Source organism: Phacochoerus africanus, chromosome 14, assembly GCF_016906955.1.
Source record: "Phacochoerus africanus isolate WHEZ1 chromosome 14, ROS_Pafr_v1, whole genome shotgun sequence".
Lineage (NCBI taxonomy): Eukaryota > Metazoa > Chordata > Mammalia > Artiodactyla > Suidae > Phacochoerus > Phacochoerus africanus.
The window spans coordinates 21709251-21773445 of NC_062557.1; the positions used below are offsets into that span (position 1 = coordinate 21709251).

General features: G+C 43.7%; 1 protein-coding gene across 1 annotated transcript; it reads left to right on the forward strand.

Moving 5' to 3' along the window:
• The first annotated feature begins 9661 nt into the window (after positions 1–9661).
• Positions 9662–28163, forward strand: KRT23 (keratin 23). Its single transcript, XM_047756746.1, has 8 exons — positions 9662–10284; positions 17048–17130; positions 18655–18811; positions 21058–21219; positions 21307–21429; positions 24925–25145; positions 26303–26334; positions 27788–28163. Exons 1-8 carry the CDS (start codon positions 9886–9888, stop codon positions 27859–27861), a joined length of 1251 nt encoding a protein of 416 aa, XP_047612702.1. The 5' UTR covers positions 9662–9885; the 3' UTR covers positions 27862–28163.
• The last annotated feature ends 36032 nt before the right edge of the window (positions 28164–64195 follow it).

Below are 64195 nucleotides of genomic sequence, written 5' to 3' on the forward strand. Positions count from 1 at the left end.
AACAAATGGGACTACATCAAGTTAAAAAGCTTTTATACACTGAAGGAAACATCAATCAAACAAAAAAATCAACTTACTGAATGGGAGAAGATGTTTGCAAATGATATGCCTAATAAGGAGTTAATATCCAAAATATACACCAGACTCGTACAACTCAACATCAAAGAACAAAAACATCCAGTTAAATGAGCAGAAGACCTGAAGAGACATTTCTCCCAAGAACATATACAGATGACCAGCTGACACACGAAAAGATGTTCAACATCACTAATGAGCTATCATGTCACACCTTCCAGACGTCTGTGATCAAAAAGACAAGAAATAACAAGTGCTGGAGAGGATGAGGAGAAAAGGTCATCCCGGTGCCCTGCTGGTGGAAATGTAAATTGGTGCAGCCACTACAGAAAACAGTACGGAGCTTCCTCCAAAAATTAAAAATAGAACTACCACATGATCTAGCAATTATATATCTGGGTATTTATCCAAAGGGGAGAAAAAAAACCCCACTAATTTGGGATGCACACTGTTATATTTGGAATGGATGGGCAATGGGATCCTACTGTACAGCACAGGGAAATGTGTGTCACAAGTTGGGTCACTTTGTTGTACAATAGAACTTGACAAAACACTGTAAATCAACTATACTTTCATAATAATAAAATTTTTAAAAGATATAGACACTTCAATGTTCACTGCAGTGTTACTTACAGTAGCCACGGTACGGAAGCAATTAAGTGCTCATCCTCAGATGAATGGCTAAGAAGATGTGGCATATGTGGTACGACACATGGAATATTAGTCATAAAAAATTAAATCTTGTCACTTGCCACAACATGGATGGACCAAGAGGGTATGTTGCTAAGCAAAATAAGTCAGAAAGAGAAAAACAAATATGTACATGTGGAATCTAAAACAAACGAACATAACAAAAGAGAAACAAACTTAACAAAGCAAAGGACAAACGGATGGTTGCCAGAGAGGAGGAGCATCAGAAGATGGGCAAAATGTGGGAAGGGGATTAAGAGGCACACGCCACCAGTTATTAAAATAAATAAATAAATAAGTCAGAGTTCCCATCATGGCCCAGCACTAACGAACCTGACTAGTATCCATGAGGATTCGGATTCGATCCCTGGCCTTGTTCAGTGCGCCAAGGATCCTGTGTTGCCGTGATCTGTGGTGTAGGTTGAAGATACAGCTCAGATCCTGAATTGCTGTGGCTATGGCATAGGTGGGCAGCTACAGCTCTGATTCGACCCCTAGCCTGGGAACTTCCATATGCCACAAGTGCAGCCCTAAAAAGACAAAATACTACTACCAATAATAATAATATTTTAGTAACTTTGTATAGTGCAGAATCCATAAAAATATCAAATCACTCTGTTTAATACCTGAAATTAAGTCAACTGTACTTCAATTTAAAAAAAAAAAAAAAAGATCTCAGCAGGAGTTCCCGTTGTGGTGCTGCAGAAACAAATCTGACTAGGAACCATGAGGTTGTGGGTTCCATCCCTGGACTTGCTTAGTGGTTAAGGATCTGGTGTTGCCATGAGCTGTGGTGTAGGTCACAGATGTGGCTCAGATCCTGCATTGCTGTGGCTGTGGCATAGGCCAGCAGCTGTAGCTCCAATTCGACCCCTAGCCTGAGAACCTCCATATACCATGGGTGTGGCCCTAAAAAGACAAAAAAAAAAAACTCAGCAAATTGCATGAGATGACATCTAAACAAACCAATACCACAATTACTCAAAACGCCTCCTTAAATGGCAAAAGAAAGTCACACCCAGTAGGCACTAAAGCGAATGTGTGGGTTAATTCAAGGATTATCAGTGACAACGGTCTTTGTACAAGGGATTTATTTGATTACCTATCATGTTCTTTGGATTAAGAAGGAGAATAAAAGGAGAGTGAAATCATGTCGGTCTTGCACTAACCCTCCCCACCCACCAGCGAGGATCTGTTTTTTCCGTAGCCTTAAATGAACAAGATCACACCAGCAGACCCGGTGGCGTGCCAAAAGTTGCCCAAAAGGACCTGACGTATCTTCCTAAAGCCAGGTTTAAACCAGACCGTCCTGGCACTCCTTTCAAGGAAGTCACCTGGCTGGCAGGTCATTTACCTTCTCAGATAGGTTTGGTGTCAGCTGGGAAAGGAAGTGAGAAGGGAGGAGGTGGGCCTCCTTTTCCAAAGGTGACTGTGATAAATGAGATGCAGCTCCCAGCATCGTGGGAGAGGCCCGCCCATCCTTCCCAAGCTCCACGCTGAGGTATTGAATGACAAAAACACCACTCAAATGATGGTGACTTCACCACTCAAAGGTGAAAGATCCTGACAAACAGGAAATGATAATGCTAAGTGGTCCCATCTCCCTGAGAAATAGCCACTCTGAGGTCAAGGTGCAGATGGGTAAAAATGGGTGTTTTCAGCACCCCCAGAACAGACCCTCTCATAACAGATTGTATCATTGGGCAGAATACTGAATTTGCAAACAACCAAACAACCCCTGCCCCATCCATAGACTGAAGGATACTTGAAGGTAGGGACTGTGTCTTATTAGTCTACAGTCACAGAACCAGAGCACCTCTAAAATAAACTCTCACTAAGATAATGAAGTGAATTAAATTAGACGGTTCTAACACTAAGCATTTGTGATTATGGACCATAACCAACAATGGAATCAGGAAAAAAAAAAAAACACATAATTTGGGATAGGAGAAAAAAGGAAATAAAAAATATTTACACCTAGCCAGCCATCTGAAAATAAGGAATTCCCGTTGTGGCTCGGCAGGTTAAGAAATCGACCTAGTGTCCCCGAGGATGCGGGTTTGATCCCTGGCCTTGCTTGGTGGGTTGGCACATGTTGCATCGTAGGTCGTGGATGGGGCTCAGATCTGGTGTTGCAGTGGCTGTGGTGAAGGCTCTAGCTGCAGCTCCTATTCCACCCCTAGCCCGGGGAACTTCCATATGCTGCAGATGCAGCCTTAAAAAAAAAAAAAAAAAAAAAGGAATAAGGGCGTTCTAAAACAACAGAACGAATACTGCTGCTGGTCCTCACTCTGCTATTGCCGAGCCATGGACCCTTATCAGAGGTATTTCCTTTCTTTTGTTTCCTGTCTGTAAAATGAAGGGCATGAGACAGATGACAAATATGTTCATTTCAAAGTCCAATAGTATGTTCCTAGAATACATAAAACTCCTAAACATTTTATTAGTAACTAGAGGCCAAGAGAAAGAAGGAAACTTTAAAGTTTTCCATCACTGGATCCTAACCGTTTCTATTTATACACTCCTTTGAAAAGCTACTGGACATTATAATCGCGCCTCAGAAGAATAAACATATGAACATGCAGAGAAAACTCTGCACATAGTTTTAGAGACTTTACTAACCTCCTGAAGTCTATCCAATTCTAACCTGAATTCCAAGTTAAAAAAAAAAAAAAAAACAGTTTAAATAGAAGCATTGTCTTGTTTTTCAGTTGAGAATTTTTCACAATGGAAACAAAGCTACAAGAGCCTAAGCATCCATAATCAAGGAAGGTCCAGATAGGACCTTTTGTTACAGCATGGATGATAGGAATTATACAACATTTCCTATGAGGTATTCTTGCCCCAAATGCCAAATCTGAATCTAATAAAGTCATTCAAGCTAACTGCCACCTTACAAGAAAAACAAGAGCTAGAGGAACAAGTTAAAAAAACAGTGCAGAGATGCAATCAGCCAAATCCAGACTTTGGGAAATTCCACAGGACTTCTTTCCTTTCCATCGATTCCTTCTGACACTATTCCCTGGGACCTCTTGCTCCTTCCCAACAATGAATGTCCCTGAAATATCTACTCTGTTGGAGCACTTATTTTTTTAATTTAATTTTATTTTTATAAGTATATAGGCGATTCACTGTATCAATTTCTGCTATACAGCATATCGACCCAGTCGCTATTTTTGAACTGCACCTGCCACAGTCATCCTTCTTTTTCCTCTCATTTTTATCCCAGTCTATCCCACAAAATCCACTGCTTTATATTCTGCCCAAGACCAAGGTTAAGAAACATGGATGGAGGACCAGCCACAGCCCTCTATACACTGGCAGTATTGAGAAATTAAAGATGAGTCATCCATAGCTGGACCCTTAACCTTCCTTAAAATAAAGTGCCAGAACAGCTAGATAGTTGTTTGACACAGAATATGTGCAAGAACATCTTTCACTGTTGTTTGTTGGTTGGTTGGTTTTTTTCTGTGGCTGCAGCCATGGCACACGGAAGTTCCCAGGCTAGGGATTGAATCCAAGCTGCAGCCGCAACCTACATACACCACAGCTGCGGCAAAGCTGGATCCCTTTAAGGCACTGAGCTGGCCCAGGAATGGAACCTGTTCCACTACAGAGACAGCGCCAGATCCTTACCCCTCTATGCCACAATGGGTACTCCCATCTTTCACTTTTATGTGTTCAAGCTGCTCAGAAATATGCTAATACCAGTTAGGACTCGAAGAAATACTGAATTAGATTTCTGTCAATAGCGGTCTTAACTGAAATCTCCCTTCTCTTTCTTTACTCTGATACCTTCTCTTCTTAAAATTTCCTGACTCTTCCCTTAAAGCTCCCACACTATTGTCTGTGGTCACTTATGAGGCCCTGTCCACCTCTGTACCCTTATCTAATGCTTTCCTGCTTTTAAACGCACACACAGGCAACCTTTCCTGCTTTTAAAAAGGATTTCCAACAGCATTGTCTCATTACCTACCACTTAAGAAAACTTCCTTCTGTGATCTTAAAACTCTATTTGCCTGTGTGTGCGTTTTAACGGTTTTCCTGGTTTGTCAGTCAATACATAAAGATACTATTTGGAAGCAACTTTTTATTTAATTATTTTTTTTATGGCCGCACCTGCAGCATATGGAAGTCTCCAAGCTACAGGTCAAATCAGAGCTGCAGCTCATACCACAGCCACAGCAACACCAGATCCAAGCCACATCTGCGACCTATGCTGTAGCCTGTGGCAAATGCCAGATCTTTAACCCAGTGAGCAAGTCCAGGGATCAAACCCACATCCTTATGGGACTCTATGTCAGGTTCTTCACCTGCTGAGCCACAACAGGAACCCCTGGAAGCAACTTTAAGTTGACTGGCCTTCCCCTCCTCCTCTGAAATACCACACTGAATACTTCTCAGCTTCAACCTTCTAGCTGGTGGCCCCTCTTTCCAGGAAAAATCGAGAGAGGAGAAAATCTCATTTTTGTTTGACTACCGTTTGATAAACTTAGGCACTTATAAAATGTCTGTCCTGGCATCCCACTAGATGCTGTATTTTATTTCTATAAAGCCTAATCTTTTTATGTAACTCCCTAAATCACAGGATAATGATATAGCAATTTTGCTGAGTACATTGGTTCTGAAATGTCATGCAGAGTAAAAACCTACCTAGGGTTTGTTTTGACCATTCTTACTGTAAAGGACAGGGAGCCTGTGGAAGGCTGCAGTGATGAATGGTTATCTTCAAAAGGCACAGACATGCTGTGCTCCCAGTGAATGACAGTTACCTGTGGGCAGGACTCTCCTCTGATCCCTGATACACCCACGTAAAACCCCATCCATCCACTCACCTCCAACCTCTCCTGCAAAATCGTTCCCTTTTAGGAACGATATCTTAGGTTATGAGAAAGATGAACCTACTGTGAAACTTACACATCTTTCTTCTGGAAAGTCACACAAAGAAGAACAGTTTAGATGCTGAACAATTAGAACTTGAGTGCAGTTGAGCCTTTATCCATAGAGTTCTTTTAAAGCAGTTTAAAAATAAGCTCAGCAATTTGCAGTTGATCTACCTAAAAGCAGAAAACTGCACCAGGAGTTCTCGTTGTGGCTCAGCGGGTTAAGAACCCAACTAGTATCCATGAGAATTCGAGTTCAATCTCTGGCCTCGCTCAGTGGGTTAAGGATCTGGTGTTGCTGTGAGCTGCAGGGTAGGTCGAAGATGAGACTTGGATCTGGCGTGGCTGTGGCTGTGACGTAGGCCAGCAGCTGCAGCTCCAATTCGACCCCTAGCCTGGGAACTTCCACCTGCCGCAGGTGCGACCCTAAGAAAATAAAAATTAAAAAAACTTAAAACAATTGTAAAATTAAAAGAATATGATGAAAGTTTTAAAATCCTACAGAAAACATAACTAAAGTGAATTCATTTTAGTTTCTTATTTGTCAACTAAAATTTTTTTTACTTTTTTTTTCCTCTTTCTTTCTTGGCCACCCCACAGCACAAGAAGCTCCGGGCCAGGAATCAAATCCTTTAACCCACTGTGTGGGCCACTGATCGAACCTTCGTGCTGGCACTTTAGAGACGCCACCAATCCCCTTGTACCACAGCGGGAACTTCTGTCAACTAAAGTTTTTAACTAACTTAATTCTTCTAAAATAAAAAAAAACTATATAAGGTCATTTTCCTAAAATTATTCTAGTCATCATATGTCTACCAATATAGACAGAGAATCTTGAATAATGGTCACCAACTTTTACCAATGGCTGTTTGTGTGGTGAAATTAGTTTTTATTTTTTTAAAGCAATCTTAGGGGTTTTTTAAATACACTTCTTTTAAAATTTTCTATTAAAGTATAGGTGATTTTCAATGTTTCTTCAGTGTCTGCTGTACAGCAAAGGGACCGAATCACACACAGTTCCCTGTGCTGTACAGCAGGGCCCCACGGCCCGTCCATTCCAGATATAACAGTTTCCATCCAACCTCCCCCCCCCACCCCCCGAAATGCCCGTCCATCCCACTCCCTCCCCGCTCTCCCCGAGGAATGAAAAATAGGTTTTTTTAAAAAAAGATTTTTTTCTTATGCTTTCATATACTACTCAAAAAATTTTTTTTCTTTTTATGGCCGCACCCATATGGAAATTCCCAAGCTAGGGGTCAAATCGGAGTTGTAGCTGCTGGCCTATGACACAGCCACAGCAACATGGGATCCAAGCCTCATCTGCGACCTACACCACAGCTCACGGCATCTCTGGATCCTTAACCCACTGAGGGAGGCCAGGGATCAAACCCACATCCTCGTGGAGACTACGTCAGGTTCTTAACCCCCTAAGCCACAATGGGAACGCCCTCGAATTTTTAGTAACAAGCAAGTATCATTTTTACAAACAAATAAAAGCCCAGAACTTCTTCTAAAATCCAGCGGAGTTCTACGTACTGGAAGTTACAAGGAAAATCATTATATGATGATCTTAGAAGAGACGACTTCTCCCAAGTCCTCTCAAATCTCACCAACAATTTTTCCCTCCCCTGGTCCTGCTCCTGCTCCAATACTAGCAATATTTTTGCTCAAGGTTAATTCTTATAAACCCAAACTCCCACATACTAATAAATGGCGCATGAGCCACATTCATGGAGCTAAGAAGGCACTGCCACTCAGACCTGCCTGAAATGAGCAGGGAAATGATTGATTCCACTGGGGATGATCCTGAGAGAGTCTCAGGAAGTGGAACACAGCCTGGCCCCTGCACGTCCTATGGATGGAGGTTCTCATTTGTGCCGCTGGGTCCATGTGAACACAACCCGAGCCGACCCTACCCTTGAGTCAAACAAATGATGGGGACGCCTCCACGTCCATCAGAACCCCACTTGCCACCACACTTCTAAACAAGTCTCCTTGTTTCCCTCGCTTGTTCTCTTTTCCTCTTGTCTCCCTTCTGCCTCTCTTTCCTGTTTGGAGCTGTGACTGTAACACACTTGAAAAAGGGCGCTCCCTCTGCATCTGAACTGACTCTTCCCATTTCGCACACAGTGAGATGAGAAAAATCCAGAGGATTTTTGCCAGGTTCTGTTGCCAGGGCAGACAAGCAGAGCTTGTGTGCTTTAGCTGTAATTAGGAATTATTTTGCCTTTATGGCTGGCTGGTTCACCCCTGGGAGAGGCTTTTCCCTACTTTCTGGTTTGACAGCTCACACTCCTAAAAGAAGCAGGAGGTGATGGCGTCAGAGGACCTGAGTTAAAATCCTATCTCTAAAAAGTTCGTGATTGAGTTCACACAGACGTTTATGAAATGCCTATTAAAAAAAAAAAAAAAGGCAGGCTTTGGTGTTTGAAAGATGGAAGACATCATCCCTGCTTTGAAGAAGCCTGCAGCCCTGCAGGAGTGTAACAAACTCGGAATAATGTAGTCAGTGAAAGAAGGAGGGTGGACGAGGGTCCAGGCGGTGGCAGGACCCAGCTGGGAGATCCCAGGCTTCTCCTCCGGGGTAGGGGTACCAAGCTGTCTGCCCTTCTGGAGGACCCTGGGATCCAGAAAAGGCACTTTCCTCAAAGAAGGGGCACCCAGCTCCTGCAGGAAAATTCAGAAACCAGCTGTTGAAAGAGGTAACCCTGGAACTACGTCGTGAAGGGGGGCGGGGGCACAAGCGTGGCTTTCCAAGCAGCAGAAACAGCCCAGACCTAGACCGTAACACCTGCACGCCCCCCTCGTTCAGGTACACCACGCGTGCACATCAGCTCTGCATCATTCAACGCCATGAGCCCCTGATCCATAAAATGAGAATAGTCACTCTTGCCTAGCTACATCAGGAGTTCTCGCGCGGATTAAAGAAAGAACATCAAGGGACGATGGAACCTGGGAAGTCCCATTATCACCATTATGCAAGTGTGGTGCTGGACTCCATCAAGATGCAACTCCGTGATAACTGTGCTGTGTGGCAGCCCCGCCCTGGCTTTGCCTCTAAACCACCATCTGTCCTCTGCCATCCCCCTCCCCCCGGGGCCCCACAGGCCTCCACTGTCCTCATCTGTAAAATGGGTGACTTGGATCAAGGAACACTTTAGTCCCTTCCCGAGGCTGCCATTTTATCCCTGAGTCCCCTTTAAATGGCGTTGACAGCAAGCTGCACGTGGTTCCCCCGCCCCCAGAGTATGTCTGTCTTCATTCCTAACCTTTACCTTGGCAGACCAAGCATTAGATTCATCGAGCGTGTTGGACAACCCCTGGCACATTTCCTGTTTTCCTCTGTTCCCTCTGCAGGTCACAGACAACACCAAACCCAGCCAGCCTCCCCGGGCTCAGCCAGACAGGGGAGCCGGCCGCTGAACAAAAGCTGCCCGCCTCCCAGGGCCTAAGGGAGGTCCTGGGCACTCGCCGGGGTTGTTTGGTTTTGAGGTGTGCTGGGATGAAAGGCACCCTGGAAGTGGAAGGCTCGGTCATTCATTCATTAATTATAATTGTGGGTTTGTTCTTCAGGATGATTCCTTTGAAATTACTTTCCCTCCAACAGTGACGGGCGACAGAGGCATCAGATATTCAGAACAGGCTCCATTTCCTGAGCACGAGCATTTTTTATTCTAGGACCTGAGGCTTTGTTCTGATCTGGCTTTTCCCTTGTCCCCACCCCCTCCTTGCTTTAGAGCTAGAGTTTGTTTATGGGAGGGGGGGAGTCTTGTGTGTTTAATTGTTTACTTTGGGGGGGTCTTGTGTGTTTAATGTCTACTTCTTAAAAGGAAATCTCTGCTACACTAAAGCAAAGATTTGGGGACTTTAATTACACCCTTTCCGGAGAAATGCACAGTGGAAAAATCCCATGGAGAGATTAGAAAGACACCTGAGACTAATACCCACCTAAGGTCTCGGGCCACACCTCCAGGTTACAACTGGAAGGGAGACACACACTGGTGTACCGATGCCACTCTAAACAACAACAGCGTGTGCGAAGGCCCAGGGGCGCTGAGGGATTGACCAAGAGGAAACACGTGTTGCACAATGATAGGATCTTGTTGGTACAGTTGTCAGAGAAGGGAACTCCCACAGCAAAGGGCATAAAACCATCCAGGGCAGTCCGGGGCGGCTCAGTTTTGCGGTGTCAGGGAGCGGACCAGAGCCCAGCCCTGCCCCGGACACAGATGGGACCATGAGCTCCCGTTACAGCTTCAGCCAGACCCTCTCAGGCTCCCTCCACGGAGCCGCAGGCGGCTGGGGCTGGCCAGGGAGCTTTCCCCGGGCCCCCAGTGTCCATGGGGGTGCAGGGGGTGTCCGCATCTCCCTTTCCTTCTCCTCGCCACGGAGCTGCCCACCCCCAGGCGGGTCTTGGGGGTCTGGAAGGGGCAGCTCTCTCCTAGGCGGAAATGGGAAGGAGACCATGCGGAACCTCAACGACCGCCTGGCCTCCTACCTGGACAAGGTGCGCGCCCTGGAGGAGGCCAACGTGAAACTGGAAAGTTGCATCCTGAAGTGGCATGAGCAGAGAGATCCTGGCAGCAAGCAAGATTACTCCCAGTATGAGCAAAGCATCAGCCGCCTACAGCAGCAGGTAAGATTCTGGGTGACCTGGAACTCGAGGCTGGGGGCGGGGGCTGCATTTCCAGAGGACCCTCGGGAGGAGAAATCCACAGATTTCTCTCAGTAGAAAAGACAGCTTCCAAGAAAGGGGGCTGAGGAGCTTCAAGTATTCATGAACAAAGGTATTCAAGGATAATTTCTTAGCATACCTTAAATTTGGACTTGGGGGGCTCCTGTCACGACTCAGCAGAAAAGAATCTGACTAGCATTCATGAGGACACAGGTTTGATCCCTGGCCCCACTCAGTGGGTGAAGGATCTGGCGTTGCCGTTAGCTGTGGTGTCCGAAGAAGACACGGCTCAGTTCCTGCATTGCTGGGTCTGTGGTGTAGGCCAGCGGCTACAGCTCTGATGCAACCCCTAGCCTGGGAACCTCCATGTGCTGCGGGTGTGGCCCTAAAAGACAAAAGAAAAAAAATATTTGATTTGGGAAAGTCTGCTTTGGATATTTCATCATCTATACATAAGTTATATAGAAAAGTCTTAAAAAATGGAAGGCGACCAGCTATTATCCAAAATCACTTACGATCCAGCGACAGCAACAGTCACGAGCAGGGCTGGTGTTCATTCCTCACGCTCAATGCCCAGGGCTCAGGAGAGCATTGACTTTCTCATGACATCACTTCTGCTTCACCTCAAGGTCCTGGTGACAGTGTGATTATCCATCAAAGAAAAGCTGTACTGTTTCAGAGAGCACACCTAAAAGCTGTCACGCCACCAGCAGATATATCACTGTGACATCCGTGGACCTTTCCTCTCGGGGATGGTCTGGAGTTCCGAACTGCAGCCACCCGGGGTTCTGAAAATGGCAGGAGGACAAAATAAAATGAAATGAGCATGGGTTTTGGAAACTTAAGAGTTAGGATGGATTAGGAAGACTTCCTCAAAAAATACATTTTCAACCAAATTTTTAAAGAGCTAATTTTATATATTCTGGGACGTCACAGAACACTGGCTAGAAGTAGAAGGAATCCAGTCATTTCCCTAGTTCTACTTTATTATTATTATGATTATTTTTGCATTTTTAGGGCCACACCCATGGCATATGGAGGTTCCCAGGCTAGGGGTGGAATCAGAGCTGTAGCCACTGGCTTACACCACAGCCACAGCAATGTGGGATCCGAGCCTCGTCTGCAACCTACACCACAGCTCACAGCAACACTGGATCCTTAACCCACTGGGTGAGGCCAGGGATGGAACCCGAGTCCTCCTGGATACTAGTCGGATTTGTTTCCGCTGCAATGCAACAGGAACTCCCCCTATTCTATTTTAAAGCTCCAGAGCTTCACTCTTCTGTAAAGTGGTCCCAGAAAACTCCCTTTATGATCTGATTTAGCCTGTCCTAGAAAGGCCATCAGAGGCTTCCAATATTTGTACGGTATTCTTTCTCCACACTCAGTTGTCCCTGCTTGAATGTAGGAAGGACCAATCAAGATAATAGAAATCTGTCCTCATAATGAACCCTAATTATTGACTAATCAACCTAATAACTGACTGTGTAATTACCTTAACTATATAGTACACAGTTGTCTTTACCAAAAAAACAAGGTGACTCAACAAACCTCACCATATTGTTTTTATTAATAAAGTTGCTTTGTTTTTAGAATGGAGAGAGTAGATTTTTGCAAAGAAGCAGCTGAGACTGTAACTCCCTAAAGAAATATGAGGTTAGGAGTTCCCACTGTGGCTCAGAGGGTTAAGAACTTGACTAGAATCCATGAGGATGCAGGTTCGATCCCTGGCCTCGCTCTGTGGGTTAAGCATCCAGCATTGCACCCAACCTGTGGTGAAGGTCACAGATGTGGCTCAGATCTGGCTTTGCTGTGGCTGTGGTGTAGGCCAGCAGCTGCAGCTCTGATTCCATCCTGAGAACTTCCATAGGCTGCAGGGGCGGCCCTAATGTACAGTGTCCTTAAAGCGGGGGCGGGAGAGTGCTATATCTACTCTGAACACTTCACAAGTCATGAAGGGGCCAGGAAGGGGTCAACCCTGGGTATTGTGGGACCTCTCTGGCCCCTGCTTTCTCACCTACGAATGGGGGAGGCTGGATAGACAAACAACCTGACCTCCAAAGAATTGTTTTCTTCAAACACGGAGAAAAACAACCAAATAAGAAATCCAGAGATGAGTGGAATTCAAAGCTGAAGGAGACTCCTATTTAGTGTCAGAACCGAGAATCCGGGGGCCACCTGGAGAGTGGACCAGCCACCCTCTCCTTGTCATTGTCCCTACTCGCTTTTTCTCAATTCTGTCCCAAAGAATTTAGGCAACCGCTTGGTCTCAGTCTTCTCATCTGTAAACTGGGGGTAAAAACACCTACTTCACAGAACGAGACGATGGGTATGACCTACGTGTTGTAGGATTAACAGTGCATATTATACAGAAATGTTATTCCTAAAATCTCTAAGAAATTGAGCTCAAAAATTAATCCATTCCTTTTGAAACACAGGGTTGGACATAATCATGCAAATATTAAGATATTAGAATGGCTCTCGCTAGTGCTTAATGGGGCTTGTTGGATTAGGGTCCAAAATTCTTTTTTTCTCTCCCTGGCAGGAGATTACACACCCTGGAGCAATGATGCTACACTAATACGCCAACTAGATTCTTTTAAAAGAATGAACTCAGGGCCTTGGGGAGAATCCAGGTGATTAATTTCAACACCCCATGCAAAACCTATGCCTCATATATTATTTCTCAATCCATCCTTATTCATTCATTACCTTGAAGGAAGTCTCAGAAATAGTGGTGGTATCATAATATTGTATCAGGTAACCCAAAGAGTGGGAAATAGTTTCAGTTTTTAAAGGAGCCCAGTATCGGAGTTCCCGTCGTGATGCAGCAGAAACGCATCCAACTAGGAACGACAAGGTTGGAGGTTCAATCCCTGGCCTCGCTCAACAGGTTAAGGATCCGGCATTGCTGCCAGCTGCGGCATAGTTTGTAGATGCAGCTCGGATCTGGCAAGGCTGTGGCTGTGGCATATGATTGGACCCCTAGCCCAGGAACTTCCACATGCCACAGGTGCAGTAAAGAAAGAAGGAGAGGAAGAGAGAGGGAGGCAGAGAAAGGAAGGAAGGGAGGGAGAGGGGAGGAAGAGAGAGAAAGAAGCATATTATACAGAAAGTATTCATTGGTCCCCTGTTAGTGGAAAACAATGGTGTTCCTACCACATGTGGGATTTTTAATTTTCTGACTCCACAGAGGGTACAGGGCACGGTCTCTCTGAATGTCAAGCAAAACCCCAGAGCACAACGGAGGCTACCTGCAGGGGTCTCCAGGCCACTGTGGAAGGAGCTACTTTTCATTTCCCAGGAGCTTAAACCCTGCAAAATCTAAAGAGCCCAGAGGAAAAAGCATTGAGAAAAAATCCCTGGAGTTCCCTAGTGGCACAGCAGGCTAAGGATCTAGCATTGTCACTGCAGTGGCTTGGGTCACTGCTGTGGCTTGAGTTCGAACCCTGGCCTGGGAACTTCCACATGCGGAAGGTGCAGCAAAAAACAAACAAACAAATCCCTAAGCAGCACTGCAGAGGGAAGACAAGGAAATATCTACAGAATCCTTTTACAGAGCAAAGGTGGTTGTCTTCGCACCATTTGGAATCTGCCAAGGGAAGTAGGAAGGTGGGTGGCGGCCAGCCTGGCTCTCTCCCACCACAAAGAGCCAGAGTTGGAGGATGCAGCTCAAAGTGTAAAGCCCAGTGGGATTTACCCAGTGCAGACACCAGCTCTCAGTACCAAAGTGTAAAGCCTGGGATTTACCGAGTGCAACACCAGCTCTCAGTACCAAAGTGTAAAGCCTGGGATTTACCCAGTGCAGACACCAGCTCTCAGTACCAAAGTGTAAAGCCTGGGATTTACCCAGTGCAACACCAGCTCTCAGTACCAAAGTGTAAAGCCTGGGATTTACCCAGTGCAGACACCAGCTCTCAGTACCAAAGTGTAAAGCCTGGGATTTACCCAGTGCAACACCAGCTCTCGGTACCAAAGTGCCAGCTTTTACTGAAGTAGAGCTGACGTATCAGGTAGTGATCAGTTCTGCTGTCCAGCAAAGCGATTCAGTTATACACACACACACATCCATTGTTTTTCTGATTCTTTCCCAAAAGCGCTAGATTTTTTAAAAAAGAAAATGAAACACTTTACTTTAGGCTGAACTAATTTAGGTTCAACTAATTTTTTCAGAGTGTCTACGGTGTGCCCAGAAATGATAAGAATTTTTCCATCCTTTTATTTTACCTCTTCTAATTCTCCTAACTCTTGGGCGATGCAGCTGTTGTTATGATTGGCATTTTTTTGGATGAAGAAACTGAGGGTCACTGAGCTCACAGAATGGGCGGATGTTGGAGCAGGACCCCAGGTCTTGCTCTAGGAGTTCCAGACCCAGTGTCCTGACCACCTCTGAATCCTGCTATTGTGTATTCATAACAGCAAATTCCAAGTAATCAGTCGGGCTTTGTACAGGACCAGATTTTTAAAAGGTGCCTTTGTATTGAGGTATAAATTTCTCCCAAGAAAACGCTTTCTAAATAAAGGAATCATCTGTATAAACACAAGGGGTACATCACAGGATTCTCTGGCTCCAGCTTAGTTACAGAAGTTTGGAGAAAGGACCTTTAAGACCACTGGTTTCTAGTACAAACTCCCTATTTAACAAGTGGTGGTGGAGTTCCCATTGTGGCTCAGTGAGTTAAGAACCTGACATAGTGTCCAAGAGGATGCAGATTTGATCCCTGGCCTCGATCAGTGGGTTAAGGATCTGGGGTTGCCACAAGCTGTGGTATAGGTTTCAGATGCAGCTGGGATCCAGTGTTGGTCTTGCTGTGGCTGTGGCACAGGCCGGTAGATGGGGCTCAGATTTGACCACTAGTCCAGGAACTTCCATATGTCGCAGGTGAGGCCATAAGAAGAAAAAAGGAAAAAGAGAAAAAAGGAAAAGAAATTGAAGTCCAAGGAGTGGACAGACCAACCCAAGTTTACAGTGACACTCAGTAACAGGAGGTAACATGAAAATGTACTGGTTCTTGGTTCAGCACAGTACTTGGTGCAAAAGTAGTATGATACTTTTAACATTGAGATATCTTCCACCCAGTTTTCCCCAAGACAGTACAAACATCACATGTGCATTTCACATGCTATTTCTCTATGTGTAGTTCTCTGATTACAACCATCGAGAAGTATTTACGAATCATGTATTTATATACAGGATTTCTCAGGCAGACATTTCCAACAGTAATTTTATTTTTAAAGTAAAAAATAGGGAGTTCCCATTGTGGCTCAGCAGGTTAAGAACCCAACTAGTATCCATGAGGATGTGGGTTCCATCCCTGGCCTCTCAGTGGATTAAGGATCCGGCTTGCCGTACGTTGCAGAGTTGGTTGCAGACACAACTTGGATCTGGCAGTGCTGTGACTGTGATGTAGGCTGGCAGCTGCAGCTCCTATTTGACCCCTAGCCTGGGAACTTCCATATGCCATTGGTACAGCCCTAAAAATAAATAAAGTATATATATATATATATAAACATCTAATGTTTAATGTATCAATGCCCACAGCAAGCATAAGTTCCCAGGCCAGAGATGGAACTTAAACCACAGCAGCCACCTGAGCTGCTGCAGTGACAATGCTGGGTCCTTAACCCACTGAGCCACCAGGGAACTCCTGAAAGTCTTTAACCGGAAGCTGCCAGATACAGTTAAAGTTTTAGCACATTTAAAGTTTATTAAGCTACTTCATTTGATGGTAAAGAATTATTTCAATTAATATTTAATACCTACAACTGGAGCATTCTCATCATGGGCTAAGTTACAAACGCATACACTCATCTACAACTTATGTGTATGGCTATGATCATTTGGGGCAAAAAATAATTATGGTATGTGATGACTATTATGAAATGCATTTTAAGTTAGTTTAAATGTACTATAAAATATATTTTATGTTAGTTTGAAAAAATAAAATTGCTTTGACGAACTAATATCAGTGACACTTTGCTCCGTGACACTGATCAGAAACATGAACGCTATAACAAGGAAGAATTATGCTCACCTAAAATAATTATTGCACTTTAGGGGAGCCAAATTAATATTCACAATAGGAAGTCAGAACCTAAACCTATTTTAACATCTCCAGATGTGACTGTGCTTAAGCAAAACGCTAAGCCTTGTGCATCATACTAGAAAATTAAAAGGTATTTTCAACAATCTCTCTCCTTCCCCTTCTTTGGGCAGTTGCATCAATCCTAGTCTGTCAAGAGTCACTGTCAAAAGTGAAACTGAACAGACCATATCCTTATTATAAAATCATTCTGGGGCTTTGCTCAATAAATATTTACTGGAGTTCCCGTTGTGGCTCAGCGGTAATGACTCCAACCAGTATCCATGACAATGTGGGTTCGATCCCTGGCCTCACTCAGTGGGTTAAGGATCCGGCACTGCAGTGAGCTGTGGTATAGGTCAGAATTAGACTCAGATCCCACATTGCTGTGGCTGTGGTATAGGCTCCTATTTGACTCCTCGCCTGGGAATGTCCATATACCATGGGTGTGTCCATAAAAAGCTAAAATACATACATACATACATACATACATATTGACTGATTGACTTGACTTCTCATTATTCCACTGCTAGAAAAAAAGCCATCTAGGCTGGTAAGTCAGATTCCTAGGAATTGGGCAGAAATGCAGCTCTCCTGTGCGGGTGTGTAGACTGCACTGACTCTTGATGTGTGTCTTACAGATAGCAGATGGCAAGATGACCAATGCTCAGATCATTCTTCTCATTGACAACGCGAGGATGGCAGTGGATGACTTCAGCCTTAAGTAAATTCATTCTTCACAGTATTGGGGGGGGGTGCTACTTTTGTTCTGTTTTATTTCAGGGGGGGTGTTCTCTGTTTTTGCTTTGTAGAAGGCAAACTTATCTTACTGAAATATAATGAAAAGGCATAACAACAACAAACACCTGACCAGACCCTGGTTTAAAAAAAACAGACATAAAATACACTCTTCGGTATAAGGAAATTGAAATACGAACCAAAAATTAGATGATACTAAAGAGTTATTTTTAATTTTCTTAAGTGTGATAATGTTATTATGCTTACTTAGAAAATTGTCTTTTTCTTAAAAGATAAGATTCTGAGAAACAGAATCACAGACATAGAGAACAAACATGTGGTTGCCAAGGGGAAGGAGGAGAGATGGAGAGGGAGGTTGGGGTTGGCAGATGTAAACTACACTACATGGAGGAGGTAATCAACAAGACCCTACTGTGTGGCACAGAGAACTATTTTCAATGTCCTACCATAAACCATAATGGAAAAAAATACATTAAAAAGAGCATGTGTGTGTGTGTGTGTATATATATATATATATATATGGAACTGAAACACTTTGCTGTACAGCAGAAATTAACACAGCATTGTAAGTCAACAATACTTCAATTAAAAAACTAAAAACAGAGTGCCCTTTGTGGTGAACCAGAAACAAATCTGACTAATACCCATGAGGATGTGGGTTCAATCCCTGGCCTCGATCAGTGGGTCAGGGATCTGGCATTGCCATGAGCTGTGGTGTAGGTCAAAGACAGGGCTCAGATCCTGTGTTGCTATGGCTGTGGCGTAGGCCAGCAGGTGTAGCTCCAGTTTGACCCCTAGCCTGGGAACCTCCATATGCCATGGGTGCGATCCTCAAAAGAAAAAAAAAAAACCCAAAAAACTAAAAAAAGATACATTCTGAAGTATTGAAGTATTTAGGGGTGAAATGTCATGTTTACTATTTACTTTAAAATAGAAAATGGAATATAGGCGCTCCCACTGTGGTTCAGCAAGACAAATCCAACTAGTTACCACGAGGTTGCGGATTCGATCCCTGGCCTCGATCAGTGGGTTAAAGATCTGGCGTTGCTGTGAGCTGTGGTATAGGGTGGCTGCTGTAGCTCCGATTCAACCCCTAGGCTGGGAACCTGCATTTGCCATGGGTGCAGCCCTAAAAAGCCCAAAGAAAAGAAAAAAGAAAAGAAAAAAAAGGAAAGTAAAAAAAAGGAAAGAGAATATAGATGAAGCAAATATGGCAAATCTTAATGGTTGCTCTAAGGGATGGGCTTAGATGGGGCTGTTTATTATTTCATTCTCTCTAATTAAAAAAATAAATAAATAACATTGAGAACACTGAGTCACCATCACAGAAAAACCTGCATGGAACAGACATACGAAAGGTACGCAGCTTGTACTCAGTTCGCTCCTATTAAATGTAAATGGTAAGAGATTCAGCTCTAACAAAGGTGAATCCTTACAAGGCCACAGCCTTGCAATAGCCAGTGTGCTCTCCTCTTCCTTTTAACCACAGGTATGAAAATGAACACTCCTTAAAGAAAGACTTGGAAATTGAAGTTGAGGGCCTCCGAAAGAACTTGGATGATCTGACCATCATCACAACGGACCTGGAACAGGAGGTCGAGGGGATGAGGAAAGAGCTCATCCTCATGAAGAAGCACCATGAGCAGGTAGGATGCTGAGGAGCTCCTGGTAACCAGCGTAGCTCTGAATCTGCACGTTCTGGGCGACCCACCATCTGAAAGCTAGTCCTATTGTCTTCAATGTAAATAATCATAAGGCACCACATACATATATAATTTTTCCAAGTTCAGGGTTATCTACCTGGGTGTCAATTACAACAGCCAGAATACAATCACAATTAAAGACGACATCAGTCAACAATTTTATTAATACACAACGTTTATCTAGACCTGTTTGTTCATATGATACCAGAAGAATAAATGTATGGGATCAAACCTCCTCCATTAACCCAATATGTGGCAAATTGGGGGACAAGAAAATAAAGAGAATTTGTTCCTGAGCCAGGTAAGCAAAACTCGTGGCAAAAACTAAGTCCTACACTTTGGAGTTTCTGTTGTGCCCCAGCAAGTGACGGACACAATTTGTCCCTGTGAGGATGCGGGTTCGATACCTGACCTTGCAAGTGGGTTAAGGATGCGGCGTTACCACAGCTGCAAGGTAGGCCTCAGCTACAGCCCCGATTCGACCCCTGGCCCGGGAACTTCTATATGCTGCAGGTATGGGCATTAAAAAAAATAAAAAATTAAGAGTCCTACACTTTAATAATAGAATAGAATCTAAAGGGATGGTCAATGATATCAAGTAGTTCTAGAAGACCTGAGAACTTAAAGGTACTGAATAAGAAACTGTCAAACTATAAAACAATTCCACATGGCCCATGGCATGTGGAAGTCCCCCAGCCAGGGATTGAACCCACACCACAGCGGTGACCCAAGCCACTGCAACCCACTGCACCACAAGAGGACTCCCTGCAAAATCAACTCTCATGACTTTGTTAAGAGTCTTCTCTCCAACTGAAATATTTCTTTTCTGTATCACTTATACAAAAGTATATATGTATATGTATATATATATGTGTGTGTGTGTGTTTTATATATGTGTGTGTGTGTGTATATATATATATATATATAATCAAACATGTTGTTAGTATTATTATTTTGAACAAACTGTTATCAGACTAAATTTTTTTTTCTTTTTAGGGCCACACTCGTGGCGTATGGAGGTTCCTAGGCTACGGGTCAAATCAGAGCTACAGTTGCTGACCTATGCCACAGTCACAACAATGCCAGATCCTCAACCCACTGAGTGCAGCCAGGGATCAAACCCACAACCTCATGCTTACATAGTCGGATTTGTTTCCCTGCACCACAACGGGAACTCTCCCAGTCAGACCCATTTAGAATAAGAAAAATAAAAGTTTTTATTTTACCTTTAAAAAAAAAAAAAAATTTGAGTCCTGGAGTTTCTATTGTGGCTCCAGTGGTTAACAAGTCCAACTAGTATCCATGAGGACACAGGTTCGATCCCTGGCCTCACTCAGTGGGTTAAGGATCTGGAGTTGCTGTGGCTGTGGTATAGGCCAGCAGCTACAGCTCCAATTTGAACCCTGGCCTGGGAACTTCCACATGCTGCGGGTATGGCCCTAAAAAGATAGAAACAGAGAAAAAATTACGAGTCCTAATTTCCGGAAGCATTTAACTGACTTTTTTAAAGTTACCATCTATCTGAAGTCCCTGAGCCTCTGATGAAATGATAGAAAAACAATCCTCGTTTTAGGCAAACAAAATTGCTTATGAACATCAAAGAGCCCGAGCTTCTGCACAGCTGGTTAGACAATGATGGGTAAGGAAAACCTCTCCTGCGGTTTCTTAGTCTTCACCATCTCCCACGGGCGTCGGCCTGACAGAGTCATAACGCACGGACGAGGTTGTGAAAGTCTCTACAGCTTTTGGCTTCGGGTTACTGCACTGCTTCCCCAAAGTGTGGGTCTAGACCCCCACAGGCTCAAGTGTTTCATTGTGTCATCCTTTCACCTGCGAACACTTGCTGAAGAGAACTTTACCTGCGAGGGAAGCACAATTCTTTGCAAAATGTTTTCAACCAGAGATTAAGTCAGTCATCACAGAGGCCATCTGATTACCTGTCTGGGGCTATTCTTTACTTTATGAAAGCAGTAGAGAGAGAAAAAAAAAAAAAAAAGCGTATGTTTTGCCATCAACAAATATTAACTGAGAAACCAAACCAGCGAAAAACGGGCAACCAGTTAAGGGGAATTTTTTTTAAATCTTTTTAAAAAATTAAAAAAAAATTTTTTTAAACTGCTGTCAGACACCAGGCTTCCAGCATTCTGATTGTCACAGCTGATTTGTTTTCTCTCTGTGTCATTAAACAGGCAATGGAGGAACATCACATGCCAAATGACTTCAAGGTCAACGTGAAGGTGGATGCAACTCCGGGAGAAGATCTGATTAAGGTCCTGGAGGATATGAGGCAGGAATACGAGCTTCTAATTAAGAAGAAGCATCAAGACTTCGACGTGTGGTATAAAGAGCAGGTAAAAGAAAGATGCCCAAACTTCCCAAAGGGGCCATTTCCAAGTGGTCCCCAAACCGACATCCCTGCCCTTTGCTTGGTCTCACAGTCAGCAGCCATGGCCCAGGAGGCGGCCAGTCCAGCAGCTGGGCAGAGTGGCCAAAGTGACATCCATGAGCTGAAGCGCACTTTCCAGGCCCTGGAGATTGACCTAGAGACACAGTACAACAAGGTAATTCTGAGCCCAGGAAGCTCCTGGGCGGGTAGCCCACCCCCGGCCCCTGACCTCTCTCTGGGGCCCATCTCCCAACTCTCTTGGGGCCTCTCTCACGTCTCACTTTCCATCCAAACTGTCCATGATGAGGACAGTAGAGCTATCATTTACGGAGCTTGCTAGGGAGCTCATTATATTAAATGTCATCAATCCTCACATTAGCCTTTCCTGGTGCCCTTATTTTAGAGATGAGGAAGCCAAAGCTCCAAACAGTTAATTGGCCAAGGTCACACAGCTAGTACATGGCCAGTGCTGAAGCCACGCGGTGTTGTGTGGCGAAAGGGAGCAGCCCTAGGCCCCCATGATCTGTGTCAGTGCTCTCTGCACTTAGGATCAGGCTGCCCCCCAATTACCATAAAGAGAAATTCTAGTGCCAACATGAATAGGTGGCAAATCCAGGCCCGGCTGACTCCCAAATACTGCCCTACTCATTATGTGTATGTCTTATTACCCAGTAAACTGGAATTCTTTTTTTTTTTATTAAGGTATGGTTAATTTGTAATGTTACGCCAGTTTCTGCTGTACAGCAAAGTGACCCCATCATACATAAATACACATTCTTTTTCTCACATTATCTTCCATCATGTTCTAGCCCAAGAGACTATCCCTGTGCTATACCATAGGATTTCATTGTTTATCCATTCTAAATGTAATAGTTTGCATCTACTAACCCCAAACTCCCAGTCCATCCCTCTCCCTGCCCCCCTCCCCCTTGGCAACCACAAGTCTGTTCTCTATGTCTGTGAGTCTGTTTCTGTTTTGTAAATGTGTGCCGTATTTTAGATTCCACATATTAATTCTCACTCCTGGGCATGTATCTGGACAAAACTCTAATTCAAAAAGATACATGCACTCCTATGTCCACTGCAGTAAACTATAACTCTTGTGTCTAAGTCTTTTCTTTAATCATCATAGTTTTTGGTAAAAACACTTTTATGAGCGTCATAAATTCATTAAGTAAAATCTACCATCGGATTCCCTTTCTAAGCCTATCTGATCTTCTAATCCTTCATCAATATTATTCCCAGGTGCCATGCTGCCCTCAGTCTTAAGCATAAATAATTAGTTCATTTTATTGCAGGTGCATGTGGTAAATTCCTCTTATGCTTTGGCAAACAATGATGGTGAACAGAACAGGAAGAATGACAGTGTTTTACAGTTTTCAAAACATTTTAATATTAGCTATCTCACAACAGTCCTGGAAGATCAGCAAGATATTTTATTCTCTTGTCATGCATCCTACTATCTGACACTATTCTCAGTACTGAGGATGCAATGTCAGTGAAAATGCTAGACAACAAATGCACAAATCATTAAAATATATAATGTGTTAGATGGAGAAAAGTGCTACAAAAACTGAAGCATAAGGAAGAGGTTAAGCATCAGGTGAACAGCTGCCATTTTCAACAAGGTGATCGGGAGAGGTTTTACTCTTCAGGTGACAGTTGAGCAAAACCCTGAAAGTGAGAAGGAGGTGCATTATGTGACTACGGGGAGGGGGTTCCAGCTGGGGGGGACAGCAAATGCAAAAGCTATGAGGCACAGCAGCATCGAGCCGATTGGAGGACAAACCAGGAAGCAGGAAGCAGCCAACGAGGTGGCTGCAGAGAATGAACAAAGGGAGGAAAAAAGGAGAGACGTGGAGGGAAGGAAAAGGGGGGGCCCTAGGGTAACACCAGTTGAACTGTATAACCTTGACCCTTGGAGGGAGGTTTAGAGGAATTTGAAAGAGCAGGTATAGACCCTCTTTGAGGAGCTTTGCTGGAAGTGAAGGAGGGCAGAGAAATTGGATGATCACTGAAGGCACATATGGACTCAAGAAAGAACACAAATGATTCTGTCTGAAAGCAGGTGGGAATAGGCTAGGCGAGGAAAACAACGTTGCAGGAAGTTACCCGACATTAATGTCGCAGGAAGGTGCACAATTGCTGGAGAAACCGTAATACAGACGGCTCATGCATCGTAACAGGAGGAGAATGAGTTCCAGACATGGGTTCCCGCTTGTGGGTGGAGGTGATGCTGGGAGCCTGTGGGAGTCTTCTCCAGAGGGCTTGCATCTCCTCAGCAAAGGAGGAAGCAGGGCCACAGCCTGAAGGGGCAGGCAGGAGGGAGGTTTGAGGACAGAGGAGAAGGAATGAAATAGCCCTTTGGGCAAACTGGAGAGTGACCAGACCAGGAACAAGTGGGTTAATGGACAGGCAGCATTTAGGGGCCCCTAGAAGTTAGCACCCTGATAAAGCAAGAGTGTCTAGCACAGTTATGAGTTTCTCTTTAAGATTAAAGTTATATGCTCCGGAAAAGCAGTGGTCAATCCAAACAGAACAGGGGACTTGTATACATGTATGCCTGGGTCACTGTGCTATATAGCAGAAATTGACAGAACATTGTAAATCAACTATACTTTAATTAAAAAATTAAAAAAAAAAAACAGAGATGGAGTTGCCGTCATGGCTCAGTAGCAACAAACCCGACTAGTATCCAGGAGGACATGGTTCAATCCCTGGCCTCACTCAATGGGTTAAGGATCCGGCGTTGCAGTGAGCTCTGGTGTAGGTCAAAGATGCAGCTCAGGTCTGGTGTTGCTGTGGCTACGACATTGGCCAACAGCTGCAGCTCTGATTTGACCCCTAGCCTGGGAACTTCCATATGTCAAGGGTGGGGCTCTCAAAAGCAAAAACAAAACAAAAACCAAAAAATGGAAAAAAAAAAAAAGAGAGAGAGAGACTTGAAGTCAGTTCTCTGTACTCTTCATTTTGCAGCTTTCAGAATTTCCTCAAAAATGACAACATGCTACCATTGTCCTAAAGCAAAAACCATTGCTTGGGACTAGGGTTGCCAGATTAGCTCAATGTAGGGCACCCAGTGGAATCTGAATTTCAGAGAAACAATAAAGTTGTTTGTTGTTTTAGGATAAGTAAGTCCCATGCAATAGTAGGGCAATATCTGGGACATACTTATACTAAACAATTGCTCGTGGCTCATCTGAAGTGCACATTTCACCCGATGCCCTCTGTTGGCTCTGGCGTCCATACCTGAGACCCTTCCCTGAAGATACAAAGAGACACCAGACCCAGATGCTGTTTCCCTCTAGGAGTCTTCAGCCTGGCCAGAGACAAATGTAAGCATAAGGAGGTAAGGAACAGATCGGGGATAGGTGGCACATGCCCAATCCCTAATGAGCAACAATAAACACCACAAGAGTGCGGCAGCATTGCCAAGCGCTCCCTGACATCCAGGCTTCCTGCCCAGAAAACAGGATTCAGATGTCCTGACACTGTTCGGTGCTTTGCTGCCTGGCTCCAAGCCTTTACATCAGCCTGCTCTTCATCCTGCATCTCCGGCATCACCAAGACACCTAGCAGAGTAGCTGGCGTGGTCTAACTACTCAGCAGGCACAGGTTATTGAATCACGCCATTCATCAATGAACGCAAGAAATGTCCTTCCTCTTTCAGAAGTCCGCCTTAGAGAATATGCTATCGGAGACCCAGTCCCGGTACTCCTGCCAGCTCCAGGACATGCAAGAGATCATCTCCCACCACGAGGAAGAATTGGGGCGGCTACGTCATGAACTGGAACGTCAGAACAATGAATACAAGGTCCTCCTAGGTATCAAAAGCCACCTAGAGAAGGAAATCGCCACCTACCGCCAGCTCCTGGAGGGAGAGAGTAGAGGGTAAGGCAAAGGCTGGCAGGGGAGGAGGGCGGAAGTGGATCTGACCCTTATGTGCATTCGTGGGCATAGACCTTATGGGCCCCTCTGGAGAAAGAAAGGTTTACGCTGAATCTGAATTTCCTTTCACGATATTTAGATCAGGTTGTAATCTATGTAGTAGCAAATGCGAATCCATCAGGGATTATTCCCAGGATGCTAAGATTTGAGGTCAACTGTTTCAGTTCGTGTATTAAAATCTCTAGAAAGAACGAATTAAGAAGGTTTGGCTATGGTGTTTCCCGGGGAGGCGGGGGATGTTTTACTTTAACAGCAAGAAATGATTCCTAAGAGACTAAGATGACGAGATTTGCAATCTTGTATCTCTGTTTTTGGTACAGCTGTCCACAAAAATGTCACATATGTTCTATGACCCAAGAGAAAGGATGAGAAGGGTTTATTTGTAATACATAAATAAAACGGTATTGGGCCAAACTTTGAACAGTCTGAAAAGCCCAGAGGTGTGGGGAGTTCCAGTTGTGGGGCAACAGAAACGAATCCGACTAGTATCCATGAGGATTCAGGTTCGATCCCTGGCCTCTCTCGGTGGGTCGGGGATCTGGCATTGCCATGAGCTGTGGTATAGGTCATAGACACAGCTCAGATCTGGTTGCTGTGGCTCTGGCATAGGTTGGCAGCTGTGGCTCCAATTTGACGCCTAGCCTGGGAACTGCCCTATGCCACAGGTGTGGCCCTAAAAAGACAAAAACAAACAAACAAACAAACAAAAATCAAATAGTTCATCCTTAAGGACTATTGGCTAAGAGGGTTTTCACACAAAAAGAAGGAAAAAAAAAAAGCTGAGGGGTTCCAAACATCAGACCCAGACCCCAGAAAGGATCCCAGTGGAGGCAAAACCTTGCAGCCAGCTCAAATGATGGAGCTGGTTCAGCAGACGTCTCCGGACCCCAGGGTCAACGGGAGGCGGTACTCTCTACTGCCCTCCAGGTCCAGGAGGGTTCTCCCATGAACCCATGACCTTGAGACCACAGAACTTGGACAATTATCCTCATTAAAGAGCTACACGTTTACAAGCAGGCAAAGGCAGTTGGTTCATCTTGAGGAGTTTTTATGATTGTTGCTAATACTAAAATGAGCTTTAACCTTTATCACTTTCATAGGTCAATGGAAGAATCTAAGTCGAGTGTGAAAGGTAAAAAGAAAAATCTTTCCTTGTTTGAATCTACTTTTTTTAATGAATAAGCATATTTATCCATTCTGTCATATTCATAATCCCTAGTCTACTCCTGACAGTTCAGTGTTCAATTTCTACTTTAATATTGAATTGACGGATTAGATAATACAGAACAATTGTCCTAAATGATATATATGAAAGCTCTTTGCAAGTAAAGATGATAAGTAAAAGTAAAGTAAAGTAAAAGATAAGATGATAAAGTAAAGTAAAGTAAAGTAAATAAGATGTAAAGTAAAGTAGATAAGATGATTATTACTATTATTAGATTTCTATTGATATGGAGTCTGTTGACCAAACTCCTCAGAAAGTAAGAGGAAATGATTTCGCATAAGTTTCCAGACTATATTCTGTTGAACACTAGTGTTCGTGAGATTTTAACTACATATGATAAAGATATGTTCTACGGCCCAAGGTGGCTGGGAATACTGTTCTCATTATCCTCTTTGTGAAGACTCGGGCTGCGGAGGGAACACATACTGCTGCAGGGGAAGAAAAGGGACAAGAAAGAGAAAGAAACCCCAACAACAACTGTGCTCTGTTTAACCCAGTGTTCCCAATACCTTTGTCCTGGGAACTTCATTTTCCTAGACGACCTCTGACATCTCACAGGAAAGTTCCAAGAAACCACCAGTCTGGGACAGGGGGCACTTTCTAATTAGTTGGGGGTAAAAATGGCCCAAGACATTCGAGGGTCAGGGACTCAGAGTCCAAGTAACCAGCACGGAACAGTTGGTCCCATTGCCATTCCCTCTGCAAGATCCCAAGAGATGGTCCTCCAGGCTCTCTCTTCAGCCACGTCCAGAGGCAGGGGAACCCGTTACTGGAGGGGTTGGTCGAGTCTACTATTGGAGAGGTTTGACGCTAACCAAGGTCTCCCTAGGTCTCTAGTAATGGTTTCACTTCTTCCCTCCGGTCCAGCTAAAGTTTGTTGATGTATTCACAAAGCACTTATGCAAATAAGTCACATCTTTGAAAATGGTGCCCATTCTTCACATGCCATGCTTTTCTAGATCTTAAAGTGAGGTCCCCAGGATGGCATTTAGGGCTCAGTAAGCTCACAGCATCTGTGGTGCAAGTACTACAAAGCCCATATAAGCAGAAAGGACCCCTCCAGCACTTGTGGTCAGAGACCAGATTCTGTATCGGCCACAGTTATGATGAGACAGTCTTGACCTCTAGAAGGCGACACTGTTCAGACACTCTCATTTCCTAGAGGGTGGATGGGAAGTCGTCTCTGGAAGATCCCTTTTCACTCCAGCAGAGCCCACCATGTTGCTTAGTGAACATTCTGGAAGGCACAGAGAGCCTTCAGGTGCTGAGAACAGGGAAATGAACAGGAGTACAGTTCAGATGGTGGCGAGAGCGTGGCAATGACCTCTGTCTTGCTTTTTTTTTTTTTTTTTGTCTGCAGCTCCAAAGATCAAGGCCATCACACGAGAGAGCGTCAATGGAAGAATAATTCTTTCTCAAGTGAATGAGCTCTAAAAGTTCACATGAGACCAATAAAAGTTTCTGCCTGTGGTGAAAACTAACTTCCCCCAAAGGAAAGTCCTTGCTCAGACACAAATGGGTGAATTCTAAGAGGTATCTTTGGAGTTACCAGGCTCAGAAACTTTTTTTTTTCTCTATATCACTCTCACCAGACATTCCATCGTGATATTAATAGACCGATGCACTTTTTCAAAGTAGGAGTGCATGAGCTTAAAGCACTACTCTCCTACTGCAATGATCCAAGTCCCATCATTACAGCTCTATTTTGTAGCCAATAAAACGCCACACCAGTTGCATCATGTCTTTTTTTTTTTTTTTTTGGTATCTTAAGGCAAAACAAGACCTCAAGTTCTCATCTTAACAATGAATTCTCAGAGCATTTTCCATGAAAATATGCTTTGAATAGGTTTGAAGGAATCAAACACTGTGCAGAATTGTTACCTGCAGCCATGCAATCTAGAGACAAGATGTGGTTCATAAGTTTTTCCAATTTCCAGACCTCTGCCTGCAGGAAAGGGAGGGGAGGCAAGGAGAGAGAAAAGGATGCCCAGAAAGCCCGCACTGAGAATGTAAGATAACCAAAAACTATTCTATCTCACAGATAAATTAATCAATCAGTCAATCAATAACCTTCAAGGCCTAAAAGAGAATTAAAGCTAGAAAAGGAAAGTCAGAAAAAAATCCTCATTACAGGTAGATACTAAGACCCCAAAAGTGAAAGCTACTCATCTAAGATCCAAATTGCAAACATTAGGATCCAAAGTATTATGTTGAGGTAGCATAGAGGCTAAAGCAGAGAGACTGTGCTCTGAAAAAGATGCTTCTTCTGTCCTCTGAAGAAGATGCATTTTTCTCAAATTGTAGCCCTGTGATAATCACATCATTGCAAGAATGTATGATTGGTTGAAGTAAAAGACATGAATTTCTGGGATAAAATTATAAATTTATCTTTACAGTGTGATTAATTCCAAAATTTCAAAAATAACCAAGTAATAACTTCTTCAATGAGTTTTCTTTGTTTGCACTTGTCTGTGCAAATATTTGCTGTTTTGGAGGGCAAAGAACAGATGCATATTAGACATTATTAATTCTCTTTTTCTATTTCATTCTACCAGAATTTCTTTATATTAACAGGGTCCTATAGTCTCAAAGTAGGTCTAAAAAATGAATTTTGGGAGTTCCTGATGTGGCACCAGCATTGTCTCTGCAGCAGCTCAGGTCGTTGCTGAGGCACAAGTTCAATCCCTGGCCCAGGAATTCCACATGTCACGGGTGCAGTCAAAAATTTTTTTTAATTAAAAAATAAAATGAATGTTTTCCTCTAGCATCAATTCACTCGATTTTAGACATTATCTCTTTCCTGAAATCTAGAAATTAGGCATAAAATTTTTTTTCCCTCTGGGTGAAGTTTGAGCATTGCTAGCAAAATTTTTTGAAGAGTATTCAAAAAAAGAAGATGACACACTAAAGGGAAACTTGTAATACTAGACGCAGAAAATAAGCACCAACCTTCTACTTACCATCATAATTTATATAGGATTTGGTAATAGCAAGTCAAAACATAAGAATAATTTTTCATTCAAGGAGCAAAAATATTCTTAAAATCTTATTTCCACTCTCTCAGTTAAAGTGACCCACTCATCCAAGTTTTCCCAGGAGACTCCTCAATCTCAGGCAAACTGGAGTGGTGGGTCATTGTCTGAGTCCACTGGGGTTGCTATTACAGAACACCACAGACTGGGTGGTTACCAAAGCCACAGAAATTTATTCCTCACAGTTCTGGAGACTGGGAAGTCCAAGACCAAGGCACCAATATGGCTTCATTATGACAAAGGCCTGTATGCATGATGGAAGGGACCAGGGAGCTCTGTGGGGTCTCTTTCATAAGAGCATCAATCCCATTCACAAAAGCTCCACCCTCATGAACTAAGCACCCCCCAAAGGCCTCCCCTCCTAAAGCCATCATTTTTGGAGGTTAAGATTTCGACATATAAATTTTTTTCTTTTTTTTTTTGCTATTTCTTGAGCCGCTCCCGTGGCATATGGAGGTTCCCAGGCTAGGGGTCTAATCGAAGCTGTAGCCCCCGGCCTACACCAGAGCCACAGCAATGCGAGATCCAAGCCATGTCTGCAACCTACACCACAGCTCACGGCAAAGCGGGATCCTTAACCCATTGAGCAAGGGCAGGGATCGAACCCACAACCTCATGGTTCCTAGTCGGATTCATTAACCACTGCGCCACGACGGGAACTCCTCGACATATAAGTTTTTCAGACAGAGAGAAATTAAACTATTTTCCCAAATAAAGAGACAATAGCCAAGACATGGAAACAACCTAAAGGTCCATTGACAGATGAATGGTTTAAGAAGATGTGGTACATATACACAATGGAATACTACTCAGCCATAAAAAGGACAAAAGAATGCCATTTGCAGCAACATGGATGCAACTATACTAAGTGAAGTCAAGAGAAAGACAAATACCATGTGATATCACTTATATGTGGGATCTAAAATATGGCACAAATAGTCCTATCTACAAAACAGAAATAAATCACGGACATGGAGAGCAGACTTTTGGTTGCCCGGGGGGAGGGGGAGGAAGATGGGATGGACGGGGAGTTTGGGGTTGGTAGATGCAAACAATTACACTTAGAATGGAAAAGCAATAGGATCCTACCGGACATCACGGGGAATTACGTCCAATCTCTTGGGTTAGAACATGATGGAAGATCATATTAAAAAAAAAAAAGAATGTGTGTGTGTGTGAGAGAGAGAGAGACTGGGTCACTTTGCTGTACAGCAGAAATTGAAGGAACATTGTAAATCAACTATAATTTTTAAAAAGTTTTTTAAAGAGACAAGTGCATGAGTTTAGACTCTAGGCAATATAGAATAACCTCTCTCTCCCACATCTAAGTCCAAAAGTATTTCAAAATACCCATTACAAATTGCAAACTATTGCTCTTGGAATGGATTTACACTGAGATCCTGCTGTGTAGCATTGAGAACTATGTCTAGATACATACATCACAACACAACAATGGGAGAAAAAAGCATGTATACATGTATGTGTACCTTGGTCCCCATGCTGTACAGTGGAAAAAAAAAATTATAAACAAACAAACAAAAAACAAATTGATTCGTGCCTGTAGGTTCAGGCGAGTTGCCAACTAAGGAAGTTTTCATTTGTATTTGGTTTTGACCAGCACACACCCAATCCACATAAAGGAGCTGGTAACAAAGTCTATTGTTTCCATTACAGAAACGCTTTGAGTAAAAAGCAGCTATTCCATTACCCAAAGCCCAATTAAAGAAATACTTGGCTAATCCAGAGCGGTATCGAGTATTATTTTGGAATATTTACGTCAGCATATTTTCCAACGGTACCAAAACACCATGGTTGAGTGGACAGTTCCATTTAATATTTTTCGATCTAGTCGAACGCATGCCTTTACTAAATGTTCATTTTTCCATTAATGTTTTTAGACACCTACCCTGTCAATGATGCGTGAAATTGGAAACTAAACTTCACAAAAATTCATTATTGCGGAATGTAAGCAACTGCATGTTGGCGGGGAGGTCATCGATCTGAGAGGACTGGAATTAAGTGGGGAAAGGCAGGAAAAGGGCCCGAGAAAGTTACTCGAGCACGGGGGTTCTCAAGTTTGGCTGCACCTCAGGATCATCTGGGGAGATTAAAAAATTTTATATGGTATCCCTTATATGTGGAATTTGGTAAAAGGATACAAATGAACTTTTTCGCAGAACTGACACAGACTCACAGACTTTGAAAAGAAACATAGTTACCAAAGGGGATAGGGTGTGGGGGGAAGGATGGACTGGGGGTTTGGGGTGGGCAGATGCACCCTGAGGTATATGGAATGACCCACCAACCGGGACCTGCCGTAGAGCACAGAGAACTCTACCCAATATTCTGTGATCTGTGTGGGAAAAGCATCTGAACGAGACTGGATTGTGTACACGTATAACTGAATCCCTTTGTTGCACAGCAGAAATTATCACAACCTCATACATCAACTATACTTCAATAAAACTTTTAAAAATGAAAAAAAAAATGTTAATGCCCAGGCCATATTAGAGATAATTAAATCAAGGCTGTTAAAGGTTGGAACTCAGGCATCCATATATTTTAAATCTTCCCGAGTAATTACTATGTACAACTAAGTTTGAGAACTTATGGCTTTAGTAGCTTCAGATGAGTGCTTTTTTATTTGTTTGTTTGTTCCCCATATGACTAATTTTTTAACACTCTCAGCATTAATGACGGTTAACAGAAAAATAAGAATATCTTTCATGTCACTCCCAAATGTTTGTGAACAGCGTTTCACTTTACAGAATTGTAGAGAACTGCATCCAGGAAGGACAGCGGAATAAAAACTTAAAAGTAAGACAAGTGCTAAAAAAGAGTCACAAAATTTTGCAAACTTTCTTCCACCTAGGTTTACCAAAATATCTTTCAGGTGCTTCATCAAATATTTTCCCAAAGCATTAGGCTCCTATAATGAGTTTCTATGATGAAAATTTGCCATGTTAATGTTAGCCTTTTCATTTCTTTTACTTCTTAGATTTTTTTTTTCACAGTCAAGTAAAATGCTGACATATGCAGGTAAGAGGCACCTAATTCTCTAAGCCAAGTGATTAAAAGATTTCATATCAGGAGCACCTAAATAAAATTGTCCTTAAAGAAATATCAGATGGGTTTTGTATTTCTCAAATGCACATTTTACATTTTTCTAATAGCTAATTAGGCATCATGCATTAGTTCAAACCAAAAAATAGTAGCATTATAAGAAAATATAGCAATCAGCTGATCGATTCCACTGGTTTAAAAGATGAGGAAGATAAAGTCTAGAAAGCTTAGCCATGCCCTCTAGAGACTCAGATCTCATCCCTACCTACCTAGCACCTCTGACACATGGAAACACCTGAACTAAAGTAAACATAGCTTTTAAAACCCATAGCAAATTAAAAATAACAATTCTAAATGCATGAACTATTGAAAAACCAAAATAATGAAGGTATGAGCCTCTTAAGCTGGAACCATCTTGTAAAAATGCCAATAACTGCAAGAAAAAGTAAGCCTAAAATAGATACTAGAGGTTGGATGTTTTTGCTTTCTTTATAGACAGTCTTAAATAAATTATTTAAAACAGACTATACACAGCATGGAGATTTTTTTTTTCCTGGCCTCACCCACAGCATATGGAAATTCCCCAGCCAGGGAACAGCGACCAGAGGCACTGAAGAGACAATACCGGATCCTTAACCCGCAGAGTGAGGCCAGGGATCGAACCTGCATCCTCATGGATGCTAGTCAGAATCGTTTCCACTGAGCCATGACGGGAACTCCCTGAGGTTTTTTAAAGCTTATGTTATGTCAAATGATATACCACACGATTTCCCTGGGAAAAAAATAACATAATCCCCAAATTACCTTTTATGGACATTGAGAAATATTGTACCATAGTTACATATACACCTATTTAGCTTTTCATGACAGGAAATGGAGATTAAACAATGGTATTATTTTTGAGTATGCAGTAGATATTGGTAGCCCCAATGAATCTATACCCCTCAGGACTCAGGCCTTTCTGTAGTTTCTCCCTCAATTACTTTGGTCTGGGCCACGTAACTTGATTTGGCCAATGGAATATCAGCAAACATGACAAAGCAAAGGTTTAATGCATGCTTATGCAACAGGGCTCACCCTCTTGGAATGCTCCCATGTAGGAAGTCCATTTACCCTGAGACTACCATGCTATGAAGAAGTATCAGCTAGCCTCATGGAGAGGCCACATGAAGGAAAACTGAAGAACACAGCCAACGGCCAAAACTGAAGCTCCAGACATATGACTCAGATCAAGCCATTCCAGCCTGTCCCCAACCATTCAAGCCGACCCAGCTGAGGCCCCAGACATCATGGAGCAGAGATGAGCCATCCTGGTATTCTAAACCTGAAATTCTGATCCACAGAATTATGAACAGATAAGACGGCTGTTGTTTTAAACCAGTAAGAGTTGTGGTAGTATCTCGTGTACCAATGAGTAAGCAAACAGATCATTAAAAAGGGATGAGACTGGAGTTCCCATTGTGGCTCAGTGGGTTAAGGACTTGACATGGTCTCTGTGAGGATGCAGGTTCAAACCCTGGCCTAGCTCAGTGGGTTAAGGATCCAGCAAGCTACGGCATAGGTCAAAGACAGGGCTCAGATCCAGTGTTACTGTGGCTGTGGGGTAGGCCTACAGCTACAGCTCAGATTCCACCCCTAGCTGGGGAATATCCACAGGCCATGGACGTGGCCCTAAAAAGAAGAAGAAGAAGAAGAAGAAGAAAAAAAAAAAGACTAGTTTCTCTCCTGCGACTCTCAAAGAAGCAGTGTGGGGACAGCATAAAAAGTCCTGTGAAATATTAACAATATTGAAAATAATTAATTTAAGAAAATAAAATAGAAGAGTCTATCATTTGCTCAGTGACAAACAGCTGATTTAAAGCTAGTCCATTAGCCTTTCCACCAGGCTTTCGGTCATTTAACACTGCAACAGAGCTCCACAGAAGTCCTGGTCCAGTAACCATGGATGAAGGACCAAAGCTGCCAGGAGAAGACCCAAGGTCTTCCCTCTTCGAAGATGGCAGAGAGTGACGCCACTGCTCGTGCACGGTCACAGCTGTCCTCTAGGTCTCTTCACAAATGAGGACCAAGAAAAATAACTCCAACTCAGTGAGGAGGGCATTCTCTGCTCTTCCCTGAGAGCATGTTAGGAAGCCCGGATAAATTCTTCTCCTTCTAGTCTTTGAGTTTGGATTTCTTTTGACTCTACATTTAAGTTCCGCATTCCAGGGACATTAAACAACTTCTCTGCAAGTGCTTCTGCCGACAGTGAGTACCACGGGCACCGCGCGCAGGCGCAGATCAAGTTTCACTGAAAGGGGATCTTTTTCAGTGTAGGTAAGCAATGCTCTTCTCCACCAAGAAACTAAAAGGTGAACCTACACAGGCCAGCAGCTACAGCTCCAATTTGACCCAGGGCCTGGGAACTTTCATATGCCATGGGTGTGGCCCTAAAAAAGAGGGGGAGAAAAAAAAAAGATGAAACCACACAGATGAAGAGGATCAAGATTACCAGGCAGCTATTAGTTATAATGTTTAAATACTTAAGTCATTAAGACCCTTCGATATTGTCCATTCATTCTAGGCATGTTTTCTCGCCATACCGAACATTACATACTAGTCTTAGATGGCCTGTAATCAAGAAATACTCTTAGCAAACTCATAGACTTGGAGAACAGACGTGTGGTTGCCAAGGGGGAGGGGGGAGGAGTGGCATGAACTGAGAGTTTGAGGTTAGTAGATGCAAATCATTGCATTTGGAGGGGATAAGCAACGAGATCTGTACAGCACAGGGAACTACCTCTAGTCACGTGCGATGGAACTTGATGGAAGGTAATGTGAGAAAAAGAAGGTGTGTGTGTATGTGAGAGAGAGACTGGATCACTTGGCTATACAGCAGAATTTGACAGAACATTGTAAATCAACTATAACATAAAAAAATAAAAAAATACTTTTAGGATTTTACATATTTATATAAAAGACAGATAGATAGATGATAGACATAAACACCCTGAAGTGTTTTGTTGGCTGTTTGTGTATCATAACAATGTTGGTTTCTCTGACTTACTAGATGCCTGGGATGGTTTCCGTGTCTGACTCACTCCCCATCGCATTTATTTCTATTGCAACATCTACATGTCACCATCTTTCGGAAAGGGATTAGAGGGTTTCTAAAATATATTAGCAGTGAGGTCACGCAAAAAGGAAAAGAAGACAGTGTCTCTGACACACTTCGTGATCTGATGACCTAACCAGACTGGGAGTTTTACTGAAGAACTCTGTGTGTGTGTGTGTGTGTGTGTCTATGTGTTTGTGCGTAAGAGTGTGTAAATCATACCAGTACATTGACTGGCCTACTCACCAAAACTTCTCTTTGAAATTTAAATTAGGAGCCATCTAATAAAATTATGAGTCATCTAATAAAAACTACAAGTCTATTTATGCTCACTTGTAAAGTATGTGTACACAACACTAATGTGTGTGTGACATACACACACAGATAGAGAAAAAGAAATTTTTACAGTAGCAGCTCTTCTTGACTGAGCTTCTCATTCATAATCTCATTTAAGGCTTATGGCAATCCCACAAGGTATTATTATCCTCATTTTTGAGTTGAGGAAACTGGGGCTCAAAGGGACTGAATTCATTGACCTCTGGTCATATGGCTAAAAATGGTGGAACCAGAATGTGTACAATGTACTGGCTCTTTGTACTGTGTCACAAAGTCAAAAATGGTTGCAAAAAAAACCTAAATGTCCATCGACAGAGGAATGGATGAAGAAGCTGTGGTATGTATATACAACGGAATATTACCCAGCCATAAACAAGAATGAAATAAGGCCACTTGCAGCAACATGGATGGACCTAGAGATTATCAGACTAAGCAAAGTAAGTCAGACAAAGACAAATATCATATGATATCACTTATCTGTGGATTCTAGTAAAAATGATACAAAAGAACTTATTTATAAAACAGAAACAAACTCACAGATTTCAAAATCAAAATTATGGTTACCATAGGGGAATCCTTGGGGGGTGGAGGGATAAATTAGAGGATAGGAATAATGTATACACACTGCTGAATATAAAATAGATAATTAACAAGAAGCTGATATTATAGCACAGGGAAATCTACTCAATAGCCTATAATAATCTACATGGAGAAAAAGAGTGGATATATGTATACGTGTAGCTGATTCACTTTGCTAAACATCTGAAACTAACACAACACTGTAAGTCAACTTTACCCCAATAAATTTTTTTAAAAAACAAATACACTTAGAATGGGTAAGCAATGAGGTTCTACTGTCCCTACTGCACAGGGAACTATAGCCAATCTCTTGGGACAGAACATGATGGAAGGTAGCATGAGGGGGGAAAAAAAAAAGGAGTTCCCATCATGGCGCAGTGGAAACGAATCCGACTAGGAACCATGAGGTCGTGGGTTCTATCCCTGGCTTCGCTCAGTGGGTTAAGGCTCCAGCATTGCCGTGAGCTATGGTGTAGGTCGCAGATGTGGCTCAGATCTGGTGTTGCTGTGGCTCTGGTGTAGGCCGGCAGCAACAGCTCCAATTCAACCCCTGGCCTGGGAACCTCCATATGCTGCAGACATGGTCCTAGAAAGGACAAAAAACTATATATATATATATAACTGGGTCACTATGCTATACAGCAGAAATTGGCACAACACTGTAAATCAGCTATAATAAAAAAATTAAGACAGCTTACTATGAAAAGTAAAAAAAAAAAAAATTTTTTTTTTTAAATTTCAATGTTTAAATGGTTGCCAAAGAGTTACATAAAATCTAAACACAAGCAATACTTTTTATCTAAGGTGAGGTGCCAGGGATGAGAAATCTGAATGTGCATGATACTAAAATAATTTCCAGGAGTCAGAAATATACACCCAGGACTACAGACAGACAGCTTTTTAGGACCAAGAGCTACCTTTCCAATACCCAAAAGTCAAAGTATTCAATCCTCTGTGCACAGCGGTGTCCTCTTAACTTGTGACTATCTGAGCCTACCATTCTACTAGTCAACACCAGGGAAGACCTTGGCAAGTTCCAAAGTCGGAAGACCCCACCTTAGTCTGTCCAGTTAGACAGTACACTCACTTTTAGTTTCTGCCAAATTTATCTTTCCTCATATGCTAAGAAAACAAGACAAGAAGGATAAAGAGAAGACTCAAACTATTCCACTTAGGAATTGCTTATCCATTGATAAGCAATGCGGTCCTACTGTACAGCACAGGGAAATATATCCAATCTCTTGGGGTAGAACATGATGGAAGATGGAAAAAAAGAATGTGTATACATGTGTGACTGGCTCACTCTGCTGTACAGCAGAAATGGACACAAAATTGTAAGTCAATGATAATAAAATAAAATATTTAAAAAAGAAAAGATGGTAATGATGACTGAGCCATAGTTTCACAAAACGTGTTCAAGAGTCATCACTCGGAAATCTGCTGTGGCACAATGGGATCGGCGTTGCCTCGGGAGCACTGGGACATAAGCTCAATCCTTGGGATGGCAGAGTGGGTTAAGGAAGCCACTCGGATCTGGTCCCTGGCCAGGGAACCCCATACGCCGTAGGGTGGCCAAAAAAGGGGGGGGGGAGGAAAGAAAGAAAAAAAAAAGGAAATATCTTACCCAGAATCTCATCACGAAAACATTTGTGAGGATTTCCATTTATCATATCCAGCACTCGAGGAAGCATTAGTTTGGGGTCTACATCTAATCTGAAGTCACATATATATGCTTATGATATATATACATCACGCACATATCATATATATATATATATATCAGTGCCTCTCAAATCTTTTTTTTTTTTTGTCTTTTTGCTTTCTCTAGGGCCACTCTGGTGACACATGGAGGTTCCCAGGCTAGGAGTCTAATCGGAGCTGTAGCCGCTGGCCTACGCCAGAGCCACAGCAACACGGGATCCGAGCTGCATCTTCGACCTACACCACAGCTCAGGGCAACGCCGGATCTTTAACCCGCTGAGCAAGGCCAGGGATTGAACCTGCAACCTCATGGTTTCTAGTCGGATTCGTTAACCACTGAGCCACGACAGGAACTCCTCAAATCTTAATGTACATACATATATGTACATTTGGTTGCAAATGCAGATTCTGGATGTCTCATAGACCTGGGTGGAGGGCCCAAGACTCTGCATTTCCAACAAGCTTCCAGATGATGCTGAGGTTCCTGGACCATGCTTTGAGTAGCATGATTACAGATGTGTTAAATCCATCAGACATTTGATGCATCCCTTAGATGGGAAGTCTTATCTATAAGCTGCCTCAATAGATTTAACATAGACTGAACTGGATGAAAATCAAGATCAATCATAGATGAAATGGATGAAACAGCTGGAAAGGTGGTGGCATCTTGAGAATCCCGTTAGTACTGTCTTTCTCCAAGCAAGTGAAGCTGGCAAGAGCTCTGGCTAAAGGAGTTCTTGAAAGAAGATGTCTCTTGGTTCTGGTCACGAGTGGAAAACTGAATAAAGTCTGGAACTAAGGAGCTCAATCACCTTGTCCCAAGTTACTCAATGGATTAGTACAAGGCATGGAAAGTTCACCATTAAGCAGATTCATTGGAGAGCATGCAAAACGCCTCATTCAGTGGTACCCATTGTGTTAGCTAACCCAGCACTAAAAAATAAGCTGCTATTTATATGAGCATCCACTTATAAAATTCTTGGCGTTCTCGTCGTGGCTCAGTGGTTAACGAATCCAACTAGGAACCACGAGGCTGCAGGTTTGATCTCTGGCCTTGCTCAGTGGGTTAAGGATCTGGCGTTGCCATGAGCTGTGGTGTAGGTCACAGACACGCCTCGGATCCCGCGTTGCTTCGGCAGCTACAGCTCCAATTTGACCCCCAGCCTGGGAACCTCCATATGCCATGGGTGTGGCCCTAAAAAAAAAGGACAAAAATAAATATATAAATAAATAAATATTTTTTAAAAATAAGAAGCATTTATCAAAGTCCTAACCTGTGTCTACTATGGGGCCAGTCACGACTAAAGACGAAACGAGGAAGTGCACGCAGTCAGAACTTCATAGAAGGAAACTGAAATATGCAAAACCGTCCCTTTGCCCAAGTGCAATTCCTGGCACCCATAATCATGGTAGGCAGTCCTGATAATTACTACCTTTGCTGGTGTCATGATAAGGAAACTGATTTGAGCTGAGAGACGTAGAGAAAGCATATCTCTTCAGTCAATCTCTTTCTCCCCTCTGGAGGTTTTTCTCCCACGCCCGTTCATAGAGCCATCCCCGACCCCTTCTGCCCGGTTCCACCAAGTCCTGTCCCATGACTGCCTCACACCCTTCCAAGCATCCAGCCATGACCACATGGCCTTTCCCCCCACAGGAGGCCCCCGCCTGTTTTTCCAGAGGGAGGCAGTCACTACCTGAAGGGCAGGTTTGCAGTGCAAGATGCCTTAATGAGGAGCTTTGTAGACAGCAGGCCTGGGTTGTCATTAGTCTCCTTCAAAAATAATAATCAGCTGGCAAACCCAAAAAGGACCTTCCAAGAAAACATTAATCCAGGTGTTTGGGGAAGCGGAGATCTCAACTGATTTACATTCTCATTCTTGAAAGAAAGGTCTCCCATTCACACAAGGACAATGGTCGCCTAAAGGTTTATGAAGGGCACTTACCAGGGTGTGAAGAGTTGGGGGAGGTAACGCATCTACGGGTAGGCAGCGCTGGGGAAGGAGGGCGTATTGCAATGGTTCCTGCGTGTACAGGGGCGGGACCCCTGGTAAAAGACCTTAGTGTGGGGACACAGGCGATTCCATTTCTCACTCTGTCCCTTCTTCCCTCGCAATCTTAGGCGGTTGGAAGGTTCTGGAAGAAGCCTTTCTACAGGAGACAAAGCACCATCTGTCTTCCTCCTCTGCCCCCACTTCTAGTCTGGATGCACCTAACGCCAATATGACCCAGATGGCAACACTCAAGTCTTCTCTCCTCCACCCCAGCCACACTGTCCCTGGGCCAACCAGAGGTCCAAGTGGCCAGGACAGAGCCCTGCGTCAGAGCACAAACAGGGGCTGCCTTCCAATAGCAGGTTCCAGAGTCCCTCCCCTCCCCCATCACAGGAAGCAGAAGGAAGAAATAAGCCCTTCAGTGACAAGCACAGGCCTGTTCACTCTTTTTACAGCAGGGACAGCCTCCAGAAAGGCACCTGCAGAGCCATCAGGCAGGAGGAGGCTGGGAACGGGCTCCTCCACAAGCCTGAGATCCATCTAGGGGTCCAGCCGCTGGGAGGCTGGCTGAGGGGGACCCACAGACGCCTGAAGCTGGGGAACAATGGAGCTCAGGGCTGGGAGTTCAAGGCTTTGATCCCCATACACTTCCAGCATCTTCCTGGTCATGCTTGGAGTCAGATCTGCCTGGCCTCGCCCCACCAGGAGCATGCTGGGGGGAGAGCTCAGAGCCTACTCCCATAGCTCCTTGGAAATAAAAACCTCTCTGTGTGGTCTCTGCTATGCTTCAAGGATCCAAACGATGTCTGGAAGGCACCCTGTGCTTGTCTGGGTCTCAGAGCAGGGGAGGCTTGGGGCTCACAGGTCTTCCCATCTTGCCTCCCTCCCCAGCTTTGTCTGGGTGCTCCCCAAGTAACCTCTGGCATTTATATATTTATATCAAATCATCTCAATATAAACTACATCTATTCACTTATTACGGAGCATGATAATGTGAGAAAAAGAATGTATACATGTATGTGTGACTGGGTCACCTGGCTCTACAGTAGAAAATTGACAGAACACTGTAAACCAGCTATAACAGAAAAAATAAAAATCATTAAAATATTTTGAAAAAATCATCTCGACATAAAAGCACCTCCAGAGTGTCTCTTGATCACTACTCATTTCCTCTCCTCGGTGGTCAGCCCCAGCTAAATGTCCCTTTGAGGGGATGGAGGGGGACCTGAAACCTCCTGCTATCAGAGGTTTGGGGGGTGGGCGGGTTTATGAGGAAGGGAGAAGGGACCCCAACCTCAGGCAGCAGTCGTGTTACCTTGGTCCCCCCCAAACCCACCCAAACCTGGAAAAAACAGAATCATTCACAGAACAAGTACAAAAATGGGTTTGAGGTCAGGCAGTCAAGACAAAAGTTCTAGTTCCTGCCTTTGCGATGATCCCAGCTCCCTTTACAAGGTAACTTGTCAGAGATTATTTCCACATTGGCATCTGGATCTTTAAGGCATCCAAGTATTTTGTGTATCTTTCGACAGATCAAAAGCAGAAAGAAAAATGTTCTTGGATCAACTCCTAGAAAAATCTTAAACCGGAATTTTCTGGGATATTTCAGGCCAGTCAGTGCTTGTGATTTTATACTGGGGCATCTTTCTTCTTCTTCTTCTTCTTCTTTTTTTTTTTTTTTTTTGCCTTTTTAGGGCTGCACCCACTGCATATGTAGGTTCCCAGGCTAGGGGTTTAATCGGAGCTACAGCTGCCGGCCTACACCACAGCCACAGCAATGGAGCTACAGCTGCCGGCCTACACCACAGCCACAGCAATGCTGGATCCTTAACCCACTGAGCGAGGCCAAGGATCAAACCCGCAACCTCACAGTTCCTAGCCAGATTCGTTTCCACTGCGCCATGACAGGAATGCCACATCTTTCTTTTAACATATGGATTCAAAGACGCAATGAATGGAAGGATGAAAAGTTCACAGTTCCAGCAGTACTGGTTTGCAAATTGTTGTGTTATCTGCTTCAGAACTTCCGTGGACTTTTATCATCCTCTCTGTTCTTTGGAGCCAAGGTTTTGCCTACAGGAAAAATACAAAGCCTGACCTTTCCAACTTAAGGGCGATGACACTTTCCAGGAACATTGTGAGGGCGACCAGGCTTCAATTCCAAGTAGGAATGGAACCAGCTGGACATTCCAACTTGATGATTTTCTTGTTAACTGTAAAAGAGTTTGAGGAGTTCCTGCGGCAGGTTAAGAACCTGACTAGTATCTGTGAGGATTCGAGTTCAATCCCTGGCCTTGCTCAGCGAGTTATGGATCCCTTGCTGCCGTGAGCTGCCATGTAGGTCAGAGAGGTGGCTCAGATCTGGTGTTGCTGTGGCTGTGGTGTAGCCTGGCAGCTGCAGCTCTGATTGAACCCCTAGCCTGGGAACTTCCATATGTCACACATGGGTCCCCAGGAAGCAAAAAATTTTAAAAATGATAATTTTTTAAAAATATAAAAAAAGTTTGAGATTATAAAATAACACATAGAGGGAAGATATTAAATTTTTTAATATCTATGTATGTCTACAGTTGGGCAAATTATAAATAAAGTTTTGCAAACTCATAGATTTCAAAATTAGACTTACGGTTACTGAAGGGAAACCATCGGGGAGGGGGTAAACTAGGAGGATGGGAGAAACACATACCCGCTACTGCGTATCAAGTGGAAAACTAACAAGGACCCTCCTACATGGCACAGGGAGGTCGCCTCAACATTCTCTAAAATCCTACACGGGAAAAAGACTGGCTGTACCGACACGTATAACTGATTCCCTTTGCTCTACACCTGAAATGGACACAACCTTGGAGGTCTACTATACTCCAATAAAAGTCAAAATAGATAAATAAATAGCCATTCCCATCGTGGCTCGGGGGAAACGAATCTGACCAGTATCCATGAGGACGTGAGTTCGATCCCTAGCCTTGCTCAGTGGGTTAAGGATCTGGCATGGCTGTGGCTGAGGCTGTGGCCAGTGGCTACAGCTCCAATTCGACCCCTAGCCTGGGAACCTCCATACGCCTCAGGGTGCGGCCCTAAAAAGACATAAATAAATAGGAACTCCTGTTGTGGCGCAGCGGAAACGAATCCCACTAGGAACCATGAGGTTGAGGGTCGATCCCTGGCCTCGCTCAATCGGTTAAGGATCCGGTGTTGCTGTGAGCTGTAGTGTAGGTTGCAGACGAGGCTCAGATGGTGTTGTGGTGGCTGTGGCGTACGTTGAAAGCTACTGCTCCAATTGAACCCCTAGCCTGGGAACCTCCATATGCCTCAGACGCGGCCTCAAAAAGACAAAAAAAAAAAAAGACATAAATAAATAAATAAAGTTTCAGGAGTTCGCTTGTGGTGCAGTGGGTTAAGCATATGGCACTGTCACTGCAACAGCTTGGGTCACCGAGAAGACTAGGGTTCAATCCCTAGCCTGGGAACTTCTGCATGGCCCTGGGTACGGCCCTGGGAGGAGGGGAGGAAGTGGGATGGATGGGGAGTTTGGGGTTAGCAAACTATTCCATTTAGACTGGATAAGCAATGAGGTCCTGCTGAACAGCACAGGGAACTATATCCAGCCTCTTGGGATAGACCAGGATGGGAGACAGTGTGAGAAAAAGAATGTATATATATGTAGGACTGGGTCACTCTGCTGTACAGCAGAAATGGACACAACACTGTAAATCAACTATAATAAAATTTTTTTAATAAAATAAAAAATAAGATTCCCTTAAATAAATAAATAAGCGAACAAAATGTCATTGGGACACAGCCACACCCACTTGCTTCTATGGTTTTATCTGCCACTTTGGGCTACAGCTGCAGAGTTGAGAAGTGACAGCAGCATCTCTCCAGCCCACAAACCCTAAAATATTTACCATCTGGCCTTGAGAGGGGGGAAAAAAAAGTGCCAACCCCATCTCTAGTTACTGCAGCAGGTGAAAATGAGTTGAAATTACAGCAGGACTGGTCTGGCCCATCTACACCAACATCTTTCCCAGGGAAAGTGAAGCCAAGCAGGGCCCTGTGGGCTCTGGACACACAAGTGTTTCTGTGTCCCCCATCTCTTGTTTTTAGGGAATGAGCTTCAGCCTCCAGGGCCTCCCCAAGTTCCAAAGGGCAGGTTCAAACAGGTGCTGATCAGGAAAGGGAGGGGATGGGCGGGGATGTCCAGAAACAATAGCGTGGCTTTGGGGCAGGGTCCTGGTCCCTCAAGGAATACAGATAACAATATCTTTGAGTTCTACAAAACTAAAATCCCCAACAAGATGTTAATGAAGCACTCTTTATTCCAGAAAGAAGATGCCACACCGCTGAACACCAGCTTTGAAAACAATGCAAGCTTGCCTCTACCCTGATCCTTATCTGCGGCCTTATTTTTCACTCCCCAAACTATAAAACCACCTCCCAACCTCCCCTAAGGGGGGCAGAGCCTTTGAGGCACTAGCCTGCTGTGACCCTCCTTTGCCTGGCAAAGCGATAAAGCTATTTTTTTTTTCTCCTTCACCCAAAATTCTGTCTCTGCATCTCTCTTGGGCACCAGCAAGCAGAGGTTGAGTTCCAGCAACAAAATGGGCAGGTTATTAAAAATGTCCCACAGTTGAGAGGGCCTTGGACTCCTTTGCACGTGGCCAAATGCAAACATGGCTAATTTAAAGAACACCTGGATGGTTTAGGGTGTAATAATTCAAAAGGTTGAAAAGGATCTGCCTCTCATCTGGGTAATCCAATCCATGCATCTGGCATAAGTCAACCATAAGATAAAAGATATATTTTGCTTTTTACTGTTAAAATTGTCGAGTTTGCCAAAGGCTTTCCCAGGTGACTTACCAGGAAGTAATGCTGCTCTTTGCAAAACGCCAATGTGAACAGAGTAGGGAGGCTGGTAAGGGTGACTCACAAACAGGTTTCCCTCGATGCTCTGAAAGGGCTGCTTTCAGCCCTGATGAGATGCAAAGGGCAAGAGCGTCCCCTGCTGACCACAGGGGCAACTCAGGCCGGAATTCAATATTCTTTCTCCCGATCAGAACTCTCAGGTTGAAGGAGGATCAAGAGCCACACGGCCCCTTGACAGAATAAAAGAATATCGAACCCTCACAATTCATGCTCGAGGCACGGTACAACTTTAAATCGCAGTAGTTTGTACAACAGGTACAGTGAGAAAGAAAGAATGGCCACCTAGACAGAATCACCAGGTTTTCCGTTCTCTCCTATAAGCCTCCCTCCCCACCCAGAGCTCATTGAATACAATTGCTCATCGAATACAAAGGCAAAGAAGTTGTTTCCTCACTTGAAATGGAATACCGACCCAGGGGTCTGTTCTGAAATAGTTCACAGGGGATGAACTTGCTGATATTCCACTGTTTGAATACCAACAACCTGGATAAAGGTCATCAACAATTGACAAGGACACACTGGAGAGCCTGGAGGTGCGGAGCTGGAGGAAGTACTCCTTCCCCCGGGGGCCGCGGACACTGGACAGAAACCCTCTGGCCTCACACCTTTCCCCAGGGCATCCCTTGAGTTCCTCAGATCAGTGAAAGCAGAGGCTAGGATTTTTAAGTTTTGAGGGTTTTTGGTGTTTGCTTTTTTTTCTTTTGGCATTTAGGCAACTCTGCTCCACGTGATACATAAATGCTTTTTAATTAGTTTTTTTTTTTTTCTTCTGAACACAAGCACCCTCATAAAGGGGCTTTGGGAAAGAGGTTTTGTTTGTTTGTTTTTGTTTTGTTTTGTCTCTCTGTCTTTTGAGGGCCATACATGTGGCATTTGGAGGTTCCCAGGCGAGGAGTCGAATCAGAGCTGTAGCCACCGGCCTACACCACAGCCACTGCAACGCGGGATCTGAGCCACGTCTGTGACCTACACCACAGCTCACGGCAATGCCGGATTCTTAACCCACTGAGTGAAGCCAGGGATTGGACCCATGTCCTCATGGATACTAGTTGGGTTCATCAACCACTGAGCCACGATGAGAACTCCCAGGAAAGAGACTTTAAACTCATGACCTCACGTGGCCTCATTCTCTGTCTACTAACAGGGGAAGTAAAACCCCCATTGATGGTAGCTTGGGGCTGCTTTGGGGACCATGTTATGGGGACCAGGGACAGTCAAGGGCTGGAGAGACACAGACTGTGCCACAGGCCAAGCGTTAAGAGGGCAGGGACCTCTGACTTGAAAGTGGAAGCATCTGGGAAGCAAAACATTTTAAAAATTGGAATACTGGAGTTTCCCTTGTGGCTCAGTGGGTTAAGCACCCGACTGGTATCCAGGAGGATGAGGGTTCAATCCCTAGCCTTGCTTAGTGGGTTAAAGATCCGGCATTGCCGCAAGCTGCAGTGGCGGTCACAGATGCAGCTTGGATGTGGCGTGGCTGTGGCTATGGCATAGGCATTGACCCCTAGCCCAGGAACTTCCATATGTCCCAAGTGCGGCCACAGAAAGACCAAAAAAAAAAAATCAGAATACTAAGCAAATTAACATGTTGACTTGTTAATGTTTGTTTTTCGATAAGATCGACATAAATCTGGATTTCATGACCCCAGCAGCCTAGATAATAAGCACTCTTGTGGGCCCATTTTTCAGGCTTGTCAGTGCAAGATTCACAAAAACCACAGGAGTGATAGGAAGACTGTGAAGTAAGATAGCAATCACAGCAGAAGGGGAGGCGATGCGAGCAGCGGCCGCTCCTGCCCTCCCATTTTGATTGTGGTTTTACTTCAAAGTCCTCCCATCACTCTGGGGTTGGGTAGAAACTAAAATATGGCACAAACAAACCTATCTACAAAGCAGAAATACACTTGCAGACACAGAAAACAGATGTATGGTTGCCAAGGGGGCGAGGGGAGGAAGGGGGATGGACGGGGAGTTTGGGGTTGGTGGATGCAAATCATTCCATTTAGACTGGATAAGCAGTGAGGTCCTGCCCAACAGCACAGGCAACTACATCCAGTCTCTTGGGATGGGAAATACTACGAGAAAAAGAATGTATATGTATATGTATGTAGGACTGGGTCACTAAGCTGTACAGCAGAAATGGACGCAACACTGTAAATCAACTATACTCTAATTAAAAGAAGAAGAAGAAGAAGACGAAGGGTAGGACAGCAACTCCATCACCCAACTGTCTTAGAATTTGGCAGGATTCTGAAGGCAAATTCCATGGAGACTTACTTGAAGGATCAAGTCCAGGACCCAGAGCCTGAGCTGGTCCGATACTCGGATACATTCCTTAACGTGTCCAGGATGGTTTAAAGTAATGGTCCCCAGGTTAAAAACACACAGATCAATGGCTCCTGATTTCTTGGGTTTGAGGACTCTGTGGCCAAAGGCCACCCTCCAGATCAGGAACACCGAACACAGTAGGAGCCTGAATATATAAATATCCTCAGCCTATGACATCAAGCCCCCAGGAGTTTCAAGGTGCAGCTTACGGATGGGAACCTCTAGGTCAAAGGGTTTCTCCTGAGTCTAGTTATAATACGATACAAGTTTGGGGGGTGGATTTTTTAAAAAAAAAAAAAAAGGAAAAAAATTCTACAGCTACACAGTGAATTCATTATAAGAGCAAAGCAGAAAGCCAATCATCCAGCAGAGGGAGCAAGACGAAAATAAATACGGTATTCCGTTTAAAGTCATTTGAGCTCAGGGAACTAATTCTATCCAATCTCTTGGGAAAGAACATGATGGAAAATAGTATGAGAAAAAGAATGTGTGTATATATATACATATATATATATGTATATATATATATATGCATGACTGGGTCACTCTGCCATATAGCAGAAATTGACACAACCCTGTAAATCAACCATAATAAAAATTAAATTAAAAATATAAATTTTCTTAAGTCTTAAAAAAAAAAAATAACGTCCCAGGATATATGTAGGTGTATACACCTTTTAAAATTAGAATAAGTGTTTCTTTTCAGGATTTTTATGTGATTGCTTTAAAAAAATGAAGAAATGTAAAATGCTATTTTCGAATGTAGGAATAGATTTTTAGCTCCAATTTAATGTAATGTGGAGTTTCTCTATACTAATAAACTGTAAAATAAAAATTTTTAAAAAGACTTTAGAGCCCAAATGATTCATTTTATCTTCAGTGATATTGCGTCCTGAAAGATGAAGAAACTTGGCCACAGTAACACAGAGAATAAAACCCTACGTCTCTTGACTCTAGGTCCTGAATTCTTTCCCAGGACTAAGTATGTTCATTTACCTATAGAAATATGCAATCAGATTACTTCTTTAGAGGAAAGAACATAGTAAAATAAATTTTCATTGGTAGTAGACACCATAAAAACAGGGAGGGTTTTTAAGAAGAACACAGAGAAATGTTGTCCCCTTTAAAATAAATTAACCTTCGGAGTTCCCCCTGTGGCGCAGAGGAATCGAATCCAACTAGGAACCATGAGGTTGTGGGTTCGATCCCTGGCCTTGCTCAGTGGGTTAACGATCCAGCGTTGCCGTGAGCTGTGGTGTAGGTCACAGACTCAGCTCGGATCCTGTGTGGCTGTGGCTGTGTCCTAGGCTGAAAGCTACAGCTCTGATTCAACTCCTAGCCTGGGAACATCCATATGCCATGGGTGGGGCCCTAAAAAAAGCAAAAAAATAAAAAATAAAAATAAACTTCATACTCATTCATTTACTTATAAACCATCAACTGTGTACTTACAACGTTAGACAAGTAACCAAACCTTATCTAGGATCCCTTCATACCCCTGTCCTGAAGTTTGGGATCTTTTAGCCCCTTCCTCAGACAGCTCGTTTCATGCGACGCAATACCGGGTGTTACTGTGCTGTTTCTTTGTGTGGCTGTCAGTGCTACACACCGGCGGCTGTAGGTGTGCATCTGTACTTACAGCAGGTAAGGACAGAATCCTAGCGAATGAGCCTTCCAGAGTCAGCACTTCATAGGCTTATTCATTCAACACACCTCTGTTGGCAAAGGTCCGGTCCTCAAATATCAAAGGTTCGGAGATTAGACTTTCTCGGGTCTGCTCAGGGTTCACGAGGAGCTAAAGGAATGGAATGCCATAAACCCCATTAACAAAAGACCCTGTAACCAAGCAGCACCCCATGGACAGAGTCCCCCCACCCATGTCCTCGGCCTGCTTCTTGTCAAAAAACCTTAGCCTCCTCAGCTTTCCCCGAGTTCCAAAGAATAAATTTAATCAGAGAAGTGAGAAAACACAGAGGAAATCAAGCAAAACAAAATAATAATCATTGAGCCATAGAAGTTAAGGACCTTTAGTTCCTTCTCAGGGACAATAGATAATATTCTGAGCCACATCCTTGAGCGACTGTGCAGATACTAAAATTGTACACTGGAGTTCCCATTGTGGCTCAGCAGAAACGAACCCTACTAGTTTCCATGAGAGTGTGGGTTCGATCCCTGGCCTCACTCAGAGGGTTAAGGATCCAGCATTGTCATGAGCTGTTGGTGTAGGTCACAGACCCAGCTTGGATCCTGCATTGCTGTGGTGGTGGCATAGGCCAGCAGCTGCAGTTCCTATTTGACCCCTAGCCTTCCACATGCCTCAGGGGCAGACCTAAAAAGCAAAAATTAAAATAAATAAAATAAAATAAAATAGTAGGCCGATCACAGCATGCAGATCCCAGAAGGTTGATAATATTGACTCCCGGTTACCTCACCACCAACCAAATAGAAGAGGGTTTATGAGCTAAGCCCTCACCCCACAACCCCCTCCCTCACCCTTTCCTTTACAAACTTTCCCAGAAAGCCATTAGGGAATCCGGGTCCTTGGAGCACTAGCTGCCTAGATTCCTTGCTGGGCCCCCTGCAATCAACCCTGCACTTTCCTTTCCAACCTGGTGTCAACAGATGGGCTTGACTGCTCCACAGGCAAGGAGACCCAAGTTTGGAAGTGATGTTGGTGTCGGTGCTTTAGCATTGTCCACTGCACGTGTGTCTGATGATTCATGTATCAATAAACTAAATTCAATGTGAGAAAATCGTTTGGTGATGATGGAATAAAGGCAAAGGCAGTGAATAAGCCTGAAAGGCATTCTTCCAAGCAAAGTGAAAGCTGCTTCAGAGCCAAGTAACGATCTGTTGTGCCGAGAACACCATCTCAGCCGGATGGCATCTGTGGCACAGTAGCCTGCTGTCTGTTCCCATCCCCACCTAGCTCCCTTTTTCACCAGGTGCCCGCATCTTCATTCCCCCACAAGCCCTAAGCTGGCCTCTGCCTGGACTGTGACCCCTCAAGGCATCACAGGCTGGCCCACAATTGCACCTGGATGACACCAGGTTCTCACAATTTCTAGTGATCAGAGGGGCAGATGGAAGGATGGATGGACTGAGTGGGATGCATGCATGAGAGACAACTCCAGTTGCTCAGACTCTGCCTGGGTGTCCAGGGTCTTCAGCGTCCGACCCCATTTGGGAGACGTTAGGGGTCTCTTCCTGAATCACTACTAGTTTGTTCTTTAGCTTTTATTTTAATGGCGTTGTGTTCAAAACTCTGTGTGTGTGTGTTACCACTGATATTGAAACAGCAGGACCGTAAAGTCCTTCCCCCCACTTCATGTCCTCTGCCTGTATTTTCTCTGTAGAAAAACAGTAGTCAAAGAATAAGTTTAATCAGAGAAATGAGAACATACAGGAGGAGAGAAAAAAGACCAAATAGTAATAGTTGAATCATTAAACAAAGTCAAGGACTTTGATTCCTCCTCAAAGGCTACAGACCATATTCTGAGCCACATCCTATGAGCTGTTCTTGTAGACACTGAAACCCCCAACAAACGGGAGAAGTTAACTTCCTGAAGACTAGACTGCCGCAACTCTGAGAAGTGGCCTCAAGGAAATGGGAACAAAATGCCCCTGGAACTGAAGACTAACTGTACTTAAAACAATCAAGATGACGCTGGTCAGACCATCGCATGACCAATTTCAAGACGACGGTCAGAGCCGACGTGCTGTTCTGCACGTGGCCCACTCCTTCCACCTATAAAAGCTCTTGCCCACTGACTGTCGGGGGAGGGGGTGTCAGAAGTCCCTTTGGACGGGTGTCCGCCCCCTTTGCCCCCCAGTTGTCGGCATCCAAACTAAAGCAAACTTTCCTTTCTACCAACCTTGTCTCTTTATTGGCTTTAGAGCAGAAACTGGCTTGAGAGCAGCAACGAGCTGGACTTCACTTTCAGTGACAACATTCCTTCCCCCTCTCAAATAATGATTGTAAAGAAAAACGCACTTTGGAAAAGGTGGTATATTATCTATTCTATTCATTTAAGATCAGTATTTATAAAGGGTGATGATCTATAAATCTCTTTTTAAAGATAGAAGGCATCATTCTACAGACCAAGGTCAATGCCTGCCCACTTTACAGAATAAAAGCCACAGTCCTTGAAAGACAACGCTGTCTGCTCACTATCACCCTTTACTTCCGACCCCCTTTCTTACCATTCTTCTTTCCATCCTTTGGCTCGGAGCCACCTGCTGCTCCATCTGCACTCACACCTCCGAACCTTTGCCCCGGAAGATCCTTCACCCTATGGAAGTATCAGTGAAGCCAGCCCTAATTACTCTGAATACAAGTGCACCCTCCCCAATGCCAACCCCAACCCCAGACCCCTTCATTTGTCTCCATAGCATGAATCATCCTCATGACAATGGATTCACCTCGGCCCCCCTCCTCTGAATCCAATTTCCATGAGGACAGAAACAGATGAGTTCCCATTGTGGCTCAGCAGGTTAAGAACCTGATATAGTGTCCCTGAGGTTGTGGGTTCAATCCCTGGCCTCACTCAGTGGGTTAAAGATCCGGCTTTGGCACGAGCTTGCAGCATAGGTCACAGATGTGGCTCTGATCCGACGTTTCTGTGGCTGTGGCATGGGTCCACAGTTGCAGCTCCCATTCAACCCCTAGCCCAGCAACTTCCATATGTCATGGGTGCAGCCATAAAAAGAAAAAAAAAAAAAAAGGGGGCTTTTCCTTTCACTCATTTCCCTGGGAGGTGACAATCCCAGGTCATTTCATTCACTTCTTTTGTTCCAACAATTTAGTGTCTTTCTAATCCCTTCCTTTGCTCAAATCTCCCTCAAAAATAAATTTCAACTGATGGAGTTAAATCAGAGCATTACGGCGGCTTTCAAAGTTAGAATTGTTGCCTTATGAAATGTCTACTTCAACACCGGACTCTGCCTCACAAAATAAAGCATTCAAAAATCAAAACAACCAATTGAAACATCTTCCTACATCACTACTACCGTGACTTTCCAGCGGTGGTTCTCAGAAAATTACCTAGAGGATTTAAGACACAGACGGCTGGGCTCCCAACCCCAGGGTCTCTGATCCAGAGAGTCAAGTGGGGTTAAGATCTTGTATTTATAACAGGTTCCCAGGAGGTGCTGATGCCGCCCATTTGGGGACCACACCTGGGGACCCCTGCTTCCCCATCACTCTCCAGGTGGGCTCAGGCAGTAAGTTCATGCACCTGTGAACAGTTAGACGTCCTGCCCGACTTCCCAACCAAGCGATCCAGCTGTTGGATCTTTTGAAAATGCAGATTTTTATTGAATAAGTCTCCCCCAAGATCTACATTTCTAACCAGCTCCCAGGGGAAGCTGATGCTGCTGGTGCACAAAAGAAACTGAGATTAAGGCATCACAAACATTGCCAAGCAGATTAGTGTAAAATTAAATGACTTGGGAGTTCCCGCTGTGGTACAAGGGGATTTATGGCATTTCAGCAGTGCCAGGGTGCAGGTTCGATCCCCAGCCTGGTTGCCACAGCTGCAGTGTAGGTCAAAGCTTAAACTCAAATTCAGTCCCTAGCCTGGAATGTCCATATGCTGCAGGGCAGCCAAAAAAAATTTTAAAAAGAGAAAAAATTAAATGACTTATGTCTCAAAACTTTGAGTTGGCTCAAAGCATTTGATTTGGGGTCTGAGGACTAGAACTATCAAAATACTTTTTTTTTTTTTTTGGTCTTTTTGCTATTTCTTGGTCTTGGGCCGCTCCCGCGGCATATGGAGATTCCCAGGCTAGGGGTCCAATCGGAGCTGTAGCCACCGGCCTACACCAGAGCCACAGCAACGCGGGATCCGAGCCACGTCTGCAACCTACACCACAGCTCACGGCAACGCCAGATCGTTAACCCACTGAGCAAGGGCAGGGACCGAACCCGCAACCTCATGGTTCCTAGTCGGATTCGTTAACCACTGCGCCACGACGGGAACTCCCAAAATACTTTTTAAAAATTAAAGTGTAATTGATTTACAATGTTGTGCCAACTTCTGCTGTACAGCAAAGTGACTCAGTCATATATATATTTTATCATTATTATATGTTATATATTTTTATATTATTTTCCACCATGTTCTATCCCAGGAGATTGGATATAATTCCCTGTGCTGTACAGTATGATATCGTTGCTTATCCATTTCAAATGTAATAGTCTGCATCTACTAACCCCAAACTTCAATCCATCCCACTCCCTCCCCGCTCCCCCTTGGCAACCACAAGTCTGTTCTCTATGTCTGTGGGTTTGTTTCTGTTTTGTATCTTGGTTCATTTGCGCCATATTTTAGATTCCACATATAAGTGCTATCATACAGTATTTGTCTTTCTCTTTTGAACTTACTTCACTTAGAATGAGAATTTCTAGCTGCATCCAAATTGCTGAAATGGCATCATTTCATTCTTTTTTATGGCTGAGTAGTATTCCATTGCATGTATTACCACATCTTTCAATCCACTCATCTGTCAATGGACACTTAGGTCGTTTCCATGTCTTGGCCATTGTGAATAGGGCTGCTATGAACTTAGAGGTGGCCATATCTTTTTGAACTGTGGTTTTGTCCAGATATATGCCCAGGAGTGGGATTGCTGGATCACATGGTAAGAACTACCAGTCTATTTTCACATTTTATTAAAACTTTTGACAAAATAGAAGCAAGTTAACGTTTAACTCTCACCCATATAAAACTTTCAAGATGAATGGGCCCAGCTGACTCACAGGCGCTGCCCAGGTGTACCCCAGCTTTGTGCAAACAGTGTGGATAATGGTAACAGTGTGGAGATGGCTGGGCGGGTGGGGCTGCTTATACATGTTGACTTAGAAACTTACTCTTTGTCCCATGGTGAAGGGTGTTTTGTTACACATTTACAGCATTTAGCCTTCCTTGGCATTCAGTTTTAGAACGCCATCAGCTAATGCATTATTGAGTCCAATTCCCCGGAAGGCCTGGGTTATCTCTTTTTATTTCTTAGGTTATAAAGAGATTGTGGTGATGGGAAGTGAAAGAGAACATGAGCTCCTCCCAACACCTACCTCAGCCACTTACTCTCTTACTGTTGCAGGTGCAATAAGTTCATGCTCAGGGAAGGACCGGACCAGCTACATAATTTGCAGGGCCCAGTGCAAAATAAAAATGCGGGACCCTTGTTCAAAATTATGAAGAATTCCAAAGCTTTACACCAAGTGCCAAGACTTCTAAGGCCATCTGCCCATGAAGCCAACCTTGAGGGAGGGACTCTGACATAATGCAAAACCCATGAATTAAGAAACTAACCAGACCCCCTCACTCTCTTCCCTTCTTTCTCCCTCTCAAAAAATGGCAGAGGAGTTCCCACTGTGGCTCAGGAGGTTAAGAACATGACTAGCATCCCTGAGGACGAGGGTTTGATTCCTGGCCTCACTCAGTGGATTAAGGATCCGCTGTTGCTGTAAGCTGTGGTGTAGATAGGAGATGCAGCTCGGATCCCATGTTGCTGTGGCTGTGGCATAGACTGGCAGCTGCAGCTCCAATTCAACCCCTAGCCAGGGAACTTTAATGTTGCAGGTGCAGCCCTAAAAGAAAAAAAAAAAAGTCAGAAAGGAATAGCACTGTTGAAAACAGTGGTGTCATTCGCCACATCATTTAATAAAAAATTACTCTTGTCTCATCTTTGGCATGTCCCCTTCCTCCCTTGTGTGCTGAAACAGCTCCACCTTCTGATGAAGAAAGATCTAACTAGAAGCCGCTTGTTCCAACAAGGGTTAAACTGAACTCTACCACTGATCTGATTAGGAGACAGTTTCCCTCATCTATGACAAGGAAAGATTAAAAATACAAATAGGTTTACAGGAGGAGGTATGGAATTTCAAGTAACAAGCTTTTCGAGTCATCAAGCAGTTCATCACAGACATCAGTGATTCCCCGGGGAGCCTGTCAAAATGCAGACCCTAATTCAGGAAGTGGTTATGGGACCTAGGAGACACCTCCACCACGAGACAGAGGACCACACTTAGAGTAATTGTGCTCTAGCATTGTGCCGTCCGCCGACGTGGCCACTAACCTCACGGACCTGTGAAGCACATGACATGCGACGCATCCAGAGATGTGCTGTGACGCGCACACCACATTTCAAAGACCATCCCCCCAAAAAGGTAAAATATCTTATGAATAATTTATATTGCTTGTATGTTTTGGATACATTGGCTTAAATAAACTATACTGAATTTCAACTGGTTTTTTTTTTTTCTCCTATTCTAAATATGGTTCCTTGAAAATTTTAAATGACATGTGGCTCGCTGTTGGACAACACCGTTCTGCGAGCTTAGTAGGTGTTTCACACTTCCATCCTCTCCATTTGGTTATAAACTCTTCAGGGCAGGAGCATGGGACCAGCGCTGGACATCAAGCATGGAGGGAACATCTTGCTAGCTGGATTCGTCTCTCAGGGTCTCACCACACCAAGTTGGCTTCTCTGGTTCCCTCCATCCCAAACACACACACACACACACACACACACACACACACACACGCACGCGCGCAGTGTGTAGACTTCAGGACAGGACCTTATCCTAGGCATCTTTTTATTCTCAGGGCGCAGAGCCTATTATCTAAGGAATCCAGGAGTATCTAGATATATATTTATATAGTATCTGATATGTTGATGCTCTATGTAAATCACTCTTAACTCCTCCCACTTATGACGCTTCTGGGTCCCTGTGTATTTCAAAGTGATCACTTCCTCACTTATATTTCCATCCAGAAGGTTGTCCTTCTTCGGCTTATCTGGAACCGGCTGCATCACCCCTCAATGACACAATGCTGTTAGCCTAGTGTGGTAGGTGTCAGTGGCTCTCTCCTTGACTCCATCACCAAGTGTACGATTACCGTGCTTCTGCTATGATCGCTACTGCTACTAGTAGTGACCTCACTGCGACAGCTCACTGGGTGCCTCCTACGTGTCAGGTGTGGTGCTGATCACGTCAAAGGGGTCATTTCATGTAATCCTCACGTGATGCTGTGCTGGGCGTCATTAGCACCCTCCACCTTTCCTGTGAGGCAAGTGAGGCTCAGAGAGGTTAAGAACCTTGCTCACGTGCACACTGTGAGCAAGTGGCAGAGACAGGATTCAAATCCAGAGCTCCAAAGTCTGTGCTTTCAGTCCTTGGTGTCTATATCGGCAACGTATTCAGCACCACTGGCCCAGCGAAAAGGCAAAACTGATGCTGGATGGTTTTGAATAGTGTTTTTTGCCTTTGTTTTTTATGCTTTTCCATTATGGTTTATTATAGGATGTTGAATTTTGTTCTTTGTGCTATACAGTAGGACCTTGTTGTCTATTTTACATACAGCCGTGTTTTTTTAATTTTTATTATAGTTGATTTACAATGTTGTGTCAATTTCTGTTGTACAGCAAAGTGACCCAATCATACATATATATACTTTTTTCATATTATCTTCCATCATGTTCTATGAATAGTGCTTTTTAATATCCACACCACAGTAAAGATATTCTTTAAACCTTTTTCCAAATCTACTTTTAAAGTGTTTTGGGGGGGAGTCCCTGTTGTGGCTCAGTGGATTAAGAAACCAATGAATATCCATGAGGATGCAGGTGTGATCCCTGGCCTGAGTAGGTTAAGGATCCGGCGTTGCCGTGAGCTATGATGTAGGTCACAGATGCAGCTGGGATCCTGCATTGCTATGGTTGTCGGGTAGGCTGGCAGCTGGAGCTCCAATTCAACCCCTAGCCTGGGAACTTCCATATGCCATGGGTGTGGCCCTCAAAAGCAAAAAATAAAGTGTTTTTTTAAATGACATAAATGAGCTTATTTACAAAACAGAAATAGAATCACAGATACAGAAACCAACTTTATGGATACCAAAGGGGATCGTGGCAGGGGTGGGGATAAATTAGGAGTTTGGGATTAACATATCTACACTATTATGTATAAAATAGATTAACAACGAGAACTTACGGTAGAGCAGAGATTCCTATTCAATATCTTGTAATACCTATAATGGAAAGGAACTGGAAACAAATATATATACATATATCTGAATCATTTTGCTGTACACCTGAAGCTAACACAACATTGTAAATATACGTAAATAGAAACATGATTTAAAATGTACATATTCCTCAATAAATAAAAAAATAGAAAAATGTCATCCACCTTTTTCCCTCCAAAACAGAAAACATGTAAATCTGACATTTCCTTTATGTCAGAATGGGGTGGACGTATGCATATTCACATATATACACACACAAATATGTATATATACACATACACAGCACTCCAATGTTTTTTTTCCTTTTGGGGGGCACACTAGAGGCATATGGAAGTTCCTGGGTCAGGAACTGAATCCAAGCTGCAGCTGCAACTAACATCACAGCTGCCACAACACTGGATCCTTAACCCAATGCACCACAGCAGGAACTCCAGTGCACTTCAGTTATTAATACGGGACATAGATGACAGCATTGGGCAAAGGGCTTCTAAGGAAAAATGGAAAAATAATTCAAAATTAATCACCAATGCGTTGTTTTATGTCAAAGGCACACGTTTTGGAATAATCTTTGAAAGACGGATTCTAAATCTTGGAGTCAGTTTCAGTTTAGAAGTCATTTTTCCCCTAATTGGTTTATTCTTTTCTCATCAAAAGAGCTAGTTCATCCCAAAAGGAAGCTGTTTACGATGACAGTTTTACTTCGGGGATTATTGCCTATGCATATAAAAATCATAGTGCCTTTTTAAAATGCCAAAGCTTTGAACTAAGACACAAGTTACCTATTAAATCCCTTTTGACAGAACCAAAAAAAGAATAAGCCCTTAAAAGATTTCTTATCATTCCACCAAAAAAAAAAAAAATCCATTCAAATTTCCAGGAGTTCCTGTTGTGGCTCAGTGGGTGAAGAACCCAGCATAGTATCCATGAGAATTTGGGTTTGATCCCTGGCCTCACTCAGTGGGTTAAGGACCCGGCATTGCCGCAAGCTGCAATGTGGGTGACAGATGTGGCTCAGATCCGGCATTGCCATGGCTGTGCGGTAGGCCTCAGCTGCAGATCCAATTCAACCCCGAGCCCAGAAACTTTCACATGCTGCTGGTGCAGCTGTAAAAAGAAAAAAAAAAAAAGTTTTAATTGAAAAAAAAATTCCACATAAAAATGTTGGACAAGGAGTTCCTGTCGTGGCACAGTGGTTAACGAATCCGACTAGGAACCATGAGGTTGCGGGTTCGGTCCCTGCCCTTGCTCAGTGGGTTAACGATCCGGCGTTGCCGTGAGCTGTGGTGTAGGTTGCAGACTCGGCTCGGATCCCGCGCTGCTGTGGCTCTGGCGTAGGCTGGTGGCTCCAGCTCCGACTCGACCCCTAGCCTGGGAACCTCCATATGCCGCGGGAGCGGCCCAAGAAATAGCAAAAAGACAAAAAAAAAAAAATGTTGGACAAAATTCCTGGAATACGAAAACGCAAAAGGATGGCGACAAAACAGTCATAATCCTTGTGACAAAACAGATTCAGGATCACGGTTTTAACATGTGCAACAGGCCAGAATCACTGGTCATTGGGTTTACTCGTCACCTAGCTGATCGTTGCTTCTAGGGTTGATTTTGCTGTAGTTTTTCCATTTTGTCAGTGCTAAGACACCACGTTAGTGTGACCTAGGAGGGGAAAGGATTTCAATCAGAGATTAAAAACCTGAACTCTGGTCAAACGTCATACTTACTAGGTTCAATAAACATAAATGATGACTGATCAGACACCACTGTTAAAGACTGTGCTTTTATAAAGCCCCCCCAAGAAATCTTTAATAAGCATCAAATGACGGAGGAACAGAAGGAGTCCTGCAGTAAAAAACCAAATGAATATTGGTACAAGTCAAATTGCCAAGAAATATCATGTGTCAACATTAATGTCAGTTCCTCAGAACTAATACTGCTCCTTAATTACTCCAGGCTGCCAAAATCTGGACTCCTCTTGACAGCTCATTTCACAGAGATGCATTGATTTTGAAACAGTTTGTGGAGCTACCAGCCTGCTCTATCGACAGACTTGGCCATAAAATCCTGTTATGTTTTGCCCTGGGTAGCAATGATTAAGTATCACTCAACACACGTGTCAAACACATAAGAAATGGCTCCAGGCTTTTCCTATATTTTCACTGCTTATAAAAAGGAGAACACACCAAACCAAGGACACGAGGCATCAAAAGTATTACTTGCGTTATGAGAGTCAAATAATAGCAACTCAATCTTGAAAAAGATATTGATAAACCAAATCTACTGACACCTACTATGTCCCCCAAAAGGTGTAAAGCCCCTGGCTGTACAAGTAGGAAACATACCACAGAAACAAAATGCAAAACTACAGAAAGCTATGCTATCTGCAATGGTTACTGTCACCATTGGATCTTGTTGCCATGATGGGGGTTCTCTGCCTTCTCTTTTCTAAATCAGGTTAAACGGGGTTCCTCATTGGGGGGTCGTTTCCTCCTGACCCTCTGACACCCAGGCAGGATTATCTAAAGATCGATACCTTTAGATAATCCTGAATACGGTCTTCAATGACCTTAACACAAACTGGCATCTTAACTCCACACTTGGTCCCTAACCTGCACCCCAGAGCCTGCGGACGGGCTGAACCCATCCGACTCTTGACCTTCCAGGTCCCTTGGGTCTGAGTGTTCTGCTCTCCCATCCCACACTTGCTCATTTTTCCTATCCACCCACACTAAAGCTAAAATTAAGAGCCACGTCAGTACATCCTCTGCTAGACCACCAGCTCCTTGAGGGCGGTATCCGGCCACCTGGTAAGCAGTCAACAAAGAGGGGCTGGAGTTCCGGCTGTGGCCCAGCAAGTCAAGGATCCCCGCTGTCTCTGTGGCGGCTCAGATTCAATCCCTGGCCCGGGAACTTCCATACGGTGGGGTGGGGAGGGTGCAGCCGAAAAAGGAAAAAAAAAAAATTGTTGAAGAATAAACGATGTGATGAATGGACCTCCTCGTTTTTCTACTTTTAAAAGTCATCCCTCTAAACTTCATTTCATGCTTTTCCAACAGCCTGGTTCAGAAAATGTTGATCTTCATAGGCAATTTTCTTAAAATCTCTTTATAACACCTTCTTCCAAAATTAAACACTAGGGAAAGCTTATTCTCATCTTGTCTTTTCTTTTTGCCTTTTTTTTTTTTTTTTTTTTTTTTTAATGGGACATGGAAGTTCCCAGGCTAGGGGTCAAATCAGAGCTACAGCTATCAGTTTTACACCATGCCCTACATGGTGCCACACATGCAGCCCTAAAAAGCAAAAAGAAAGAAAGAAACCAATGGAGGAAGAAGATAGTGAAAAAACAGACCTTTAGCCCAAGGATGGGAACTAGAATGTGTGGGTCTTATACCTTCTATTAGCCTTTTAAGCAGTAATTTCATGGGTGAAAGTTTTGTTTATACATCAGGTGGTGTTTGCAAGACAGACTTCCTGGGTCAGGCCAACTTACTGAAAATCAATTTACAGGGCAAACATGTTGATTAATCTTAACTTGGTATATTTGGTTTGTTGCTATAGGCGAGTCACTTAATCTATGATCACTTCAGCTTTCTTGTTTATAAAAGGACAAAGGATGGCTGACGTGCTTCGCAAGGTCTCCTCCAGATGTGAGTGTTTAGAACTCTTTGTATTTAAAAATAAGCACCAGGATGGAGTTCCTTGGTGGCTCGGCAGGTTGATGATCCGATGTTGTCACTGTTGTGGCTGCGGTCACGGCTGAGGTGCAGGTTCAAACCCTAGCCCAGGAACTTCCGAATGCCAAAAAAAAAAAAAAAGAGAGAGAAAGATAAGCACCATGTAAAACAAAAACACACAGTGCCTACTTGTTTTCAAAAAATACTAAGTTTGGAGTTCCCATCGTGGCTCAGCAGAAACGAATCTGACTAGCATTCATGAGGACACAGGTTCGATCCCTGGCCTCGCCCAGTGGGTTAAGGATCCGGCATTGCCGTGAGCTGTGGTGTAGGTCGCAGACACGGCTCAGATCTGGAGTTGCTGTGGCTGTGGTGTAGGCTGGCGGTTACAGCTCTGATTGGACCCCTAGCCTGGGAACCTCCATATGCTGAGGGTACAGCCCTAAAAAGACAACAACAACAACAACAATTACGAAGTTCAGGTTGTTCAAATAACATAAAGGTGTACCACAAAACTGAATCACTGAACACGTTTTCCCTTAAAACATAGTCTGAAAAGCTCAACATTAATTAATTGTTAGCACACATTTACCTAAATCTGGGCAAAATTCCCTGGATCCTTCACAAATTGCACCCAAGTACCATACAGACTACATTTTCCCATGATGGCAATGAATGAAATGCGCATGGATGAGCTGCATGTGGTAATGCAGCACAGCCCGTCCAGAGAAAGAGAAAATCTCTGGGCAGCAACGAGGTCCACGTAAGGGAGCACTTCTCCCGCTCACTTGTGGTCTGTCAGCACAGAGATTTGACCCAAGTTCTGAAAGACCAAATGAACCTGAATTAAGGCAGTAATTTGGGAGTTCCCGCTGTGGTGCAGTGGGCTAAGAATCCGAAAGCAGTGGCTCAGGTTGCTGCAGAGGCGCAGGTTCAATCCCTGGCCCTGCACAGTGAGTTAAAGATCGGGCATCGCCATGGCCGCAGCGTAGGTGGCAGCTGCAGCTCAGATTCAATCCCTGGCCTGGGAACTTCCATATATGGCCATAAGGAAGAAAAAAAAAAAAAAAAGATGGTAATTTGTATCTGAGGGGTAATGGGAGAGCCAGGGAGGTTGTGGGAAGCCTTTCCCATCCACCTTACAACGCTGGCATCACAAACTCAGCTTGTCCACAAGTGTACATGCCGTGTGCCTCTTTGCAACCTCTCCCCAGGGCCTCTTGCGGCCCTGTCCCAGTGCCCCTTTGGTGAAGGGCACCTCTGTCACCACCAATCACCCAGTCAGAATCCTGGGAATCACTTTATCGCACCCTGTTCTTCATGCCCCCAACGAAGAGTGGGGAGAGTTTCTTTCATTCAGCAAAGAAATGAGGACCCAAGAGTGTGTACACTAAATTTCAGTGCACAATAATGTAAGTTTCCAGCATCAGCATCTCAAGACATTTCATTACAGAATTTTTCAAACACTAGAGTACTTAGAACAGTATAATATGTCCCCATGTACCCATTTCCCAACTTCAACAAATAACTCCTACCTAAACTTTTTCATCTGTGCTCCCACCCTCCTTCTCCACTGCCCATTATTTTGAAGCATATCAAAGACATTACTTCACTCATATCTAATTCAGTCAGTACATCGGGTTTTTAATTAAACCTGCATTTCTTTCTGCATCTTTTCTAAAACTTTTATTGGACTACTGTTGATAAAGAAAATGTGGTGCATGTATACAATGGAATACTACTCAGTCATAAAAAAAGAATGAAATCATGCCATTTGTAGCAACATGGATGGACCTAGAGATTATCAGACTAAGTGAAGTCAGACAGAAAGACAAATACCATATGGTATCACTTATATGTGAAATCTAATAAAAATGATACAAAGGAATGTATTTGCAAAACAGAAACAGGCTCAAAGATTTTGAAACCAAACTTCTGATTGCCAAAGGGGAAAAACCATGTGTGTGTGTGGGAGGGGTAAATTAGGAGGATGGGATTAATATATACACACTACTATACATAAAATAGATAACAAAAGACCTACTGTTTAATACAGGAAAACATACTCAATTTTCTGTGACAACCTCTATGGGACACAAGAATGGACATATGCATGTGTATAATGATTCACTTCGCTGTACACCTGAAACTAGTCCATCAGTTTTTAAAGCTCAGGGGCCATGTTTTCTTTTCTGACTTAACTCTGTGTGATGTCTAGAACCACGATGCCTACAGACACCCACGGTGCCTGGATGCCATCCTTCTCAACCAATGAGAGCATGCATTCTAACTGAGAGGTCTGGGGAAAAACCCCCATCTCCAGCAACAGCACACGCCCCCTCCTCCAGAGATTGCAGATTCTATATCTATCACATACAGTCTGCAATAGCTCATCCATGATGGAAAAAAAAAAGTTGAAAGTCTTCTGAAAGGGAGTTCCCTTTGTAGCACAGTGGAAATAAATCCGACTAGTATCCGTGAGGATGCAGATTCGATCCCTGGCCTCTCTCAGTAGGTCAGGGATCTGGTGTTGCCCTGAGCTGTGGCGTAGGTTACAGAGGCGGCTTGGGTCCGGTGTTGCTGTGGCTGTGGGGTAGGCCAGCAGCTGCAGCTCCGATTTGACCCCTAGTTCCCCGTGGGAACTTCTACATGCCACTAGAGAGGCCCTAAAAAGGCAAAAAAAAAAAAAAAAAAAAAGGAAGAAAGTCCTCTGAAAACTATAGCACTTATGATAACTCTCCAAATTACCAGCCATACTTAATATTAATTATTAACACCCTTATTAGAGTCTGTCTCAGAGGACAAAATGCACTTCCAACTAGTTACAAGGAAGTGGGAATCTAAAAAATATTTATTTACAGATGTAGCCATCCAACAGGCTGCAGTATCAGGGGATGTAAATTCACACCTTGTGTACGAACAAGAGTCAATAGGATCTGTACCTAGTCCTTAGGTGTAAGTCAGAAAAATTAATTGCCTGATTAATTTTTATTAATTAATACTAGCCTGCTTTCCTCTGGTC

What these genes read in the sequence shown, in the direction of transcription:
- KRT23 (XM_047756746.1), top strand. Translation starts at nt 9,886, where the DNA reads ATGAGCTCCCGTTACAGCTTCAGCCAGACCCTCTCAGGCTCCCTCCAC. An exon ending in ACGTGTGGTATAAAGAGCAG is followed by an intron (nt 21,220 to 21,306) that starts GTAAAAGAAAGA and finishes TTGGTCTCACAG; the next exon opens with TCAGCAGCCATGGCCCAGGA. An exon ending in CTGGAGGGAGAGAGTAGAGG is followed by an intron (nt 25,146 to 26,302) that starts GTAAGGCAAAGG and finishes TCACTTTCATAG; the next exon opens with GTCAATGGAAGAATCTAAGT.